Source organism: Hypanus sabinus, unplaced genomic scaffold (assembly GCF_030144855.1).
Source record: "Hypanus sabinus isolate sHypSab1 unplaced genomic scaffold, sHypSab1.hap1 scaffold_325, whole genome shotgun sequence".
In the NCBI taxonomy this organism is placed as follows: Eukaryota; Metazoa; Chordata; class Chondrichthyes; order Myliobatiformes; family Dasyatidae; genus Hypanus; species Hypanus sabinus.
Window position 1 is genome coordinate 276,276 of NW_026781232.1, and position 72,089 is coordinate 348,364.

The following is a 72,089-nucleotide window of genomic DNA, read 5'->3' on the forward strand; positions in this document are numbered from 1 at the left end:
ACCAGATTGTTTCTGAACTGTGGGGAAGGGAATAAGCTATAAGAAGAAATTTGATTGATTGATATAGGAAATAAATTGAAGGGTCCTTGTAGAAGTTTATGCAATTATGGGGAGGTGTATATTGTACAGATAGCCAACAACTTTGTCTTTTCCTACGTCGGTAGCAACTAAAACTACAGGCACGTGCATACACAGGTCTGAAGACATTCTTTTTTCCGCCCAGTGCTGCGTGACTATGTCTAGAGCAGACGTTCTGGATGCAGGTGACAATAAAATAATGGGAAAGTGTCTGCATAGCCCTTGGTTAACAAAATTAGCGAGGGATACGGGCTGTATTATGGGTCTTGCGATTGGCATAGTTCGCTATAGTCGACGTGGGTCAGAACCTATGCAATATTGATTCCCGCTGCAATCTACAAGAAGGTGGCCCTGTCACAGCGCTGACCGCAGCGAATCTCCACTGCCAGTGTAAAGGTAATTGTGATTGCTCCACCTTTAACTGAGTTACACTGCAGCTAATTGAGCCCTGAGTGTCAAAGCAGCTGTGAACCGGAACGATTGAATGAAATCAACTGAGCGATCAGATGCCTGGATTGCTGATGACGTCACGCTGTCAAGGGCGCTCCTGCACGGAAACGTAGTGAGTGTTATTTTATTCCGTCAATTTAATAGCGAGACCCATTGTACTAAAACACATAAATCCCAGATGCATATCTTGACCCAATGGCGGGTGCCGGATGCGGAGAATTAGTTGATAATGAACGTTCGACATTTAGGAACATGTGCTTTGCTTTCCCTGTGCTTTTTAACTAATATTGAAAACAAAGTCCAAGGAGATTTTAACACCCGCAGCATTTCTTCTCTAAACTTAGCCTGGGTCGCTGTATAAATGCAGGTGTTGGTGCAGGAACTCAGGTACATCAACATGTAGCCGGCTTCAGTGGCGACGTAGGCAGAGTCGGTGTAATTGCCGTCGTAATGCGCGGTTCCTGTGAGTCGGGTGGTCAGAAAACTCACAGTGACCGGCAGCCACAACAGAATGAAACTGCTGGACACACTAAAGAGTAGAATGATGGATTTCCGGCGGCTTTCCATCTCCGGATCCTTCTGTGTTTGACTGTTGTGACCGCGCAGTCCCCGACGCACTTTACTGGCTCTTAATATGCGCCTCACTGTTAGACAGTTAAACAGGGTTATCAGAACAAAAGGCATTATTGCCATTAAAATACTCTGCAGAAAGGAGAATGTGACTCCCACAGGAGACGTCTTAAACCATGAGCTCGGCTGACAGCCCCACTGATTACCGTTAACTACATACACATGTTTATACTGAAATAGATACGGGACGCTCTGTAAATGCAACAGGACCAGCGCGGTTATAATTCCGGCAACAGCTGTCCTCACTGTGCAATATTCCGCTTTAAGCTTGTGACAACAGATCGCTACAAAGCGATCGACTGTGAACAGGACAGTGTACCAGACGGAGGTTAGCAGGCTGGTTGAATTGAAGTAATGGACGACCTTACAAGCGGATGTGTAGGACAGGAAGGATGTTGGAAACTGGTACATGACGATATGATGGCAGATTACACAGAATATCATCACTAGGAGATCTGCCATTGCCATGACAACCATGTAATGGGATATACATTTGGAAAGGCCGCAATTCTCTCGGAAGAGGACCACCATTGTCAATAGGTTCGCTAGGGAAAGAGATACAAAATGTGAGTTACAAACAGGGCGAGGAGAAGTGTTTGAGAAGACCAATGTGAAAATTCTATTCCGACAGTGATCAGTAAAGTTACTGGCGAAATACGTTGCAAGCGAGAATATTTTAAAATTATTTCAAGAGACCGAAAACTTCTCATTCAGTGAACTAAAATGGTTTGCAGCCGAACTACGCATTTGCTCCTGGTTAAGTTGCTGATGACAAGCTCTCGATTTCACATTGGCGATGTAACCGAGAGGGACAGCACCTCTGCTCTTTCGCCATCACAACCCAGAAACACAGAGATCACCATCTTCCCCCATGCGTCCCTTGCGCCCTGCAACCCCTACCCGTGGGATCGTCATTTCAATGGCTCTTACCCTCAAAAACCCATTCAGGCACCAGCTGTCGGGAATGAGAGCCGGGACAGAGCTGAACACAGCAGCTGTAGGAGAGTCGGCTGATGTGAACTCGACAGATTCCACTCGACGTAACTCTCACAATTATTGAGCCAGTAGTGCCCCGGACTAAGTGGGGTCGTGCTGCTCTCGGTCGCCAGGCCCAGGGTGAAACCGATGCACTCGCTCCCTGCGTTTAATCAATGAAAGAGCACGGGGCCGGTTGAACAGAAACGGACTTCACTGACTTGTCCAGTGTCGCTTGTACACAAACTAACTGAAATTCAATAGTTTCAGACATGTCGCTCAATAAATAAGCTCCTCCTCTGGGATAGATCTGCCCTTTTGATCGCATTCGTTATCATCTTGCAGGAGCAATGGGGAGAAATTATTTCAAATCCCTAGCTGGACATACTTGTGATAGTTACATTTAATATAATTCCCAACTAGTACGCGTAAGACATATTATCAAAGGTTTGATCGAAAAGCCTGAAGTGGCGGGGCGCGGGAGAGTGGGGGGGGGGGGGGGAGAGGGAGAGAAAGAGAGAGACGAAGGTAACCAGAATTTATCCTGAAAATCCACTCTCTGTCCAACTATGATAGACTGGAAGGTGCTATGTTTAGCGGCAGTTGGTACGATCCACAATGATCCCGCAATTCGTACTCTTCTTCAAAAATAAGTTATATCACAGATTTAATTCAATCTGCAACACTGCGTGGTTGCCGATTTACAGCAGCCAGCGGGGAGGATTGATTTCTCTGAATTTCAGCAACATCGGCAGGGGTGACCTTTGGAGAGAGGAGGGGGCAGCAGTGAACGTGAGAGGATCCACCGGAGAGGATCATCTCTGCAGCAGTAGTCTGCCGTGTCTCCGCGCTGGGTTGGTTTCACCGGGACAAGTCACCCAGTGAAACGACTGTTAATCGAAGAGCGTCCCAAGCATTTCAGACAGAGAGTAATTTCAATGTGTCGTCTTACCCGGAACACCGAAGACAGTGAGAATAGGGTAAAATGCAATCCTTACATCCCGGATTGTTGGTAGAGCCATTTTTCGGATATTGTACAAAATGTACCGCACTCCTTGCAGTAAGGACCACTAGCCTGCGCTCTGAGCTTGCTGCCCTTTTATATATTAATCTACGCCTCGATAAAAATAAAACAACAGGCACAAAGGTTGCACAATGACTCAAGTTAGTTACAGTCAGTGAACAAACAAGGCGCCGTTTCTAATTCTGTGTTCTCTCGGCACCACACCGTCTAGCAAAGTAGACAATCAGTAAGTTTTTAAAGCTGTTCCAGGCGTTCTGCATTGAAAATGCCAGTCGCCTAGTTCTATTGATGCCTTGATATTCATTTTATTTAATATTAATTGTATGATATCTCGGTCCATATCTCTTAAAGCAAATGTTTGCTCAGTGCGAGCTCACGATTTATCCTGAACACAACCCCACGTTATGTGAGCATTACAGCGGGCTTGCACAGTCTGCATTAGTTGCCCAATAAATATGTGGAACATACCTATTTCATCACCTTATTCCAACTTTGCTCATTTTTCCTTTTTTTAATTTATTTTTTATTGAATTTCATCATTGAACTGACATTTCCATAAGATGTATTTCAGACATTGTACAAATATATCATATAATCACATATGTTACAAAACTCCACATAGTATTTATCTGAGGTAAACACTTATAGAAAACAGTCGAAAGAAACTAAAACAAGCAAATTGAAAAATAAAATATGCACACGTAGAGAGGGATTTTTTCTAATAACATATTCATTGATATGTGAGAATAAAATCAGGCCTGTGAGGCATTGTGTAGTTAACCCATTTTACCCAGTATGAATCAAATGATTAAAATATGCTGTTATCTTCTCCATTTTGAAAATGCCCATTGTAATTTCCATCCATGAATCTAAATGTGAGTTCTCCTGTGATAACCATTTCCTAGTAAGTGTCTTTTTAACAGCCACCAAGAGTATATTCATTAAATATTCATCAATTGTATACCATTCTTGAGGTAGATACACAAAATTTATGGTCTTACTCCCTAAGGGTATTTCACATTTAAAGATGTCTTGTAGGGCATTGTGTATCCCCCTCCAATAGTCTTTGATAACAGGACAGTCCCAAAAATATGATAATGATTTGCATTTTGATTTCTCCAGCGAACAGGGAGTTTACTGTCATAATGGGATTTCTAAGAGGGTGTAATAACATATCTTATCAAGTTATTTCCATCCGAACTGCCTCATTTTCTGTGAACTGGTACTCTTCCATTGATACCTCCATACTATTGTCTATTCTTGCTCAGATATAATTATCTCTCCTTCATTCTCCCATTCTGTTTCAATGTATGAAGCCGAACGTGTTTTAAGATTTGACAAACCATTATACATGCTTGAAATTATTCTACTGCCGTTATCTGAATTACATGCTTTTCTAAATAGCTCTATCAAGCATGTACTTGCCTGGGTACATTTTGTCGCGTCCTATTAACATATTGTCGCATATGTAAATACCGTTAAAAATCCTGTTTTTCTAATCTTGTTTATCTCAACTAATCCATTAGATTGAGGGGGAAAATGGACTAAATGTTATATGAACAAAGCCCCACTCACATGCAAGATGTTTCATGCATTCACTACTGAATTGTGGACCACTGTCTGTGAAAACTTCATCAAGGACACCATGTCTTGAAAAAAACTGATTTCATGCATGTAATTACATTTTCTCTCATCTTACATTTCTCTTTAAGCATTTCAAAACTGAAGAGTGTTCCTTCTTTCATTATGTTGCAAGGAACTGTTATTCCTTTAGCTGCCCCATCCTTAAACCTAGCACCCAGAAAAAGAAAAAGAAATCAGAGTCCATCTTGCCATATCTTCCTTAATTTGTTTTATATAAAGGCTGATAATCACATTCTCATAATTTTACCAAATCTTTTGGCACAATGATGCCCAAATATTTGAAAGATTCTGTTTGCCATGCCCGGGGTATCAACTTTCTATTTCCCTTGGTGGGCTATAGTTATATGAAATTAATTGGGTTTTATCTATGTTGATCTTGCACCCTGATATTTTACCATATTGTTCAAAGGATTGCATCAATTTAGGTAAAGGGTATGTTGGTTGCCCTAGATAGATCAAAATGTCATCAGTGTAACAAGCCAAATTATGCTCTGTACCTTTAATATTAATTCCTCTGATATCTTCATTTTGTCTGATGTATTGAGCTAATGGTTCCAGACACAGTGCGAAGAGTAGTGGTAACCATGCACAACCCTGTTTCGTGCCCCTTTCTAGAGAAAGACTATTTGATAAATATCCATTGATTTTAATCCATGCCATACAGTTATGTCTTCAGCAGGACAGTAGCATCTGGTGAGCTGTTATTTGCACGACTACTTGGGACAATCCACGACGACAAAAAAATAAATACTAAAAACAATAACGTACAAAATACAGGACTGCACTTGATCTAGCTCAAAGGTGATCAGCTGACTGCAGCTGACATTAAGGTAGAAGTGATGCAAAGTGGGCGCGATTTTAAATCAACTTCAGCAGGGAAATCATGCTACGAGAAGAATAAACACCAGAGAGACTGCAACAGATGGTTGAGATTAGGAACAATTATCTAACCCAGTATTACAATTGCAAAGCAAGTGTGCGAAGAGCTGTTCAGGCAACAAGAGTTCCCTTTTACCAAAATTGCCGTTTCGGATGTAGGTATTTTGTTTTCTCTTTGAGACTGTGTATATTGTGGGTGTTTCTGAGCTGATCTCCTGAAAGTCCTGTTGCAGCAAAGACTTTGATTCTGTTCATGGTTTCGATACATCGTGAATAGTTGGGGTGGCCAGTTACATAAAGCGGCAGACTGCATAGTGGAAGGAAAGCCATCATTTCACTACTTAGGCCAGAAGGCTTGGTGGACGAGAGGCGAATTTTTCATGGTATGTTTAAAAGAAAAGCTGTGGCAAACGCTAGATTCTGATCATTTTAATGAGGTCCTATCAAGCAAATAGGTATCCTTATGGAAGCCTGAATAGTTTATTTTACTATTCTGAAAGCGTCGTCTTTGAGACCGGCGTGATACTGGTTACAGAGAAATGGTTGTAAGATGACCGGGTTCGGTGTTCATTATTACAGCATGTTAAAGAACAAGAGGCAGCACAGATGTTCAGTGGGAAACCCGAACAATCTTCATTGTTGATAGAGACGTAGCTGTATTGCAGAATATGTGTAATTTTATAATCAGACAATGGGAATAGTAAACACAAAAGAGTCTGCAGAACCATTTGCTGGAAAAACCCAAATCGTCGGACGCGATCTATGGAGAGGAATTTCTTGACGCGAAACGTCGTATGTTTATTTCTCTGCATAGATACTGCCCTACCTCCTAATTCGTCCAGTGTCAGAAACACACTGAGTCTCAGCAATTTGCAGAACGGTAAACTTTATTTTTCGAGTCTGCAGAATCGGACCCAACCAGCTCCTGCTAGATTGAGTGCCGAATTACACTTTGCACAGTTTTTTATACCCTACATTCTTCTTTAATCTCATTACAAAATTACAAATGTGATTACCCCTTTGGCCCACTTATCAGCCTCAGCGCATTAACACCGTTATTGTTCAACCGTTAAGCATGTCTTCCCGTTACCCGTATCGCTTCTTTAATCAGCAAGCTATTGTTTCATCCTGATTTTGCAAATTGGTTTATACGTTGCCCTGCAAGTTGCTTTGCACTCTCTTTCTGTGTCAGCACATTCTAAATGGACTCCTTAAGAATCATTTCTCTCAATCCACCCTTTTTCTTTTTAGAATGTGCTATCAGTTCGGCTTTTGCCACGGGTTTACATTGGCTTCTTCCTCTAGCTCTATTTCCCTTTGTAGGAGTACCTGAACAGGATCAGCTGGGGCCCCTGGTTGCATGACTTGTCTTGCCACCCGAGCTACTAGCTCCCGCAAGCAGGGGATCAGACATGGTAGCAGAAGGAGGACCATCAATCCCCCTCCTATAACCCCTAAAGCGGTTCGCCACCAGCCTCCTTTCAACCATCCGTCCAGCCAGTCCCAATACCCCAGCGGCTTCCAGGTCTGTACCGGCACGTGGGCCAGTTTCCTTATTTTATCTGATATTTTTTGAACCACCTTTCCGTTGTCATCTATCTTTAAGCAGCAGTTGGTTAGATTAAACTTTCCACATACTCCTCCTTTTTGTTGTAGTCATAACATTTCTCGTTTACATGCGAGTGTGATACAAAGGACCCTGAAAAAACCGTCATGCCCACCCTTACCGTCGTCCTGCACTTATCACATCCCCCTTCAGCGCTTCTCAACAATAGCAGTATATACATTACAGTCCCAAAGTTCATTCTGTCCGTCTTTTGAGCTTTAGCACCATCGGGTCTTCTCCCTGGACGCAAGTCCATTCTGCACCTTCTTCGGGCTTTACGGGTCCCTTGATTCTCGCGGCGTGGGTCCACCCTTTTTCTTTTGTCCTTACTGCGGCTTCGGTGGTCAGTAGCACCTGGAATGGGACTTCCCACTGCGGCTGTAACTTCTCTGGCTTCCAAGTCTTAATCAGGACCCAGTCACCGGGCTGAGTTCGGTGGAGTGCGAAGTCCAGAGGTGGGGTTTGTGCGAGTAACCCCTTCCTGCCCAATTCTGCAAAAGAACGAGACAGTGCCTGTAAATAGTCCCTTACAAAGACATCTCCCCCTTGCAGGGAAGGATAGCCCTCCACCTTGTTCCAATATGGAAGGCCAAACAACATTTCATAAGGGGATACTCCTATATCTTTTCGAGGAGCCGTGCGGATTCTTAGTAGGGCCAGGGGTAGACACTTGGTCCAGGGTAGCTTGGTTTCCATCATTAGTTTTGTCAATTGCGTCTTCAAAGTACTGTTCATCCTCTCAACTCTTCCTGAGCTCTGAGGGTGCCAGGGGGTGTGCAGCTTCCACTGGATTCCCAAGGCGTCACAGATTAGCTGGTGTGTTTTTGAGGCAAAGTGTGTTCCCCTATCTGAATCAATAGACCCCATTATTCCATATCTTGGGACTATATTTTCTAATAGGATCCGTGCCACTGTAGGGGCGTCCGCTTTAGTGGTTGGGAATGCTTCCACCCACCGAGTGAAGTGATCCACAATTACTAACAGGTACTTCCATTTCTGAACTTGTGGTAGTTCCGTAAAGTCTATTTGGATCCGATGGGACGGTCGGTCGGCTAGTGTTTGTCCCCCCTTATGGGTGGCACGCATCATTTTCTTGTTTACCTTTTGGCAGGTGTAACAGCCCCACACCTCCTGTTGAGCTAGTGTGAATATCCCTTTACAAACATAGTCCCTTAGGATAGTGTCGCACATAGCTTGCACTCCCCAATGGCTTTGTTGGTGTAGTTGTTGCAGTATATGACGAGTTACTTCCTTATTCAGTACTTGCCGTCCGTCGGGGGTCTTCCACTCGCCTTCTGATGTTTGTCGGGCTCCCCTGTTGATTCCCCGTATAAGAACTGTGCCGGGTTACAACTATTGTTCCTTTCAAAGCTTACATCATCCCCGACCACCAGAATGGTTTCGTATTTCAGTATGCGAGAGTCCGTCAACCACCGCTGAGCTTTTTGGGCTAAGAGGGTGCTAACCGTCATTCTTCCCCCAAAGGTTAATTTCCGTGCTTCTTCTACTAGTACGGCTGCTGCCGCTACGGCTTGTATGCACGTCGGCCATCCCCGGGATACCGGGTCTAACATTTTTGATAAAAAGGCCACAGGTTGCCGCTTTCCTCCTTTTTCTTGGGTTAGTACTCCTAACGCAGTTCCTTCATTGTTTGTTGCATACAGCTGAAAGAGCTTTTCCAGTGCTGGCAGTGTTAATACCGGGGCCCGAATTAGTTGCCCTTTTATTTTCCTGAACTTCTGTTCTTCTTCGGTCCAGCTGATTATTCCCCGGTCTTCCTTTGCCAATTTGTCGTACATAAACTTCACCAGGGGGGTATAATTCTCTATCCAAATCCGGCAATAGCCCACTAAGCCCAGAAATTGTCTTATTTCCTTCTTTGTCCTGGGAAGCGGTATTTTAGTTATTCCCGCTATTCTTTCTGGGGTTATTTGGCGATGCCCTTTACTGACTCTGTGTCCGAGATATGTTATTTCCTTCTCGACAAATTGCAGTTTCTTCTTGGACACCCGCAATCCTTTTTCTCCTAGGTAATTCAGGAGTCTTGTAGTATCGTCTCGCACTACCTCCTCTGCTGGTCCCGATAGTAGTAGGTCATCGACATACTGTAATAGTTGGTTCTTTTCGGTACAATGGAATCCAGCCAATACTTGCTCCAGTACCTATTCGAATAGGTTTGGGGACTCCGTGAACCCTTGGGGCAAGACGGTCCACCGGAGTTGCTTCTTCCGCCCAGTGAAGGGATTTTCCCATTCAAATGCGAACATATCTCGGCTACCTTCCTCCAACGGGCAACTCCAAAAGGCATCTTTTAGATCTATCACACTGAACCATTCATGTTCAGGAGGTATTTTGCTCATTAATGTATAGGGGTTAGGCACTACCGGGTATCGTGTTTGGACTACCGCATTTAAGCCTCTCAGATCTTGAACCATTCGATACGTGCCGTCGGGCTTTCGGACCGGTAGGATGGGGGTATTAAAGGGTGACATACATTCTTCCAGGAGTCCATCTGATACTAATGTCTCAATTACAGGTTGTAATCCCCTCCTCCCTTCCATGGCAATGGGATATTGCCGTCTTCTCTCTTCTGCTTGTTTGTCCCACTGTGGGTCGTTTACTGGAAATTTCCGGTCCCCCGGTAACTCATTCGGCTGTTCCCTTCCCCAAATTGATATTGCAGCTTGTCGTATCATTTGCCTCTCTTGTGCAGAAAATAGCGTTCCCATAATCGCATGCATTTCTTCCCAAGTGTAAACATTAGGTCCTAAGAATTGATCCAACTGTTCTGCCAGTCCCATTGGATCTTCTAATAAAGTTTTCATATCTTTCTTAAATCCTCGTACTTCGGTACTTGTCAGAGGGACGTTTACAAATCCTGTTCCTCCCCGTTCTCCTCCCATTGGAACCTCTCGAAGGGGACACAGCTGTACCTCTTCCTTTTTTAATTCGTCTTTCTTTTTCTTATCTGCTCCTGTCACACTCCTTGTTTCGATCCTTGCTTTTGCTTTTTCCCTAACATCCCTCTCTTCCCTCTCCGGGTCTATTTCTTCTGTTTTTTCACTTTCTTCACGTCCTCCCTCTGCTCCCGCAAGGGGCGCAGAAGGCTGGACATAGGGAGGGGGTAAATGATCGAGTGGGTCCCACTTCCGCTCCCCTTTAATGCCCAATTTAAAACTCTTTGATGTTACTCCTGGCCAGGGAGCCCAACAAAAAGCATAAGCAATTTCTTCCGGTTTTACATTTGGTTTTGAATTAACGTAAATGTTTAAGGCTTGTCGTACCCAATCCTCCTCAGACCCAAGCCGCGGCCACCAGACCGCAGGTTTTTCTATCGGCTGTTTCGACCAAATTAAACAGTACTGTATCATTTTTTTCTTTTGTTTCCCTTTTAGTCTTCCACATCCCCAATTCTCAAACATTCTACCGAGGGGGCTATCAGGAGGAACCCCCGGGTATGGTCCCGGTCTTTCCGTTTCCTCTTTCTTTTTAGAGCCACCCCCTCCCATCTTATTCCGCTCTTACTTAATCAGGAGGACCCCCGGGTAGCGATCCCGGTCTTCTCCGTCTTTACTTATTCCCGCACCTTTCTACTATAATAGTAGGCCCTTACCCGGTGCGTCCTGGGGACTTCCAGTACCAGGTACTGTCCCCTTCTCCCCGTTTACCGCTCTGCGCTGTCCGGATATCACTCGCTCAAGCCGCGTTGGAGCGACGAGCAAGGAGTCAGGGACCGCCAAACTCGGCGGGGTGCACCGTCTCCGATGTCCTTCCTCGTGTCCACCGCGGCCGGAGTGTGGATCCCGGACGAGCCCCCACGTTGTCAGAAACACACTGAGTCTCAGCAATTTGCAGAACGGTAAACTTTATTTTTCGAGTCTGCAGAATCGGACCCAACCAGCTCCTGCTAGATTGAGTGCCGAATTACACTTTGCACAGTTTTTTATACCCTACATTCTTCTTTAATCTCATTACAAAATTACAAATGTGATTACCCCTTTGGCCCACTTATCAGCCTCAGCGCATTAACACCGTTATTGTTCAACCGTTAAGCATGTCTTCCCGTTACCCGTATCGCTTCTTTAATCAGCAAGCTATTGTTTCATCCTGATTTTGCAAATTGGTTTATACGTTGCCCTGCAAGTTGCTTTGCACTCTCTTTCTGTGTCAGCACATTCTAAATGGACTCCTTAAGAATCATTTCTCTCATCCAGTATTCTTATGGATTTTTCCCAGGGCTGAAAAGGCTAACATGAGAGGGCACAGGTTCAAGGTGCTGGGAAGTGGGTACAGAGGAGATATCAAGGGTAAGTTTTTTTTTACGCAGAGAGTGGTGAGAGCATGGGAAGGGCCTCTGGAGATGGTGGTGGAGGCGGATATGATAGGGTCTTTGAAGAGACACTTGGATAGGGACATGGATCTTAGATAAATAGAAGGCTGTGTGTAACCATGGATAATTTCTAAAGGAAGTAGAGGTTCGGCACAAAATTCTTTGTCTGGGATATCACAGAGTCCTGGGATACACCAGTTTTAGATTCAAGTGCAATGGACCCGGGATCAAGTAGCACATGTTTATAAGATGTTGAGCTACTATTTATTTTCTAAGCTCAGATTTTTGCTTCTGGAGTTCCTTTGTTATTGCTGGAAATGTGTTCAGTACACTGGTGCTCACACAATTCACAAGAGTAATCTCCGGAATGAGAAGGTTTATGTACGGGAAGCATCTGATGACTCTGGGCCTGAACTCTAAGGAGTTCAGAAGTATAGAGGTGGATGGGATCTTATTTAAACCCACAGAATGCTGAACAGCCTGGAGTCAGTGGACATGGGGAGGATGTTTCCATCAGCCGGAGAGTCTGTTATCTGAGAGGACAACCTCAAAATGAAGAAGTTTCCCTTTAAAACAGAGATGAGAGAAACGTCGTCAGCAAAAGCGTGTTCGGCCTGTGGAGTTTGTTTGTTGAAGCTGTCATTTGGTATAAAAATGGCAATATATTATTGATCGGTAGAGTAGGAATCATGTTTTGTTAGCCAGAACAACTATAGGATTAATTCAATACAGCACGAGGCATGGCTGAAAGCATCATTTACAATTTTAGATTCATCATTTCAAAATGGCTACAGTCTTAACCTTTGTCACAATGTAACTCAGCGTGTGCTGCTGACTTCGTTATTTCCTTTTTCAGTTACTGTTGTTGAGCCACTTCCTCCGTTTCCACGGTAACAAACCACGAGAACTGCAAGAAGTGTTGCACAATTTCATCGTTCTGTGTTCACTTCCTCTTTGTGTAGAGTCAGTAACCCCTGGAGCAACTTCAACGGAATGATAGTGGGAGGAAAGGATTCTGTAAGCATTAGCAGTGTGCAGTGAACACAGAAATATAGAAAACCTGCAAGCCCTTGGCTAACCCTGCTGTCCGAAACATGTACTTACTTCAAAAATTTCCCAGGGTTAGCCATAGTCCGCTATTTTTCTAAGATCCAAGAGCCTCTTAAAGGACCCTACTCTGTCCGCCTCCACCACCGTCGCCGGCAGCCCCTTCCACGTACACACCACTGCCTGCGTAAAAGAAAAAAAAACGTACCCCTGACATTGCCTTGGTACCTACTTCCCAGCACCTTAAAGCTGTGCCCTCTCGTGTTGCTCATTTCAGCCGTGAGAAAACGCCTCTGCCTACTCGCACGATCATTGCCTCTCATCATCTTATACACCTCTATCAGGTCATGTCTCATCCTCCATCTCTCCGAGGAGAAATGGACAAGTTCACTCAACCTATTCTCAGAAGGCTTGCTCTCCAATCCAGGCAACATTCTTATATATCCCCTCTGCCCCCTTTCTATAGTTTGCACATCGTTCGGTTAGCGAGGTGACCAGAACTGAGCACAATACTCCATGATGGGTCTTACCCGGGTCTTATATAGCTGTACCATTACCACTCAGCTCTTAAACTCAGTCCCACGGTTAATAAAGGCCAATGCACCGTAAGCCTTCCGTACCACTCAGCCAACCTACGCAGCAACTTTGAGTGGCTTATGGACTCGGACCCCAGGATCACTGTGATGCTCCACACTTTCAATAGTCTGACCATTAATACTATATTCTACCATCATATTTGACCTAGCAAAATGAACTACCTAACACTTATCTGGGCTGAACTGCATCTGCCACTTCTCAGCCCAGCTTTGCATCCTATCGATGTCCCGCTGTAACCTCTGACAGTTCCTCCACATTATCCACAATACCTCCAACCTAGGTGTCATTAGCAAATTTACTAACCTATCCCTCCGCTTCCTCATCCAGGCCATTTCTAAAAATTGCTAAGTGAAGGGGTCCCAGAACAGAAGCACTAATCGTCGACTTGTATGCGGAATACGACCCATCTGCAACCACTGTTTGCCTTCTGTGGATAAGCCAATTCTGGATACACAATGCAAGGTCTCCTTGGATCCCATGCCTCCTTACTTTCTCAATAACCCTTGCATGGGGTATCTTATCAAATGCCTTGCTAAAATCCATACACACTACATATACTGCTCTACTTTCATCAATATGTTTAGTCACATCCTTAAACACTTCAAAAGGGCTCGTAAGTCATGATCTTACTTTGACTATTCCTAATCATATTACGCTTCCACAAATGTTCATAAATCAGGATCTCGCAGGATCTTCCCCATCAATTTCCCAACCAGTGAAGTAAATATCGTTGGTGTATAATTTCCTGGGCTCTCTCAATTCACTTTCTTGAATAAGGGAACAACATCCGCGAAACTCCAATCAGTTAATATTTGTCCAGTAAAGATGAACAAAACCTGCTCTTACAGGTAATTTAAAGTAGAAACGAGAGAATTCTGGAAACTTACAGCAGATCTGCAGCATCTTGGATAGCCCCAGATCCGAAACTGTGTCTTCACCATTTCCCCTTTCACAGATGTGGCCTGATCTACTGCGTTCCCATCATTTTCCATTTTAAAATTTTACATTGAGTTTCTGCAACCCTGAGGGAAATGTCACAGCCAACTGTGCTGTGCAAGATCCCACACAGCAAGAAGATAATGATCAAATGTCCACAGTTTAGCTGCTGGAGACAAGCTGAAGTGTATCCGCATCCTCTCACAATCTACAGACCGGTGAATCATCCTGAGCAACAGCGCAGGCAGAAGACCCTTAGGTTAGGTTCCCGTCCCACCTCAGTCTGTGAATCGGAAATGGCAGGAACACAACGTCAAATAGCCGGCAACAAGTCGTCTGTGTGTGGCTGATAATCAGACATACGGGAACAGACAGAGGCCGGCAGACGTGTGGAGACCGAAGGGATCGAAGAAATGAGGATAGGACACAAACATGTGGCTGAGATTGAGGAGCTGCCGTCATCTTGTTGATGGTTTAAGGGACAGAATGGCCACCTCCTCCTGTTTCTCACTTGATGTTTCAGTGTTCCTGTCCAGTGAGGCTCCGGAGGAATGTAAATAGAAATTAGTGTTTATAAACATAGAAGTGTTTTCAATGAAACCTGCATAATTCCTGTTGGAGTGGGAATTCTGTATCGGACCGGGATGGGAATTGATCCCGTAACTCTAAGAACCGGGTGGTGGAGTGATCGGGACATGGAAGATGCAGAGGGAAAAATTGAAAATTGTAGCTGGTGTAAATACGAAATAAGGTGTAAAATGCGGCAGGTAGGTCGGGCAGCGTGTAAAACCGGTTCAGATGGGAGACCCTCCTCCCGTCACATGATCCTGTTTCTCACTCCCATTTCATACGCCAATCTGCAGCACGTGAGGGTTCCGCCGTCGAAGCTCCGTCCCCGCTCTCACAGTCCCCGGATGGGCGGTGGTTTTCTTTCCGTTCTCCGTTGAAGCGGATCATCGGCTGGGAGCCGGAGGACAGATCTCGTCTGGGGAACAATTTGATCAAGTTCTCATCGGTCAGTATTGAGGCCGGTCACTCAGGGTGAACGCGACCGACAATTTCCCATAGGTGAGTACTGAGGCCGATCCCGGTGTGGCGGGGGGGGAGGGGGGAGATTTTGGGCAGTGAGTCCCGTTAACTTCCTCGAACTGGCGGCCTCGTTCCACTTCCTGGACACAAACCGCAGGGGTCCGTCCGGGTTGTACGTCCTTCACACTGAAACGCCTGAGAGGAACCGCGCTCAGCCCCTGGTGTTCTGGTCCCAGGAGCGGGGTGAGGTGCTGATGCCGAGATTGAACCCATCCATTGAGATGTACCTGGGGAACTTTACTTCCAACAACTGGCCAGTTATCGGATCCAAACTCCAGATGGATCGAAGCCTGGGGTCGATAATTGCTTTACATATTCCCAACACACTGAAAGCGGCCATTTGTCCGGCATTGATTGTATGGAGTGTATTACACCAGGGTCAGAATGAACTGATAACCAACAAATATTTTAGCATGTTGCTGGCATTTTACAATCAGTTACCATCTGTGCATAATATAAAGTGGGGGGATAAAGCTACAGTTGCAGGAAATTTAAAGTAAGAAGACGAAAATACTGGAAAAGCCGATCGACAGCATCTTGGACAGTTGCAGTTCAGATGTTGGATCTTCCACCATTTCGGCATTCACGGATGTAACCTGATGTCCGGAGTTCCCATATTTTTCTACTTTATAATTTTATATTTTCTTCCTGCTACATTCAGCGGAGGCATGGCAGACAGCTGTGCTGGACAAGCTCCCACACAGCAATTCCATTGTGATCAAACCTGCTCAGTTTAGTTGTTGGAAACAAGCTGAAGTGTATCTGCATCTTCTCACAATCTACAGACCGGTGAACCAGCCCGAGCCCCGGCCCCGGCAAAGGGTCTTTAGGTTCCAGTTCAACATCAGTTTGTGAATCGGAAATGGCAGGAACACCACGGCAAATCGCCGGCACCAAAACGTCTTTGTATGGGTCATAATATTGGGTTAGTGACTCTGCGGGTATGGAACTGGCAGTATGGAAGCTTCAGTCCAGGTCGGCAATTCTACATCTGGATTGGAATTTCCTCAGTCTGTCGTGAAGCTGAAGCCCCGGTCGGCTGGACATTGATTGTGGGGAAATTGTCATCTGCACCACTCAGTGGGACATCATATCTGACAAGTATTCTGGAAACTTTTGAAGAGCTAACTGAAGATAGATAAAATAGAGCAGTGATGTTATGTACCTGTGGGTATCTTATAACAGTCACGTGACCATGATGTAATTGAAGCTATGCTGGAGATGAGTTAATGGTCTTGTGATGGGGGAGTGATGTAATTTTCCCCCCAGTGAGAGGTCATGTGATAGTTCCCCCCCCCCCAACCGGGTATTAAAGGAGAACCCCATCCTGTGACGTGGGCAGTTCGTGGTTGAATATGGTAGTGACTCCACGTTTCTGTGTATTCGGATGTTATGACGCAGATTCATTTAAAAGTGGAGTTTCACTTTCTGCCTTAAGTCAATGGTTATTGCCGTCAGTTTTGCCATAATACTGCCAGTCCAGTCATTGGAGAGTGAAGATTTGAAGTTCGGTAAGTTAATGATCGAGGAAAGTTGATTTCGACGGTCAAGCAGGTTCGACCTTGTTTGATTCTCATTCGGAAGGAATTTGTCAGCTATGTCCATGGTAACTCCTGTTCTGTCGGTAGAATAGAGGGTTGGGTAAAGTTTCGCCAAAGAAAGGTCAGTGTCTTTAAGCCGTTTCATTTTCTTCATTATGAATCCTTGGATCAAAACATACTTTGTCTGGGAACAGCAATAACACAACGTGAAAGAGAATTTAAATGGTTTCAAGAAGTGTCTCCTAAGCGACTGGGTAAAATTTTGGATTTTCGTATTACTACTTATGAGAACTGTTTTTGCTTTACCGTTTTAAGGACTGTTTTCGGATTCTCGCTTTAAGAACTGTTCGAGCTGCCACATCGCAGCTGACTTCCGGTTGTTAGTCGTTTGTTTACTTTTTGTTTTTTTTAGCAGTGTTTAAGAAATGTTTTATTTGTTATAAAAACCCTGTTTCAATCATATATTCATTGTTGCTGGATTGTAACATATTCATCTGACCTTTGGAAAAGTCTGTAACAAGATCCGGCATGGCAGCTCACCTGGAAGGATAGGTCACGTGGGATTCTCGGGGAGCTGGTGAGCTGGATTCACACCGGGTTCAATGACAGAAAGCAGAGGGTGATGACTGAAGATGGATTTAACGAATGGATGTCCGTGACGAGTGGGAAGTGCATGTCAGTGTCGAGGCCTCGTTAATTAGATATTCATGACATTGATTTGTATATGAATGTACATGGCATGGTTAGAAAGTTTGATACTAAATTCAGGAGTCTGCTTCATATTGCAACAGGTTACAATGACTTTTCCCAACTTGCTGTTTCGGATATATGGCGGGTCTACATTGTGCTTAACAAGGTACCATTAACCTATCTGATAATAGCCAGGTGATATGTCCAAAGAAATCTTAACCGAGTTTAGATGATAATAATGGTCTTAAAGTTCTGCCGGAGATAGCATAGTGGTTCAGAACAAGATGCCATGATGCTATGTGTGAGATTGCATTGTTCAGGATGTCAGAGTGATTCTATATAGACTCAAACCATGCATTGCCACTGGTGTCAATGCCAGGGGATGAAAAACTGAAAGGAGATGGTGAGAATCAGGTGTGACTGAGAAATCTGTATAATTCAGTGACGAGAGGAATGGATGTCCCATTAATCGGCAGAAATGTTTCAACCCACACTGCTGTAACGGCTGTCCATTACTCACCATAGCGCCACCAGTGGTAGGAGGGCCAAAGCAGTGGGCGCTGTCTGCTCAACCTGCCTTGCCATTGCATTGACACATCACTCCCGGTCGAGGACACAAGATTGGCTCCGAAAAGGGAATTGTGTGCAATATAGCACGTAGGTACCCCGGAAGTCCCGGCACGTTGTACAATAGATGGAGAGAGCGGAAATCGATGGGCTCAGCTGGATCAGGCCCTGTCAAGGCTTCAGTGGACAGGCCCAAGATGTTTGGAAGTGTTTGCCTCAGTTTAAAAACAAAACAGTGTTCTCCTGTAAACCCCAATTAATGTTTGACCCTCCTGTTATTTGTTTTGTTACAGAGAAACAAAAGCTGATCTCACCTGTCCTCACAATGGGTCAATGTGCCGGCAGGCGAGGACTTCCAGTGTCGTCAACATCGGGAAAGGACACGGGTATGTTGGCGAATTATTTTAATTTATAAATACTCTGCTGATTCTGCGGCTGTATTTAATTCAATATTGGGAATTCTTGACCAATTTGTTTCTTCAATTTTAATGTTCAAATCACTTTCCCATTTTTGTCTTGACTTATGGACTCCTTGCTTAATTACCTGTCTTTGAATCAAATTATACATGCAAGATATAAATTATTTGATATTTCCTTTTTGAATTAAAATTTCTATTTCATTAGATTTCGGCAATAACATTGTTTGACCTAATTTTTCTCTTAAATAAGCCTTTAATTGAAAGTAACAAAATAAAGTGTTGTTTGATATTTTATATTTATACTTTAATTGATCAAATGACATTAATATTGCAGTTACTTGGAAATCGGATACACATTTAAGTATAGATTCTTGGAAGAAAGAAATCTATGGTTGTATTCCATTAGAAAAAAATACTTATAATTTAAGAGATAAATATGAAACATTTTTGAAAATTTGGAGCCCTTATTTACAAAAGACAGGATTAAATATATAGATGCTCTGAAGATGAAACAATTGGTTATTAGGGGAAAGAAATAAATATACATATTAAAGTTATTACGAATTCCATGGAGCATGTGGAGATCTTCCAACAACCAGGCATTCATTCATTCTTTCTTTCTTTCTTTCTTTCTTTCTTTCTTTTTTTTCTATAGGGCAGTTAGGGGGGAGGGGTTAAGGGGAGGGGGTATGGGTTATATACATTGTTTTTTCATACTTTGTAACCATTTAAAAATGCAATAAAAAAAGTTTAAAAAAAAATAAATATTGGGAATTCACAAAGTGTTTGTGAAAACTGATCAGAGAGATAAGAGAGAGAGTTAACATTTCTGGGGGAAATACAGTCAAACGTAGAAGGTGTACAATTACCGTCTGCTGCTGCTCCTCTAACAGATCGTGATGCACATTAAAATAGCGAGTTACTCTAGATGACATGGCATTCTGCAGATGCTGAAAGTTTTGGGCAATAAAAAGACACAAAAAATATTGGCAGAACTCAGCAGGTCAGGCAGCATCCATGGAGAGTAATAAAGATTTGACATTTCGGATGAGGACCACAATGAATGGAAGGTAACGTGGCAATATCTAGAATCTCTGATCCCTCATTTCCAGTCCGATGAAGGGCCTTGGCCCGAAATGTTGATTGCTTATTCTCCTCCACAGATGCTGCCTGACATGCTGAGTACCTAAAGCATTTTATGAGATTCTCCAGAGATTTACTGAGGAAGGGATTGACCAGGCAGGCAGACAGTAACCCAGAGCAAAGCCATGGTGATGGGCAGCACCAGGGGAGTGATGACGCTGGGTTACTATATTCTTAGGAATAAGTAGAGTCCTTTCCAAACAGAGAGGGATATTCCTGGGGACACGAAAGAGCAGCCTTCAACAGATGAAACTATACCCGCTCCTACAACACCGGCGCCACCGATCCCCCGGCCAAAGCCCGTTCCACCCCACCTCTCCCCCCCCGCCCCACATCCCCATCCCCATATACATATATTTCGGACTGTGTTTGGTGATCTTTAGGTTCCAACGATAAAGTTACTGTCCAGTATGAGGTCCGTAATTTCTTTAATGCTCCTCATGTTCCTTCACAGGTCCGGGCTCAGTGATCACCGAGCTCCTGGCAAGCTGGGATGATTTCCAGCTGCTGCAGTTGACAGACTTCTACCGGGACAGGCTGGAGCAGGCGATGGAAGGACGGGTTCACGGAGTGAGCCTGGCGTTAAAGGCTGAGAAACAGTTCAGCGGAGAGGAACATCGGGTGAGTGGGAGGGAGAATGGGTTTGAATTTTCCCACATCACAGGACTGATGGCTGTTGGAACTGACTCAACGGATATGAAATTAGATAAAAGAACAACTGGGAAATAAATACTCCACATGCAATCCGGATCATGTGAATCTGAACCAGATATGGAAAGAGTTGAAAAGAACCCACGGACTGGTGGGGAGCTGCTCGATGTTCAGAGTGAGTAACAGCATTAATTGCAAATATGACAGGAAGTTTCAATCTGTGAAGAATGTACAGAGTGACGGCAGGATGTCAGTGAGAACCGGAACATCATCAGTGAATGCCACAGGAGCCTGGGTGTGTTCAGTTCTGGGTGGAGATAATTCTGTTACAATCTGTGACTCCATGCAGTGTGAATCGGGGAACATTGCCATGTTGTAACGTGTAATCACTGAGAAAACCTCTACTGGAAAAGGGAAGTGAAAGGTGTCAGATGTCACCCAGTAATCCGCTGTCATGTTGGACACTGGCGGACTGAGGAGATGAATCACATCATAAGTTCTGCAACTTCTCTGAGGCTGTTCATTCTGTTATATAAAATAAAATCATCCAGTTTTATTTCTTCCTCTGTGATCGTTATTTTATGGTGTCTGTTTTACACCGTCAAATCCAGTGAGGGATTATTTATGGAATTGGAGCCACGTCAATGAAGCGGTCACAGACCAGCCAGGATCTCATTGACTGGTGGACCAGGTTCACAGTGAATGTCCCTCCCTGTGCTCTGCACTCAGAATGTACAGTCCATGTCCAGACTGGTTCAGCACCCGTCCGGGTGACTGCTCAGTCTGATCCCGTTACACAGCACATCATTTACTTCTCATTCTCTGTGTGAATCTGTCAGTCGCCAATATGTTCACTGTTACTCTTCACAGAAAATTTCTGATCTCGCTGATAAGGGAGAGCGGGCGGACAGTTCTAAACTCCTCCTGAGCCTGGTGATGGAGAAAGGCTCCCGTGCCCAGAGGGTGATGTGGGAAACCTTTGTGAAAATGTGGAATGATGTTCCAATGTTGGACAAAATTCTGAACGAAATACAGATATATGGTGAGAAAATATCAGAGATTAATTCAAATTTGGATTGAATATAGCACACTTTAAAATTTTACACATCATTCCCTCAATGTGTTTAAATTCAAACAGGTTGTGATCACTCCCATCGATCAAACACCGCTCAAGGTTTAATCAAGGTTCTCAGTGAGCTGAAAGGTAAGTGAACGTGCATTGAACATTGAAGAGTATAACACAGGAATAGGTCATTAGTCATATAACATTGTGCCGAACCAGCTGAGAGGTAAATCTACATAGCCGAACTCTAATCTCTCCTTCCTGCACCATGTCCATACTCCTTCATCTTCCTTACATCCATGTGTATATCCAAACGTCTCTAAAAAGCTTCTAATAATTTGTGTCGATCACCTTACCAGGCAGTGCGGTCCATGCAGCCACGGCTCTCTGATGAATAAAAAAGCTCTCCCTCACATCCTGCTTCATTCTACAGTATCTCACCTTCAATACATTCCCTCTGGTAAAAGACATTTCAACCGCGACAAACTGGTGATCGCTGTCCACTCTATCTCTGCCTCTCATAATGTTCTCAACCTGTGTCAGAGCTCCCCTCGGTCTCCGACGATCCAGAGCAAACAATCTAACTTCATCCAGCCTCTCATCATAGCACATGCCCTCTGATCCAGGCAGCATCCCGGTAAACCTCTTCTGCTCCCTCTCTAAAGCCTCAACATCCCTCCGGTAGTGGGGCGGTATGCAATAGCCCAGAGCAGAGTTCATTAAGTTGAAACTTGACCTCTGTTTCCACCAACGGTTGTAATTTGCGTACGGCGGTTAGGTTGTTGAGCCACAGGGATCTGACCAGGTAAATATGGGCACTGTGACAGAGAACACAGTGAGACACATGGAAGCATGTTTCTTAGAGCAAATGTTTTCAAATGTCATTTTGAGGAAAGAGGCAGAGAGCTGGCGAGTTTGAGGAAATTGTTCACACCGCTCCAGGGCCTACAAGAGTCTACGTGGAGAAAGGGAGAGGGGGATATGGAAAATGGAATTAAAAACTTATATTTCTTCACACAAGATGCCAAAATCTTCTCTTGACAGCCACGGCCCTCTCCTGAACAGACTCTTTCTTAACCGTTTTCTAAACTTCCCCCAGCAGATTATCTTTTCTTAGAGTTCCAGTCACAGAATAGTAACAATCGCAACACTTTAATTAGAAAATCAGGTGACATCCCAACTGGTCTGTTCAACCACAGAGCAGAATGTGAACACATTGTGTTCACATCTACACCCCCTAGTGCAAACACTGCTACGGTGTTAGAGAGGGTGAGATTGGGGGACATATTCCTCAGCTCAGTCCACAGAAGCTGGAATTCCTGTCTGCTGGTGTTGTGCGCTGGACACTGTGGAAGGGTAAGAGATGGGAATTAGGACAGAGAAACCAAGGGTTATGGGATCGCAGCAAGGAAGGTGAAAATGACTGAAAATATCTCTAAATAATATTGCAATTAGTTAAACTGCGACCGTCTGGATGGAAAGCTCACTACATCTACACTACACTACTGTGAAAACGGAGCCCGGGGCAGTTCCTGGGCTCAAGACATTGTGAGGCTTCATCACTGCAGACTGAGTTAGATCACTCAACTGCACATTTAACAGAGGAGAGAGCTTAGGAAAGACAAACATCACAAAACTTATTAATATTGCATCAGCCCATGTTTTACCTGATTATTCAAAGCTCTCAACAGAAATATAAGGAACCTCGGCCAGAACCCTTGTTCTGTCTCTCTCAATTACAAGAACAAATTCCAAAGATGATAATTTAAATATGGGACCAGAGTGAGATGAATCAGGATGTTTACAAACTACTCACCTCTGTTAATGCTGTTCCAGTCCACATCATATCAATGAAACCCCTCAGTTTCTCTGCACCATGGGTTTGGTAAATCGCTACAACCTTTTCGTTTACTATTCCTCATGTTGTTTGCTGAGGGAACAAACACGACAGTGAAATTCCTACAGCCATTTCTGTACATGAAACAGAATCTCTCCATGATTATTGAAGAACACCATTTCTACCACTGTCATATTCTCTAAAGAAAATATATCTACAATTAATGTTTTCCTACGCTTCCAATTACAGCCGAACACTTTGAATGGAGACCCCACACACCCCTGACAGGGTTCAGACACACTGCGAGACGGCACACAACCTCTGACAGGGTTCTGACACAGTTTGAGACCCCACACACCCCAGAAACGGTCCTGACACACTGTGAGACCCCACACATCTCTGACATGGTCCTGACACACTGTGAGACCCCACGCACCCCAGACACGGTCATGACACACTGTGGTAAGGTCTTCTCACATTATGAGACCTCACAGTTCGCTGGCATGGTCCAGAAACTCTGTGAGACCCCATATATCGCGAGCAGGGTCCTGACACACTTTGAGACCACACTCATCGCTGGCAGGTCCTGACACACAGCCAGACACCAGACAACCCTGACAGGTTCTGGGCATACTGTGGGACCACACACACCCCTGACAGGGTCCTGACACATTGTGAATCCCCACCCACTAATGACATGGTCCTGACATACTGTGAGACCACACACCCCTGACAGGGTTCGGACACATTGTGAATCCCCACCCACTAATGACAGGGTCCTGACACACTGTGAGACCCCACAAACACCTGGCAGGGTCCTGACACACAGTGAGACCACACGGACACCCAGCAAGTTGCTGATACATAGAGAGACCCACGCACTACTGACAGGATCCTGTCACGCTGTGAGACCCCACACACCCCTGACAGGGTTCCGACACAGACACCCCACACACCCCTCGCAGATTCCTGACACACTGGGAGACCCCACACAGACCTGACAGGTTCCAGGTACACTAGGAGACCCCCACACACCTCTGAAAGCATCCTGATACACTGAATCCCCACACACACCTGACTGGTTCCTGACACACTGTCAGACAGCTCATACCCCTGACAGGGTCCGGACACACTGTGAATCCCCACCCACTAATGACAGGGTCCTGACATACTGTGGGACCCCACACACCTCAGACAGTGTCCCAACACACCATGAGACACCACTCACCACTGACAGGGTTCTGACACATTGTGAAGCCTCTAACACCCCTGACAGGGTCCAGTCACGCCTTTAGACACCACAGAACCTTGGCAAGGTCCTGATGCACTGTGAGTCTCCACACAGCTCTAACAGGTTCCCAGTACTCTGTGAGACCCTACAGATCCCTGACACACTGAGATCAGATCTTATCAGGGAGATTATTGTAATGATCCCTTATGAGGCAGCTAGGGTCTGCATAATAGAATAGGAAACGCAATATAATGTAGCAGAAGTGAGAGGAAAGCTAGTTGATTTGGAAGCTTCTAAAATCTAACAATAGGTAACAAAAAGAAGCATAAAGAAGGGATGAAGACAAAAGAAATAAGTTATAGTCTATCACACAGAAAATGATGGAGAAACTCAGCACATCTATGGAGAAAGTAGAGTAAACGTTTCGGGCTGAGAACATTCGATGGGACTGGAGATAAAACGCTGAGGAGTCGATTTGAAAGCTGGCGGGCGGGGTGGGAGGGGAGAGAGAAATGCCAGGCGATAGGTGAAATTTGGAGGAGGAGGGATGAGCAAAGAGCGAGGAAGTTGGTTAGTAAAAGAGACAGAAGGCATGGAAGAAAGGAAAATAGTGGGTGGAGAGAGCAAAAGAGGGAGGCGTAGTTGATCTCGGTATGGTCTGTTGTCTCTCGATGAAACCAGTGCCGAGCGTCTGCACTGTGTCCGCCAGAACAAGCCTGATCTCCCAGTGGCCACCCATTTTATTTCCACTTCCCATTCCCATTCCGATACGTCAGTCCATGACATCCTGCACCGTCAGGATAATGCCACACTCGGGTTGGAGGAACAACACCTTTTGAGCAGCGTCCAACCTGATGGCATGAATATCAATTTCTTAAGATTCCAGAAAGGCTTCCTCTCCCCCTTCACCGTTCCCCATGCCCTCGTACGTCTCACATGTTATCCCCTCGCCTGTCCATCGCCTCCCTCTGGTGACCCTCCCCACCTTTTCCTTGCTTCCATGGCCTCCTGTCTCTATCAAGAATCAACTTCATACACTTTGCTTCATCCCCTCCCCTCCAAGTTTCACCTGTCACCTGTCACTTCTCTCTCCCTCCGCCCCCTCCCCCCTCCACCTTCCGAATCTACTCCTCAGCTTTTTGTCTCCAGTCCTGCCGAAGGATCTCGAAAGAAAACGTCAGCTGTTCCACAGCTGCTGTCTGGCCTGCTGAGTCCCTCCAACATTTTGTGTGTGTTGCTTGGATTTCCAGCATCTGCAGATTTTCTCTTGTTTGTGGAATTACAGGCCAGTTTGCCTAACCTAAGTGATTGAAGCGTTGGAGTCTATCCTCCTCATATTTTACACCACCACCCAGCTTTGTGTCATCTGCAAATTAGCCAATGTTTCTTTTAATCCCTTCATCTAAATCAGTAATGTATTTTGTAAATAGCTGCGGTCCCAGCACCAACCCTTGTGGTACCAGACGAGTCACCGTCTGCCATTCTGAAAAGTACCCATTAATCCCTGCTCTTTGTTTCCTGACTGCCAATCAATTTTCTATCCATGTAAATACCCTACCCCCAATACCATGTGTTTTAATTTGCCCACTAATCTCCTATATGGAACCTTATCAAAGGCTTTCTATAAGTCCAGGTACACTACATCCACTGGCTCTTTCTTGTCCATTTTCATAGTTAGATCCTCAAAAAATTTCAGAAGATCAGTCAAGCATGATATCCTCTTCGTAAATACATGCTGACTCGGATCCTGTTACTGCTATCCACATGTGCCGTTATTTCATCTTTTATAATTGACTCCAGCATCTTCCCTACCACTGATGTCTGGCTAACTGGTCTATCATTCCCTGTTTTCTCTCTCCCCTCTTTGTTAAAAAGCGGGATAACTTTAGCTATCCTCCAATTCTCAGGAACCGATCCTGAATCTATAGAACATTGGAAAATAATTACCAATGCGTCCACGATTTCTAGAGCCACCTCCTTAAGTACCCTGGGATGCAGATCATAAGGCCCTGGGGATTTATCAGCCTTCAGTCCCATCAGACTACCCAACACCTTTTTCTGCATAATGTGAATTTCCTTCAGTCCCTCCATTATCCTATGTCCTCTGGCCACTATTATATTTGGGAGATTGTCTGTGTCTTCCCTAGTGAGGACAGATCCACAGTATCTGTTCAACTCGTCTGACATTTGCTCACTCTTCATAGTAAATTCACCTGTTTCTGCCTTCAAGGGCCCAACATTAGTTTTAACTAACTTTTTCCTCTTCACATACCTAAAGAAGCTTTTACTATCCTCCTTTATAGTCTCCGCATATTGCCTTTTTTAGTAATCTTTTATTGTTCTTTAAATGTTCCCAGTGCTCTGGCTTCCCGCTCATCTTTGCTATGTTATACTTCTTCTCTCTTATATTTTATACTCTCCTTGACTTCCCTTGTTAGCCACGGTGAGAATCACTGATCCTGCTGCTCCCTCTCAAATTGTAGATTAAAACTTAACATATTATTGTCACAACCTCCTAATGGCTCCTTTACCTAGAGTTCCCTTATCAAATCCGGTTCATTACACAACACTACATCCAGAATTGCCTTCTCCCTGGTAGGCTCCAGCACAAGCTGCTCTGAGAATCCATCTAGAGGCCCTCCACCAACTCCCTTTCTTGGGGTCCAGTACCAATCTGATTTTCCCAGTCTACCTGTACGTTGAAATCCCCCATTACAACTGTAGTATTACCTTTGCAACATGCTAATTTTAGATCTTTATTCAACTTGCACCCTATATCCAGGCTACTATTTGGGGGTCGGTAGATAACTCCCATTAGGGTCTTTTTGCCCTTACAATTTCTCAGTTCTACCCATACTGACTCTGCATCTCCTGATTCTATGTCACTCCTTGCAAGGGACTGTATTTCATTCCTCACCAGCAGAGCCACCCCACCCCGTCTGCCCACCTGTCTGTCCTTCCGATAGGATGTATATCCTTGAATATTCATTTCCCTGCCCTGGTCCTCTTGCAGCCATGTCTCTGTTATTCCTACAACATCATACTTACCAACTTCCAACTGAAATTCAAGCTCATCTATATATAATATTTTTAATCCATTACTCCCCTTCTTGTCACATTGGTCCTATTGCACTTGGCCATACTCTCCGATCCCCTCCTGAGCTTTCTGCCCCGTAAATTCTGATGTCTTTCTTAACTTTTCTTATTCACTCTTTCCCTTTAACTCCATCCTTATATTTCCAGTTCGTCTCCTCCCCACACTTATTAGTTTAAACACACGCGTGTTGCAGTGGCAAACCTGCCTGCCAGAATGCTGGTCCCCTGACTGCTAAGGTGCAACCTGTCCCTTTTGTACAATTCATCCTTACCCCGAAACTGATCCAAGTGGTCTAAGAATCTAAAACCCACAGCTCTGCCAGTCGTCTGTCTCTTTGGCTTTGCTTCAGTGCCAATTTTTGACTCGCAGACCCGTCCACCTCTCAGACTGGCAGTGTCTTCTGTCCCAAGCTTCCAAGAGGGTGAACATGATTTCAAGAGGCACATCCCCCGGGGTCTCCTGTACTTCAAGCTTCCATCTCTTCCTCATCGTCGCCCCCGTTCTCTCCTCTGTTATCTTCGGATGTAACGATTTCACTGTAGGTCCTGTCCAGAAAACTCACGTTTTTCCTGGATGAACCTGAGGTCATCCAGTTGCCTCTCCAGTGCCCTAACACGGTCTTTCAGGATCTGAACCTGGACACGCTTTTCACAGTTGTAGCAGCCGGAAACACCATCACTGTCCCTGACCACCCACATCAGGCAAGCATCACACTGAACCAATTTACCTGTCATCTCTTCACCACCTCTCACCCTCACCAACTGTGGCGTAGTCTCCTCCCTCAGCTTCCTCGCCAAAGACTCGCTCTTTCCTCACAAGGACCTTTCCTCAACAAGGCTGCTCCCCGAGTCAAAGCCGCAAAGCTCAACTCCTTTACTGGCCGCTCCACTTGAGCTACCCCTCTATTTATTTGTCTGAGTTTTTCAAGCTGCTTGGTCACCTGAGCTCGATTGCTCAATCAGCTGCTTTCTGCTGAGTCTGAGCTATTCAAATCTTGAATTATCTAATTAACTGCTTTCTGTTAAGATATTCAAATCGTAATTGACTTGATTGCGCAGTCAAACTGCCAAAATCTCTCAAGCCAAAAACTCGCAGTTCCCTCACAAGGCTCTACCCTCGACAAGGCCGCTCCATGAGTCAAAGCCCCAAAGCTCCAGACCTCTACTGGCAGCTTTGCACTGGCCGCTCCACTTGAGCTACCCCTCTATTTATTGGTATCAGTCTTTCAAAACCGCTTGGTTACTTGACCTTGGTTGCCCAATCAGTTGCTTCTGCTGGGCTCCTTTACTGACCGCATTTGTTGATGATACAAAAATTGGCGAAGGGGCAGATAGTGCTGAGGAAGCAATGCAATTGCAGCAAAACTTCGACGAATTGGAAGAGTGTCGCAAATGGATTACAATGTTGGGGAATGAATGGTAATGCATTTTGGAAAGAGAAACAATAGGGTGGACTATTATCTAAATGAGGAGAATGCTTAAACATCACAGTGTAATGAGACTTCATGCTGGCTGCTACCAAAATTCCTCGGTCTCTGCTCTCTTTAACTCCCGACCTGTAAACAACATGGTTTTCAAACGTGTATTTAAAGCCATAGACCAGTGGTCTCTCCCGTTTCCACAGACGTTGGCTGACCTGTACTCACATCTACATTCGCGTCCTTCGACAGCTGTGATGCAGAGGGCAGGTCAACATGCTGCATAACTGTGGCCAACTGGACAACGGGTAGTCAAAACTGTCCAAACGTATCACCGGCACCCCCATCCCACCTCTCATCAGGGACGTATATACAGAACGGCTCTGGAAAAGGGCCAGCAGCGTTAGGAAGGATCCCACCTATCCTGCCTATGGGCTGTTTGCCCCGCCCCATGAGGGAGGAAGCTACATAGCATCCACAGCAGGACCACCAGACTCAAAATCAGTTACTTTCCTCAAGCAGTAAGACAGATCAACACATCCACAACTAACAACCGCACCCCACCACCAGAACGATTGAAAAAAAAAAAATACTGAGTTTTCCATTGCATACACTATCTGAGTTTGAGCTTCATCAGAGCCAGAATAACAATTATTTCCTTCTCCTTTACACTCGTGTATATTCAATCTTGGATCTGTTGAGCATTTACAACACAGACTCTTTAAGAGACCCGGTACTGCAGATCTGCCGTCTCGAACCATTTTCTGGACGAACCCAGTGAGCTGAGCAGCATCTGTGATGATGGAAGTGGGGGGGTGGGTGGATTGTCTGTGGTTTGTGCCAAAATGCTGACTGTCTCAATCTCCTGAACAAGACATTGACATTTTCTCCCCCAGCCACCCAGCCACAGAGCAGAAACTGATCAGCGAATATACTTCTTTGCATTTTGAATCAGTGATGTTGAGAGGGGAGGGGGGAGCTGTGATTCCCCGACCTGTTCCTTTGACAGAATGCCAACGTCCTTTTTCTCTATCTCCACACACACCTCATCAACAATGGGGATTAAAAGTTTCTTCCACAAGAACAGTGATATCTGTGGCTGTAGTGAGAGGGTGTCCAGTACGGGACAGTCGGGGGTCAGTAAACTACCAGGGAAATTCTCATCTTCACAGCACAGTTAATATGGAAATATGATGACCATGTGTTTATCCAGACCAGGCCTCTCTGTTCAGTCAGGGGACTGTTATGCAAATTTACTTTACTGTACGGACATTCATTGATTAATTCAACTAATGCAATAGCTTTGGGCTCACTCTTGTGTGCTTAAATAATGAGTTCTGAGTTGAGACATCTAACAGTTTGAACACTGTCTGTTCCCATTGAAGATGTTCAACAGAAACAGATGGAGACTCTGCGGGCACAAACTGAAACACTGAGAGTGAACACGATCCTGGTGAGGGAGAAGGTGAAGGTTTTCCACCTGGTTGATCGATACGCTGAGCTCATCGTCATTTCTGCTGTTCGAGATCGGAGACTGGTTGAACATGAGCTGCTGGCAAGACGCAGAGACCACGAGCGTTGGAGAGAGAAACATCTCCACGGAGAGATGGAAAAAACCCAGACTGATCAGTTATTCCAGAGCAGCTTTTCCCGAAGTAAATCCAAATCTGGGAGATCAGCAGCAGTGGCCGGAGTCGCGGGGATTGGGAAAACAACAATGGTACAAAAGATTGTTTATGACTGGGCCACGGGGAAAATATTCCAACAATTCCAGTTTGTCTTTAGTTTCAAATTCCGGGAGTTAAACTCCATTAACTGCAGAACAAACCTGAGGGAACTGATTCTGGATCAGTATCCTTACTTTGGGAATTTCCTGAGAGATGTCTGGAAGAACCCACAGGGATTGTTGTTCATATTCGATGGTTTGGATGAATTCAAACACAGAATCTATTTTGCAGACAAATGGAGAGATACAGAACCTAAGCACCAGTGTCCAGATCCCGAGTACTGGTGTGAAGTGTCTGACATTGTGTACAGTTTAATCCAGGGCAAGCTGCTCCCAGGGTGTTCGGTGCTGGTGACCACCCGTCCCACTGCGTTACAGTTATTGGAAAAGGCAGATATCAGGGTCTGGGCAGAAATCCTGGGATTTGCTGGTGAGCAATGGAAGGAATATTTCATGAAGCATTTTGATGATCAGATGGTGGCGGCAGCTCTTTTCAAACACGTGAAGGAGAACGAGATCCTGTATACCATGAGCTACAACCCCTCCTACTGCTGGATCCTCGCACTTGCACTCGGCCCTTTCTTCACACAAAGAGACAGGGACCCACAGCAAATTCCCAAGACCATCACCCAACTGTATTCCTACTGTATTTACAGCATCCTGAAAAACCACAGCCGTGAGATTGAGAACCCCCGTGATGTGTTACTCAGGGTTGGTCAGATGGCCTTCAGAGGAGTGTCCGATAAGAGAACTGTGTTTACAGATGGAGATTTGAACAACTACAATCTGCAGCCTTCCCAGATCCTGTCTGGGTTCCTGATGGAGCTTTTGGGGAGAGAGGATTCTGCCCAGTGTGTGGTGTACACATTCCCACACCTCACCATCCAAGAGTTTGCAGCTGCAGTCGCACAATTCCTGACTATACATCCCGAGGATATCCTGAAATTCCTCACTGAAGTCCACAACACGACAGATGGGCGATTCGAGGTATTTCTCCGTTTTGTTGCTGGTCTCTCCTCCCCAATGACAGCTCGGGGTCTGGAGGAGTTTCTGGGTCCATTTCCTCATGAAACAACCTGCCGGGTGATGGACTGGGTGAAGGAGGAGGTTAAACGCCAGAGTGGGAACACATCGAGTGAAGCTGGTAAAAGGAGGCTCCTGAACACATTTCACTACCTGTTTGAGTCTCAGAATCGTGAACTGGCTCAGACCGCACTGGGATCTGTGGAAGAACTTTCATTCAGTGGATTGACACTGATCCCAGTTGACTGCGCGGTCCTGTCTCATGTTGTCAAACTCTGTGATACAATAAAACGTCTCGACCTGTCGTACTGCCACATTTTGTGTGAAGGAATCCAGCAGCTGGGACCCTGGCTGCACAAGTTCCAGGTATTGAGGTAACTTAATTTTTCTCTCACTCTGAACTGTGAAATTGTTCCATTGTGTTGTTTCAATGTAAAGGGATTTGGGTAAAACTATAGTGAATATGATTGTGAAGAATTGTGACAAATGCGATCCCCCTTCCTCCTGTGAGATGTCTCTTCCCCAACTCCGTTCCTGCTGTGGAATCTCTCTTCTCCATCCCGCTTCGTCCTGTGGGATCTCTCTTTCACATCCCCCTTCCTCCTTCATGTCCCGTCTTTCCATCCTTTTCCTCAGATGGTGTCATTTCCCACCGACATTTCTCTATTCACAAATCTTCCTCACTGTGGGACTTTCTCCCCTTCAACCCTGTCCCTTCCGATCCACTCACAGGTCAGGAACACTTTCCTAACCATTGCGCAATGAGACAGAATATGAGGAGTTTACAGGGTCACACCGACAGACTAAATTACTGACATCAGTGAATCCCCTGTAACTGGTCAGTGAGGGACATTGACAGTGATGGGAACACTGATCAGTGATTTACTGAAAGGTTCAATGTTTCCTGAAATAACCGAGTGAGAGAAATTCCTTCAGACCCATTCATTAATTTGCCTGTTTCTGTTTAGTCTTGGGCGGAATGACCTGGGAGATTCAGGAGTGAAACTGGTGTCTGCGGCTCTTGGGAACCCGGAGTGTAAAATACAGACACTGAAGTGAGTACCAGACTGTGGGAGATTGTGTTTACAGACACTGGGTGTCTGACACTGAACATTAATGTGATCAGTAATTGTGTTACTGATAAATTCTGGAAATTTGTACAGCCCCTGTCTCTCTGTGTCCTTCACCCTCACTCTATCTCTCATTTCCAGTCTGAACCATGTCGAACTTACAGATTCTGGTGCTGAGGATCTCGCCTCCGCTCTCAGTACAAACCGATCACTGATAGAGCTGGACCTGGGATGGAACCCGCTCACAGACCAGTCTGTCCCCGCTCTCCGCCGGCTCATACTGACCCACCCGAGTCTGGAGCAGATCATGTGAGTGTCTGTGTTAATGTTCAATGTGATAAAATTTCAGCAGATCCGCGGGTTTTCTGGTGATGTTTGCCTGTGATTATTGTTGAAACATTAACCCCAGTACCCTGTTACTGACAGGGTTATATAATCTGTTTTTTTTTTCATCTTTATTTTTCCATCCGTTTCAGGCTGGCAGTGAATAATTTCAGTGGGACTGGGGAGAATGAACTGGAGTCTCTACAGGAGTCTAGACCCGGACTGAGAGTGTACCTGTAAACGTCTGAATGTGTGAATATACCCGTCCACAAGATGGAGACAATTTGGCCGATACCCCCCCCCCCCTTAACTCCCGCCCTTATCTTTCCGCACTCCAGAAGCAATTCGCAAGGGTTCAGAAATGACCCTGGATCTGCAGTGATCTGGGACACGGCCCTGAAGTGTGATTTGATAATCATCAGTTCCGTGATGCAGAGTGACAGTGAGAAACGGGACTGATTATTCAAACTGCCCCTGGTTGTCGCCGGTCAGCTAATTGTGTGTGACTGTGAGTGAGTCGGGAGCAACTCATTTATTCCCGAACGTCAGCAGCTCACAAATCGTTTAATTTACATTTGTCGATGAAATCAATAAACCACTGTAACATCCTGTCTTCGTTTCGGACGAGTTTGATTTGAGGTTTCTGCTGTCCCCCTCACCCTGGGTGCCCAGGATCTCATCTCCACCCAGCCCCCTTGCTGGGAAACTCAACCCCTCCTTACACTCCACAAAGAAAGGGAGGGGGGACAGAGAGAGAGCTGGCCTTATTTGGCGGTCCTGCATTTCTTTCTACCATGACACTGCGAGGGGAATGCTAACTACACGGATACCTTAAGGACAAAGCAGGAGTTGAAAACGTCGGTATACGGAGCAGATTCTGTACATGGGAGAATATATTCTGTTAAATTATGCCAGCATTTCCCAGAGACAAACGTGTTGGTGGTTGCGCTCATAACTCACAGAACAGCGAGTGGCAGCCTGAACAGCCAATTGTATTCCTACAGCTAATTGAACTCCACAATATTTCAAAATCTAACTGTTCCTCAGGTGGATTCAACAGCGGCTTTGTCCGTCACTATGGTTTAAAAGTCCACAGCACGGGCAGGAAATTCTATTCATATACATTTGAAGAAATGTAATAGGGGCATTTATATATATATACACACACACACACACACACACACACACACACACACACACACACACACACACACACACCACAAGATGTGGGAAGATGGTTTAAGAGATGGAGGGAACCGTGCACAGCTCTGAGCTTCATGTTATTGGAAATAAACATTATAGTGGGAAGCTGATTAAAATGAGGTAAACACTGATGTGGTCCAGGGCTGATGAAGAACTACACAGCTTGTCGGTACAGCGAGTACATTTCATATCTGGTGGCACATAGTGGGACGTGTTGGGGTGGTTTTGGTGTCTGACCGACCAAAGTGGATCTGCTGAATATATATTAAAAAATCAATGACGTTAATTGAAAGTCTGCAGAAGGAAACTGGGAAGGTTCTCATGTGTCCCTGGATCACGTCCACACTGAGGGGAAACCGGTTCTACTTGCAGAGGAAACAGCAGGCGTGATTGTGAAAAGTGCCGAAAATGCTGGAAACATCGATTCCGGAATGCTTGTGGGAAGAGAGCCACAGTGAAAGTTTCAGGTTGGAAAATGGGAACAGTCGTGACCATTGACAATACAACTGTGGAAAAGTTGTAAACAGAGCCGCTGACTGCTCACTTACTGGTCTCGTTGCACATTTTGGTAAAATTACGCAGAAGGATCTAAGTGAGCTAATGCCAATAGTATTAATGTGTTTGTGTTACATGCCGACAGCTTTTGGACCCGAGACACCGGTGATGTAATTTGTTGGTTCAATAGCAGAATCAAAGGTGGGACTCCGTTACTGCAGATTGATCCCCTGTATAAATCATAGTTTGTTGCTGTATTCAGCCCAGAGTGTCTTGCCGAGCTGTGGAATTCAGGACAATAGCGTTCACTGCGTCACTCAAGTGGGATATACAGTAATGTGGCGGATAGAAGACATTTACTACCCTGTTATTTCAGCCGTTGGAATTCCCGGTAAGTCGCTATCACATCTGCAAACAGCAGAAACTGAGAGTTAATTCTGATATTCGGAAGTGTTTCTCTAGCTACGTGCTTCCACAGTTACCTGCCGTGTCCCCGTATTTCTGCCGTGGGCGGAACGCGCTGACAATATTACTCCCATTGCTTTGGAAGCGGGTCTAATGGAGCCGAGATGCTGCCTTTGACTGAATTCCTCTCTCCTGATTGGATATCATGGAATAATTGTGAATCGAAATGTCTGCACAGGAGGACACGGGCTATACTACATCTGTGAGAACCAGCCGTCCTTCTTTTACGTCCGTATAAATCGTCTGTGAATTGCGCGGCTTGGTTATGGAGCAGAGAGAATAGCTCATTTATTTCCGAAATGTGAGTAGAGGGAACTGCAGGTGTGGATTTAATTTCATTCCTGTGCTGTTCAGAGCCAGTGATGCTGTATTGAATGTCCATCCTTTACTGCACCCGAGGAAGAATTTAAGCAGCTCTCCTCTCGTCGGCTTACGAATTCATTTTGATTTAACACTATTACAAAATTCGCGCAAGTTCTCTTCCACGCCGATAATACATGGCTTCTTATGTACTGGGGATTCTACGCTGTGAGCCAGAAAAAAAACCCCACAAAATCTAATCTAATTCTATCACACGGCTGCTCCGTTACCCTGACTAGTCAGTAATTTCTCTGTTTCTTTTCTTCTATTTTGCAGTTAACCAGTTGGCGATTGCTATCTTCTCCCGAGGTAAGCGCGGTCTCTCCAAATGTCTCAGACGGAACCTGCTGGGAATGGCAGCGGCCGATCTCCTGGTCGTTATCTCTGACCCTCTGCTGAAGTGGAAGGTTATGAAATACTTCTGGTCTTCCTTCCTCCATCGAACTCCCGTTTACAAGTTCGTCCCTTGCTTCCTTTGAGCAAGCACCTGAATCTCTGTCTGGCTGACAGTCGCCTTCACCAATGACAGTGTTGTGGTCATTTGTTGTGAAAAGTTGAAAAGAAAATATTGCATCGAATGAACGGTTGTTATAGTCATAGGCACTGTGAGTGTTCTGGGCTGTTTAGAATTAATCCCTTTCTACTTTACATTAGATCCGTTGGTGCTAGTTAACGGAGTTTCCTATGGCTGTTTGACCAGTGCGAGATTCGTGGGTCGCCCTCGTGGGTCGCACTCAGATGATTCACCGTATTTTCATTCCTTGTCTCCCGTTTATTCTGATTTTATTGTTCAATGCTCTGACAGTTAGACGGATTTTTTCCGCCAATAAAATCCGGATGGTGCTCCCCGGCAGCGACGGAAAAGATGACAAGGACCCGGAAATGGAGAACCGAATGAAATCCGTCGTTTTACTATTCAGTATAACCGGTAGTTTTATATTTCTGTGGTTAACACTGGTGGTTTTTTGATATCTACGTACTGATTGCAAATATCCCTCGTTACAGGGACGCGGATCCGACTTATATCGCAGTATCCACGGCGACGATGCTGCAGATCCTCAGCTCCTGCACCAACACATGTATTTACTCAGAGCAATTTCAGAGAGGAGCTGCAGAACGCGGTGAAACACCCACTGAAACTGTTAACCAAATTCCTTAAATCGTAGATCGGCTTGCTGATTTCTGCAGGTGTTGTGTCAAACACCATGTTTCCTTCATAATTTATCCACTTGCCGATACGGTATGCAGAACCACGGGTAACAACTGAGCGCTCGGAAATACGCGTGCATTTTGTGATGATATATTTCACTCGCTGCTTACCCAGTACAGGTGAAATGTGTCGTTCATCGAACGTGTAATATGTAATGGTCACCTCAGCAGTAATTCACCCCGATGAAGGGTCTATAGTCGGGTCACGCCGGTTTTATTGTAATAACGTCCATTACATCTGACAGCGATTTAATCCGGGTTGGTCCAGTTAGGAAAAATCCTCTCCATTTCTACATTCTCTCCATTGTTTCTGATTCATTCTTTTTAGTGATGCTCACGGTGTTTTACTCTCAATATCTTTCACGTTGTCCTCGTTTACTCCTTCCCCCACGTCCAGTTCTCATCAAAATTTAATCTCATTGCAGACTAGTGAGTTTCATCGTGAGGGAAGATGATCGGGCTGAAACAGAGCGTGTATATTTTTCTTTTTTTTTACTCTATCTCCATCTCCGACCTGCTCCCTCGTTGTCCCTGCATATCTCCCACGCCTTTATCTCTGTTCATGTCCCAAGGCCTCGTGACAATCTGTTTCTTTCCTTCACCATCTATACTCTGTTTCTCTCTGACCACACGTCCGGTTCCCTACAGAAAAAAATCTCATTCGGGAATATATATTTCTATTGATGATAAGTGCACGCTGAAATTTAATAAACTTCCAGAGCAACTGCAAAAAGTTATTTGTTTTGTTTCTCTCCCGAACGAACTGAGTTCTATCTGGAAGTTTTGCCGATGTTTGAAAAATAAAAGAATGATACTGGAAATCCGAATTAAAATTGCTTTTAATGATGTTGCACTACTTTCTGACGGAACATTACTCACACTGTTGCATTTCCAGTTCCGTCTCACTGCTGTCTGTCCTGCAACCGATTAGCGGTACACAACACTGGTGATTCTCCTCGCCCGGGGCTGACAGAAGTAAGAGTTGACACGACCGATATCTTTTCGAACGCACAATAGATTTATGCACCTCGCGCCAGTTACTACTAACTCGACGCTTTGTTATAAATAATGTTTCTAGTGAAACTTAAGGATTATACTTAAGGTGCAATGTAAATACATCAGATGTTTGCATGTCAGGATAAGCTGTCGTTGGTTAACATCTTACTCCAGGTGTATTTTCAATTCCGTGTATGGCAGCGCAGAGTTGCTCAGTAAGTCTATTCCATCATACTTCAGGGAAACGGGAAATAACGTCAGTTATGTTGTCTCCTGTTGTTTGACTGCACCTGGATCCCTCTCCAAAATCAATATGCTGACAGACTAGCCCACAACGGCAGCCGAGCTTGTCCCTTTAACCACGTGCCCATGGTAGCGTTACATCCATTATTATCGTTTTCACCTCTATTCCTCTGCAAAATTGAACCGCGCTTTGTCCTGCAGGCGAAGTGGGTTCCACGGACGGCATTTCAGAACATCCGGACATTTCCAGTCAAGGGCTTACAAATTTCAACAATTTGTCCAATAGCCCGAACTTCACACGGGGTCTATAGCCCAATTACCGTGGTGATGCCAATATATATATATATTTGGATATGATGCAACAGAATCGACTTCTGAATTCGCTACTCTTTATTTCTCCCCGTTTCCTGTTCGAATACGCAAATTAAAGTCATGTACCGTTTTGAGACCCCTCGATGTTTCGGAATCGACCCTAGAAATGGCCTCATCTTTCCTTCGATAGTTATTTGACTTGCCATTTGTCACCCTCCTGCCCCTCTGCTTCGTTTGCCTGAGCGTTATCAGGCGGGTTTGGGATGTTTGATTTTGTTGTATGGCTTCTGCTAACATTAAAACTTTGTCCAGACCTGATTCGGGCCTGAGCTCAGGCTGTCTAGGTGAGGATATAGACATTGAGACGCATCCCCTTTCTTTTTTTTGGACATCGTTTGGTCAGTCAGTCTATTTTTGTTGTTGTTGTTGTTCTGGAGGTTGATATCACTTATACCTCCAGAATTTATTGAACTCAAGTCAAGTTTACTCTCGTTTAACTACACACATGCTCACCGACAAACGAGACAACGATTCGTCGACCCAGAGTGTAGGGTACAGCAGCACACGCAACAGACAAACACTTATGAAAGCAAGAACATCCTCTGGTGAACTACGCACAAACAAACAAAGTGCATAAATCAAAACACATTACTGCATTATAAAATCATAATCCTACGTAGGATCTCCGTCTCCACTACCAGTTTCTTGTTTAAACTATTTGACTTTCTTTAACTAAAAAGACTCCAATAGGACCACCGTCCTTGTGTCCAACCACACAAACCACTAGTAAAACGAATCACATATCTAGTGCAGCATATCCACTTTTCAACCAGACCCTATCAGGAGGGAGATTAGCGGCACCAATGGAACTTCCAGGGATTTTGTTACTCGATCAACTTTCGGGTTCTTCCTTCTCGTTTTCTTCTCTACCTTCACAGCGAAGACTCTCCCCGCATTCCTGATCAACGTCACTGTTGCTACTTCCCATCCTTCTTCAATCTACTGACCTGGTTCTGCAAAGGAAAGACAGTCAGTCGCAAGCAGAAGCACGAACGAAATTTCGTTCTGTTCACTTCTTGCAGTCTGATTTCTATCTATTGGTTTTGCTTACTTATCGGATAACATCTTGGGTGCGACTAGGATCCTTATTTCACACAATACTTCACGCAATACTGCTGTCTCTCCTACTTGGTTCCGCCGATCCCATCCTTGCTGCCTGGTGATGGGCCAGGTTCTGTAGGCACAAAACGGAACACCCAACGGGTGGCGAACTCGAATGTGCCTCTGAGACATAGTTACTCCATCGTTTCAATCCCGTTTTGTCGGGATCCTGCTGGAGTACAGCAATTTGGCAGAGATATCTCAAAGTGAATTCCGGTACCAGACTTTAATTGGCGAATCTTTTATATCATGCAGTGTGGAACTCTGTACAAGTAAAAGGCTTGCCTTTAGATCCATTAGCAGGGAAGCGTGCGAAACCGTAGAACAGTAGAATTATGTCATAATGTTGTTTTCTTGATTTGTGGGTCATCCGTTTATACCCATCTGACTTGTGCAGCCGGGTTATCGTTCCAAGGAGTATTGGTGAGAAGACGCTATTCTCAAGTGGAAAACGCAGAGGTCTGCAATTTCACAAAACTGAAGCAACATACAGCACTGGAAACATTATATTCGAAAATGTCCACAAGGAGGGAGGTTGGAGATTAGAGAGAGACAGGGAGGTGGCGAAGCAGGTTATGAGGGAGGGAGAACGCCGATGCTGTTTGGCAGGAGTCGGGTCAGGGGAAGGAGTCACCGAGGCAGGTTGGATGATTCGGCAGCACTTTCCAATGGTGCCACTGCAGTCCCAGAATGCTGTGCGTGACAGAAAGCCCTCCGGACCCTCACGGTACATTTTTCACGGTTTTGACTCACTCTTCCCTACACACCCTCATCCAAGATTTACCACGTCCGCGCAGTCTTTCTGTCCCACGTCTCTCTGCCCAGGTCCGGTCTCTTTCCCTACCCCATCCGTCTCGGTCTCCCCCAGCTTCCGATCTTTTCAGTCATTCGAAATCTCTCTCATCACCCTGCCTCTATCTCTATACTGTCCCTCTCCTGCCATTATTATCCACTGTCCCTCCAGTCAATCTCTCTCCACATTGCTCTCTTGTACCTCACTCCATGGTTCTTTCTATCTCCATTCTTTCTAACCCCAAATCTCCCTCTCCCCACACTCGCTTTCTACCGTTTACCTTCTCTCCGTCTCCCTCTTCCCCTCTATCACTCTCTCTACCTATCTCTATCTCTCTCTTCCCCTTTCATCTTTCACCCCAATCTCGCCTTCCCACACATTCTTTCCTCTACCCCAGTCACGCTCAGGTTCTATATCTGTAATTAACTTAGATCACGTTTTAGACATTTGTTGTCACTTTGACATTTTTCGGTTTATCATGTTAAGAATAAAATCCAAATTAAATCTACTGTGATACAAAGCTGCACAACAAAACGAAAACATTCAAGGAGGCGAATACTTTTCATGGGCACTGCATGGGTATTTGAAAGAAAGGTTTAATTCTTAAAATTATTTATTCGTTGACACAGTGGCGGATAAAAAGAGATGTGGATCTGGTTAGGTACGTTGCTGCTGCGAACCAGAAATGGATTCGTTCTGGATTGGAAAGCTCTGGAGCGAGCCTGGGCTCAGCTCTTTGGAGGATGAGCGGTGAGTTGATCGACTTATGCGCGATCGTAAGAGGCATAGACAGACTCAACCGCCTGTGTCTTTTTCCCAGTATGGAAATGACAAAAAGGAATGGGAAAATACGGCGGAGGTTGGTTATAGGTTTTCTATACAAGGAAAAGGAGGTGCAAAGAAAGCGCTGCCAAACATCATGATAGAGGCTGATATATTGTGGCGATAAAACAGACATTGGCACATACAGGCTCTCAGTTTGATACATAATTTCCGTACTTCTGCTTTTCACAGTGAACGCGCTGACGATTGTCATACTATCACGGGGAAAGTGCGGACTCTCTAAAACAGTCACCCGCTATCTGCTGGCCATGTCAGCGGCTGACCTAGCGGTCGTTTTCTTGGAGGTTATATTGATGAAAATTCCGAAGGCATTTCCGGATGACTCCCCGTTCCTGTTTTACGTCCGCGTGTGTAGAACCCACGTCTTCTTAATGCAGGCCGCCACAGATTGTTCTGTTTGGTTCACCGTCGCCTTCACCTTTGATCGATTTGTGGCCATTTGCTTCCAGGATCTACTCGCTAAGTATTGTACCGGGAGAACGGCGGATGTGATTCTGACCTTTGCGCCTTCACTGAGTTGCTTAAAGTTCTTCATGGTCCAATATATATATGTATATCTTCCCTTTAACATGCCTTTGCATGCAGAGTTAAGAATTACTTATGTCTCTATTTTGGACATGAATATGTGTCCTTCGTTCTGTCTTTTCAACTGTGACCCCATTCCTTGTTGTTGTCCTGCTCAATGCTTTCACCATCACGAACCATTTAGTGGTCAGCAGAGCCCACGGCAGACTCCGGGCTCCAAGTAGAAGTCAAAATTACAGCGACCCCGAAAACCTCAGAAAATCCTTGGTTTTACTGCTGGGCGTCTCGGCAGATTTCATCCTGTATGGGAATGGTAAGGGGTGATGGCTGTCTGGAACAGGATGGTTCCTGCAGTGGACGTCCCACGTTGTTTGCATATACCTTCATTTTTCAATGAACTGTGCTGCATGCTGCAACATCTGAGCTCCTCACCTCGTCAGTCAGACTGAGCTCAGTGAACAGCTGAAGGAGATGCTACATTCTCTATACTTTGAAAAGGATTCGACACTGATGGTCTATGAAACCAGCGTCCTTCACTTCTGTTTTCAGGAAGGCAGTCGAAATGTTGCCCATTGATCATCGGTGTTGCTCGAAGTTCGCCCTGGATGGACGGACACAACTGTAGTTACAACCCTTCATGTCCCTCACCCTTCCCTGAGGATCCTGACCAACCTCATCCATTGCCTCTCCAGCTTTGTTCAGTTCGTTAAGGAGGTTTAAACACTCGGTAACCTCTCGGATACATCACATAGAGTAGACTACAACCACAGACATAATCCCAAATGTTAGCCCCAGAAACGTACGAGGATTGCGCCAGACAGCAAAGCAAGTATGGAAGACACTGAATAACAAACAATGCTGCTGTTCAAACACATTGAAAGTTTCAATGTTATAACGCACCACAACCTAATAAACATACTAATAACATACAACCTGTCAATGGGATAGTCACAAATCGGAGCCATGAAACTGACAAATAAATTTGTTGACTGAAAAATCTACTCATGTATCATCAGGCTAATGACCATGTGAAAAATCACGTCGTGAGAGCAGTGACAGCTGGATGTTTCTGAGAGTAACTCGCTCCACCTGCTTGTAGCTGAAAGGATGGAAAATTCCTGGCCGTCAAAGCACCTTATCTGAGTACAGGTTTTCAGAGTCATTAATAACCTGAACATTATGGGTCACACTGTTTTTAACTCAACTTCATTATTGAAAGGCAGTGAGGCATCAATGGCTCAAAAACATGGAAATAACACTTTTGACTCGCACTCACAATAAAAGTACTAAAAGCGACACAAACCAACTGCCAGAGGAACTCCACAGGTCGGGCGGCATCCATGGAAGTGAATAAACAGCCAAAATGCTGGGCTGAGACCTTTCTCCAGGACCGGAAACGAAGTGGTGAGACGCCAGAACAAAAAGGTAACGGAGGAGGAGAAGGGAAGCTGGACGGTGATAGGTCAAGCCTGGTGGACGGGGAAACTAAAGGGATGGAGAGGAAGGAACCTGACTGGACTGGCGAATGGACCGTAGGAGAAAGGGAAGCTGGAGAGAACCGATGCGGAAGTGATAGGCAGGTGAGAAGAGGTAAAAGGCCAGATTGAGGAACAGAATAAAAAGGGGAAGGGTGATCATTCTTTCCACGGGAAGGAGAATCGATATTCATGCCATCAGGATTGAGGCTACCCAGACAACATAGACTGGAAGTCGTTGCTGCTCCATCCTAGGGATTGTCTCATCGTGGAAGAAGAGAAAGCTGCGGAACAGGAATAGGCATCGGAATCGGAGGTTTTGCCTGGGGTAAGGTCTGTTTTTGGTCGCTGGAGCTGAGCTGCTCGACGAAAAGGTCCCCGATGAATGATGGGTCTCGCCAATGTAGAGAAGGCTGCCTCGGGAACACTGGACACACAGACTACCCCAGTGGATTCGTAGGTAGATTGTTGCCTCACCTGGAAGGGCTGTTTGGAGACAAAGACTGGTGCTGATGTAGGACGTGGATGGGCAGGTGTAGCACTGTGGCCTCTTGCTGGGATAAGCGCCGGGAGGGAGATGAATAGTGAGGTTCGGAATGAAAACGGTATAATGGAGGAAGTGATCCCTGTGGGAAGTGGAGAGCGGTTGTGTGGCTGTGATGGGGAGAGAAAGATAAATTTGTTTCTGCAATCTCTTTGGAAATGGCTGAATTTACAAACTATGATTTTTGGGTGCGGAACGTCATGGCGTGGTAGATAAGAGCAACTCCATCACTGTTAAGGTGGTGGAAGACCTGGTGAGCGCGTACAGGATGATCCCACTTTTACAGCGATGCTACCAACAAAGATATCACTACCTCCCAACTCATTTTGCCGCTTCCCGCAGGGATCACTCCCTCCATAATCTCGCTCAGCCCTCCACCCCTAACACCCTCACGGCGCTTATCCCTGCAAGCCCCCAAAGTGCTACACCCACACATTCATCTCCTCTCCAACCATCGCGTTCCCTCCAGGTAAGCAACATTTCACCTGTGGATCTGCTGTGGTCATCTGTTGTGTCTGGTGCCCTTGGTGCGGCCTTCTCTACATTGGTGAGACCAGTGATAAACTGAACCTCATTTCCTCGAGCACCATCGCGGCAGCGTGAAAAGCGGTGCTTCCCAGCGTCCCAACATTTTAATTCTGATTCCCATTTCGGATCCGACATTTTCAGTCTATTGCTTCCTCTTGTGCCGTGCTGAGGCTTGCCTCAAGACGGGGCAGCGACAACATATTTTCCGTCTAGGTAGTCTGCAACCTGGTGTTATGAATGCCGATCAAAAAATATCCCTCCCTCTCCCATCTTCTTCTGTTCACCTCTCTGGGTTCATGCCTATTTTCAGCTGCCTATCACTTCATAACTGCTTCTGTTTTTCCTGTACTCCACTGTCCACTCTTATCAGATTCCTTCCGCTCCAGCCCTTCACCTTTCACCTGGTTTCCTCTATCACCTTTCCCCTCCTCACGCCATCTTATTCTGGCATCTCCCCCCTTACTCTCCAGACCTGAAAAAGGTCTCAGCCGGATACGTCAACCGTTTATCAATTTCCATAAAAGCTGCCCGCCCTGCTGACGTCCTCCAGCGTGTCTCTCTCGCTCTCCCCCCCCCCCACACACACACACATTTGGCTTCCAGCATCTGCTGAACTAGTTATGTTTAAAATATATATTTGTAAATTTGATATGGATGGAGACGCACGAATGAATGAATCATTCAGAAATAATTCACACCTTTTATGTTTTCAGTGATTCCGTTGTCGGAGATCATGTGAAAGGAAGCAAATCAACTCTAATCAGAATTTCTAATTCACCCCAAAAATAAACACAAACAAGTATTACGTCTGATTTTCTGCTCCTAATAGGGGTGGATTTTATACGAACGAGAAACACACTGGAATAACACATCACTTCACAATGGTGGTGCACCTCAAAATAACACAGAAACTGTCACTCTTTACCAATTCAGACCATTTCAGCTTCAGGAATGTTAATAAAATATCAATAAATGTATAGAAAGTTATAATCACTGTCTCAAAGAGCAGGAGCATCAGATCCGAATGCAAACAAATGGAGACAAGTTCAAAGGCCTACAGCACCACAGGCCGATAAAATGTCTGTGATTATAAAACATTTTAGTCGGGCTCTGACCAGGACAGTAATAAAACCTCACCGAACCGGAAACAAAAATGTGTTATGTTGAATTGCCAACACATTTGAATCTTTCTCATTCATTCCCTGGCTGAGAAATTGGATCAGATTCCCAATCTGGTTCTCTGATTCAGATTCCCAAACTGGTGTATGGTTCTCTTCCCCCCACTATCGAGAGTAGTTCTGCACTCCTTGAGGATGGCCCATTTAGAAAGCAAATCATTTCTGGGGTGATACTTGGAATACGAGGGAGTGTTTTCCACAATTAGAAATTGCAGCCAATTTTCCAGCTGGAGTGTAGGGAAATATTTTGCAATAATAACAGTGTATGATGAGCAAATGAGCATGAGTTTCGCATGTAGAGGTTATCATTCGAGGGAAAAAATAATGCTAACTCTCTCCACTTCTGATCTCTCTGTGAGGATTGGAATGTCTTTCTTCGTCTTACCCTTCCTCAAGTTCACAATCAGCTCTTGCGTCTTACTGATGTTGAGTGCTAGGTTTTGACTGTGACACCACTCCACTAGTTGGCATATCTCACTCCTGTACGCCCTCGCATCACCACCTGAGATTCTAACAACAATGGTTGTATCGTCAGAAAATTTGTAGATGTTGTTTGAGCTATGCCTAGCCACACAGTCATGTGCATATGGAGAATAGTGCAGTGGGCGAAACGCACACCCCTGAGTAGTGCCAGTGTTGATCGTCAGCGAGGAGATATTCTCACCAATCCACAGATTATGGTCTTCCAGTTAGGAAGAGGGCACAGCATCAGGATAAGGGGAAGTCCATTCAAAACAGTGATGCAGAGAAATTTCTTTAGCCAGAGGGTGGTAAATCGGTGGAATTTGTTGCCTCATGTAGCTGCAGAAACAACGTTATTGGTTATATTTAAGGCAGAGATTGTTAGATCCTTGACTTGACATGGCATCAATGATTACGGGGAGATGGCTGGGAACTGGGGTTGAGGAGAAGACAAAAAAAGATCAGCCATAATTGAAATGGCCGAGCAGACTCGATCAGACAGAGGACCTAATTCTGCTGTTATTCTTTTGGTTATTATGATATTAGATGTAATTATGATATGAAGTACAGAGCAGCAAACTTAAATGAGAGGCCATCTCAGAAAAATGAATTATCACTCTGAGGAAAAACGTTAACCAGTGTAATCAGTATGTCCCTCATGGAAGCCATCCCTGTGATCTGAGCAGACAAGGTGTTGACAAAGAAACATCGAGTGCCCGACTCAGAGTTAGAGACCACTACCCAGAATCCGAAGGAATTACAGGAAAAACTGGTTGTCATAAAAAAAATCAACAATACATAAAATACAAACAGGGTAGTAAGTGCAGAAAATGCCAAGAGAAACCAGACACAATCCAAGACATTCCAGGATCCTGCAGCAGTTTAACTCAATCTTAGCAAATAACATTCAACAAAATCTTGCTTTAAGAGTCTCCATCACTTCATAAAGACACCATAAATTCAAGCCTGATCCAGTTTTAGAGTCAAAATTTTACAAATTATACGATAATCAAAACATTATTTCAGATAGGACAATCCATAATAACCACCTGGCTAATATATTACAGGATAAACAAGCAGGAACAGATCCTTCAATCAATAAAACCATTCCCAACATTCACGTTCCTGAACCAGTGGAGCACCTCACCACAGGCATTGCTTGTGTCATCAGTCAGACAAACAAAAGGTTTTCTCTGTCAGTCAGCTTCCAAATGTTTCCACTCTGTTGCAGCCATGTCCCACTGCTGATTCCCTTCTCATCATATGTTCTTACCCCAAACATTGTCCAGAGCCCCAAACTCTGCACTGTGCAGACCTGCCTCTGGTTTCTAACTCTGCTACATTGCACATCCAACTGATGGTTTCCCATTCTGCTTTCAGTATTTAGAGGACAGTGGTGTTTTATAACAACCTTTTAGAAGCAGGGAAAATGACCCATAATGTGGAAATGAGCTGTGCATAAGGAGATTAACTACCAATGTCATTCTCCATCAGCCCAGAGATTTGAAGGGTGAAGAACATCCCAGACAGAACTGCAGTCAGCTCGACTTCTTCAGTCTGTAGGAAATTCAAGGGAAACCTCTTCACCCACAGAGTGGTGACAGTTTGGAACCCGTCACCATGGAGAGATCGAGAGGGGAACAGGGGAGGATTCAAAAGGACCGTCATGGAACTGAATCATTGGCAGGATCAACTGGCCTTAGTTAACTCTCTACCGTACATTAGGTATGTTATAAATTCACTAAGTACCGATGACGAAGTTCAAAATAGAACTGATTTATTTGTCTCAGATCCAGAATATTAAACTCCAGTCCCATTAAAGGTGAATATGCATCAGAAAAAAACTCCTCCCAGTCACCCAGTGACCAGGGTGCAGAACTGGGTGTGGTGAGCATCAGCAATAATTGCAGAGTTCAGCACTGACAGTCACTATCAAAATTGTATTCAGCAACGGTGATGGACAAATATCCAGCATGCAGCTTATTGAAAGTTTCTCCTAGTGTGAACCCGGTAGTGTGTCACAAGGTTAGATAACTGAGTGAAACCCTTCCCACATTTACTACAGGTGAACGGCCTCTCCCCAGTGTGAACTCTCTGGTGACTCTGTAGGTGGGATGATTGAGTGAATCTCTTCCCACAGTCTGAGCAGGTGAACGGCCTCTCCCCAGTGTGAACTGATTGGTGTCTCCGTAGGTCAGATAATAAAGTGAAACCTTTCCCACAGACTGGGCAAGTGATCGGCTTCTCCCCAGTGTGAACTCGTTTGTGACTTTGTAGGTCGGTTGACTGACTGAATGTCTTCCCACAGACTGAGCAGGTGAAGGTCCTCTCCCCAGTGTGAACTGATTGGTGTCTCCGTAGGTCAGATAATAAAGTGAAACCTTTCCCACAGACTGGGCAAGTGATCGGCTTCTCCCCAGTGTGAAATCGCTGGTGTCTATCAAGGTCAGATGATCCATGGAATCCCTTCCCACAGTCAGAACAGGTGAATGGTTTCTCCCCCGTATGAACTCGGTGATGTACCTGGAAATCCAATGACTGAGTAAATTTCTTCCCACAGTCTGAGCAGGTGAACGGTCTCTCCCCTGTGTGAACTCGCAGGTGTACCAATAGTCCAGATGACTGAGTGAATCCCTTCCCACAGTCTGAGCAGGTGAATGGCCTCTCTCCAGTGTGAACTCGCTGATGTATCTTCAGTTTAGATGAGAAAGTGAATCCCTTCCCACAGTCTGAGCAAGTGAACGGCCGCTCCCCGGTGTGAACTCGCTGGTGAGCCATTAGGTCAGATGACCGAGAGAATCCTTCCCCACAAATTCAGCAGAAGACCAGCCTCTGCCCAGTGTGAACTGACTGGTGTGTCCACAAGTGGAAAGACCAACTGAATCTCTTCTCACACACAGAACAGGTGAATGGCCTTTTCCAGTGTGAACTTACTGATGTACCTTCAGTTGAAATGACCAACTGAATCCATTTCCACTGTCTGAGCAGGAGAACGTCCTCTCCCCTTTTTTAAATTGGCATGCATGCCAGTCGGTCAGATGACAGAGTGAATCCCTGCCCATAATCTGAGCAGCAAGGCTGGTTGAATGAATCCCTTGCTCCACTTCTTAAATATCTGGACAGAGACAGCAAAACTGGTGTGCTGTGTTTGAGATTCCTGTAGACAAATTCCTTCAAATTTCTAACCTGTAATAAGATTTACAAAAACCATCAATGGATGAAAGACAACATTACATATGAGATCACTTCAGTAGCTCACATGTGATCTGTTACAGTGAGTTTCAACCGAAGTTGGAGAGAGAAATCATCTTCTGACTGGACACAGTGCTGGTATCTGGAATTACCATCAAATTCCCTGATGCTCTTCCTGTCTCTAAGAATGGGGCATTTCAGCCATCTCTAATCTGTGACCTGGCTCAGTTGACTCTCTCCACTGGTATTATTCCCTGTTCCCACTGAGCTGCATGGGGGCCTGGTCCCACAGTAACTGAAACACTCACACAAATAGCCTTGTTAACGTGCAGCTGGGATTTTCTTTTATGTACTGTTAATTTAAAGTGCCACAGTTTTAACACCATGTAAATATCACCTACTCAGATATATGGTTGGGCTGCACATCTGTTAAAAGGAATTTGAGTGAATGTTATTATTATTTAAGGTTCTTGTCATAGACAGGGAAAAGTACAACACAGAAGCAGGCCCTTTGGCCCATCTAGTTTGTGTTGAACTATTTAAACTGTCTACTTCCGTACACCTACCATCCAGGTACCTACACAAACCTCTTAGATGTTGAAACTAAGCTCGCATGCACCTGTTGGGCTGTCTGTTCATTCCTCACCTGAATGATAGTCTGCATGAAGAAGTTTCCCCTCATGTCCCCCTTAATGTTTCACCTTTCACCCTTAACCCATGGCCTCTGGTTTTAGTCCCACCCCATCACAGTGGAAAAAGCCAGCTTGAATTTACCCTGTCTTTAACCCTCATAATTGTGGTATACCTCCATCAAATTTCCCCTTAATCTTCTACATTCCAAGGAATAAAGTACTGACCTGATCAATCTCCCGTTACAACCCAAGTCCTCCAGACCTGGCAGCATCCTTGTGAATTTTCTCTGAACTCTTTCAACTTCTTTTACATCTTTCCTCTAGGTTGGTGACCAAAACCGCACACAATACTCCAAATTAGGCCTCACCAATGTCTTGTACAAAGTCAACATGAGATCCACCTGCTGTACTCAGTACGTCGGTTTATGAAGGCCAATGTGAAGAAATCTTTCATTCCGTCCCTATCGAACTGTGGCACCACTTTCAGTGAATTACGGACTTGTATTCCCAGCTTCCTTTCTTCTACAACACTCCTCAGTGCCCGACCAGTCACTGTGTAAGACCCACCCTGGTAGGTCCTACCAAAGTGAAACACCTCACACTTGTCTGCATTAAATTCCATTTTCCATTTCTCAAACCATCTTTCCAGCTGGTCCAGTTTGCACTGCAAGCCATGATAGTCTTCCTCACAGTCCGCTGAATCCCCAGTCTTGGTTTCAACCACAAATTTGCTGATCCAGTTAAACACACTTTCATCCAGATTACTGATACAGATGACAAACAACAACAGATCCATCGCTGATCCCTGTGGCAACCACTAGTCACAGGCTTCCAGTCAGACAGGCAACCATCTGCTACCACACTCTGGCTTCTCCCAAAGACAGTGTCTCATCCAATTTACTATCTCATCTTGAATGCTGAGTGACTGAACCTTCTTGACCAACCTCCCATATGAGACATTGTTAAGTGCCTTGCTAAAGTCCATGTAGACAACATCCAGTGCCTTGTCTTCATCTACTTTCCTGATAACTTCCTCAAGAAACTCTATTATTGGTTAGACATGACCTACCATGCACAAAGACATGCTCCCTATCCTTCATCAGTCCACATCTATCCAAATACTTATATATCTGGTTCCTGCACATATGTTCCAATAACTTTCCCCCTACTGATGTCAAGCTCACCAGCATACAATTTCCTAGTTTATTTTCAGAGCCTTTCTTGAACAGTGGTACAATATTGGCTGTCCTCCAATTTTCCAGTGCCTCACCGGTTACTAAGGACAATTTCAATATCTGTGCTTGGGCCCCAAAAATTTCTGCACTTGTCTTCCGCAGGGTCCCAGGGAACAACTTGTCAGGCCCTGGGGATTTATCCATGGTAATTTGCCTTCCGACGGCAAACACCTCCACCTCTGTAATCTGTACAGGGTCCATGAAGTTGATGTTGATTTGCCTCACTTCTACAGACTCTGTGTCCATCCCCTGAGTAAATACAAATGCAGAAAAAATCTTCCCCATCTACTTTGTCTCCTCATATGGATTACCATTCTGATCCTGCAGAGGATTAATTTTTTTTTTCCTTGCAATCTTTTTGCTCTTAACATATCTGCAGAATCCCTGAGGATTCTCCTTCACCTTGTCTGCTGGGGCAACCCTTGTCTTCTTTTATTTCTTTCATAAGTGTTCACTTGAATTTCCTGTACTTCATACGTATCCCATTTGTTCCTATCTGCCTGTACCTGGTATGCACCTCCTTTTTATTGATCTCGGAGATGAAAGCCAAAGGGGTGACAGATCTGCGAGGGGCATGGGGGGGGGTAAACTAAAATTGCAGGGGGAATAACAGAACAGATATTGGAGGGGTTTTGGAGACAGATGTTGTTCTGTCCTCAGACAAGGTCAGGAATGAACAACGTTGAGCATGGTGCAGTGCATGCTGAGCCCTGTATATTGCAATACAAGGAGCAGCGTAGGAAAGGCTGATGTGTTCAGGACATGGATCAACACCTGGAATAACAACACTAGGATCTTGCAACTGTGGACTGGGACAGGCTGCTTTATGGCAAAGGTTTGCTTGGTCAGTGGGAGGCCTTCAAAGTGAAATTTTGAAAGTACAAAGTGGGTATGTGCTTCTCAGAATAAAAGGTAAAGATAGAAATTGTAGGGAACCTTGGATTTCAAGAGATATGGAGACCCTGGTGAAGCACAAAATGGAGTTGCATAACAGGGATAGGCAGGCAGGCAGGTCTAATGGAGTATAAAAAACTCAAGAGGACAATAAATCAGGATGGCTAAAAAACAGCATGAGGTTGTTGTTGCAGAAAAGATGAAGGGTAATCCTCAGGGATTCCACAGATAGATTAAGAGCAAAAGGATTGTAAGGCACAAAGTTGGTCCTCTGAAAGACCGGAATGCAATCCATGTGTGGAACCAAAGCAGATGGGGGAGATGTTAAATATTTTTTCATCTCTATTTGCTCAGGAGATGGACAAAGGGTCTAAGGGAGTGTGAAAAAGCAACATTAAAATGGTGGACCCTGTACCAAGAAGAAAAGTTATTTTGCTGTTCAACATACAGCATAGGTATCTACAGCATGTTCCAGGCCATTCGGCCAACAATGTTGTGCCGACCATGTAACGTACTCTGCAAACTGCGTAGAATTTCCCTAGTGCATAGCCCTCTATTTCTCTGAGCTCCACGTTCCTAACTAAGAGGCTGTTAAAAAACCGTATTTTATCCGCCTTTACCACTGCTGCTAGCAGGGCCTTCCATGCATGCACCACTCTTGGTGTGAAAAACTTACCCCTGATATCCCCTCGGTACCCATTTCCAAGCACCTTAAAACTATGCCCCCTTGTGTTAGTTATTTTGACCCTGGGAAAGAAACCTCTGGCTATCCACACAATCAATGCCCCTCATCATTTTATCCACCTAAAAAAAGGCTCTAAACATAAACAAGGAAATTATACTTTGCTTTGAGGATTTGTTAGAAGTATAGAAGTTAGTTAGTTTTTTTTTACACAGAGAGTGGTGAGTGTGTGGAATTGTCTGCCAGTGCCGGTGGTGGAGGCGGAAATGAAAGGGTCATTAAGTGAGTCCTGGATGGATACATGGAGCTTAGAAAATTAGAGGGCTATGGGTAAGCCTAGGTAATTCTAAGGTAAGGATATGTTTGGCACAGCTTTGTGGGCCAAAAGGCATGTATCGCGCTGGAGGTTTTCTACGTTTCAGTGTAGACAAAATATAAGGGTATAGAACAGGTAAATTCAAGCAGGCTTTTCAAATGATGTTAAGTGTGACAACAACCAGAGGTTATGGGTAAGTGGGGAGGTGAAAATTTATGGGGAGCATGTGGAAAATCTCTTCAATGAATTGGACATGAGAGTGCAGAGTAAAATGCCAGCACAAGTGGTGCACACCAGCTCGGAATCACCATTTCAAAGAAGTTTGGATGGCAGCCTAGATGGCAGGGTTGGAGGGCGATGGTCCCAGTGCAGGTAGATGCATTAGACAGCTTGAATGTATTTTCAGCATTGACTAGATGGGCAAATAGTCTGTTTCCATACTGAACTTCAACATGTTTCTATGACAGAGATGCTGGCCGAACTTGTTTGGAAGGGAAAAGGTAGGAGTGACAATGGAGCAGCAATGGCTGGAGTTTCTGGGAGCAATTCGGGAGCTGAGTGATCGATACATCCCAAAGAAGTGGAAGCATTGGAAAGGCAGGAGGACGCAACCAAAGCTGAAGTGAGCCAAAGCCAACATAAAAGCCAAAGAGAGGGCAAACAAAAGAGCAAAAAAATTTGGGAAGCTTTGAGAAACCAACAGAAGACAGAAAAACAAGTCAGATGAGTTGAGGACATAGAATGATGATTAATGAGTCAGTCATTAAAGAGTCTTGGCAGCACCCAACAGTCTGAGGCATTTAGAGGAACAAAGTATCTGGGGCTTCAATATCTCTTGAGAACGAAGGTTCACTGCACCAGTTACCTTTCACCTTTTATTTTGACAGACACATACAAACTCTACACCCTCAAAATTTCACTTCTGAATGCTCCCACTTATCAAGTACTCCTTTGCCAGAAAACAGCCTGTCCCAAACCACACTTGTCAGATCCTTTCTGATACCTTCAAAATTGACCTTTCTGCAAATGAGAATCTCAACCCGTGATCCAGAACTCTCTTTTTCCTTATTTACTTTCAATTTCATGGCATTATGATCTCTAATTGCTGTCACCAGCCATGGATCATTTCCTAACAGCTTATTGCACACTTATACGTCAGGAATTCTAGGTAGTGATTAAGGCCACATTTGACAAACTCTACCCCATCTATTCCTTTTACAGCATGGGAGTCCCAGTCAATATATGGAAAGTTAAAATCACTTACTAAATCAACCTTTGTTTCTTGGCATGGTCTGGGACCTCTCTACAAATTTGTTCCTCCAAATCGCTCAGACTGTTGGGTGCAACCAAGTCCCAATAATGGCTAGAATATCATAAATCCCTGTCTTCAGCTCATCTGGAATCTGGACAGAAGGAATGGAGACAGGCTAACCCCTATTGATATCAATGGATCTGGGGTTGAGAGGGTGAACAACTTTCAGTTCCATGGCACAAACGTCACCAAGGATCTCACATGGTCTGCATATACTGGCTGTGTTGTGAAAAAAGCACAGTGCCTCTTTCACCTCTGAAGGTGAAGAAGTTTGGGATGGGGACCCAAATCCTAAGGACTTTCTAAAGGAACACAATTCAGAGCATCCTGACTGGCTGCATCACTGCCTGGTATGAGAAATGTACTTCCCTTAATTGCAAGAACCTTTTACTGGTGAAGAGAAGAATTAATGAAATTAAATACCAGCAAATTCTGGAAGCAAACATCATACTGTCCGTAAAAAAGCCGAAGATGAAAAGAGGATGGCTTTTACAAAAAGATAATGATCCTAAACATAACTCAAAATCCACAATGAACTACCTCAAGAGGTGCAAGCAAAAGGTTTTGCCATGGTTTTCACATTCCCCTGACCTAAACATCATCGAGAATCTGAGGATAGACCTCAAAAGATCAGTGCATGCAAGACAGCTCAAGAATCCACAGAACTAGAATCCTTTTGTAAAGGAAGAATGGGCGAAAATCCCTCAAACAAGAATTGAAAGACTGTTAGCTGGCTACAAAAAGCATTTAGAAGCGGTGACACTTGCCAAAGGGGGTGTTACTAAATACTGACCATGCAGGGTGCCCAAACCTTTGCTTTGGGCCCTTTGCCTTTTTTGTTATTTTGAAACTGTAAAAGAAGGAAATGAAAAAGCTTTCTTGCTTAAAATATTAAAGAAATGTGTCACCATTTTTGGAAATCAGTTCAAATTTTACTCGTTTAACTACTCACAGTAACAGAAATTTTGACCAGGGGTGCCCAAACTTTTGCATGCCAGTGTAATTGAGCAGGCCACTTTTGAAGCGGCCGTCTCCGCCCAGAAGGCTGAGCTGTTCCTACAACTCATAATACCACGATGACTGTTGTGAAAATATTGCTAAATAACTCCACACTATGGACTTCCAGAAGTGATAAGCTAGGACAATGGGCCAAAATAAATGAGGAAATCTGTAAAGAACTTGCTATAAAACAGCAGTTCCACTGCACCCATCATCTGAACGCAGCGGCATAGTGGAACGAGCCAATGGTACTTTGAAAGGTAAGTTGGCAAAACCTACACAAGAAACTGGATTGAACTGATTGAAGGTTTTACCCTTAGTCCTATTCCATATGAGAATCACGCCATCAAGTAAGACAGGGCTATCACCGGCAGAAATCATCTACAGGAAGCCCATGAGAACCCCATGGGGACCCCGACCTTGTCTGCCGCTCCTCCCTGAGAGCTTACCTGCAACATTGGATATGCATACCTTGGGGGAGGAGATGGGAAAATATTTATGCAAAGTAACTAACACTGTCCAAAGCTTGCATTCACAGGTACGACAGGCCTATCGAGACGACGAAACCCCAACTAAAGGTGACTTCTCCACCATCCAGCCTAGAGATTTTGTTCTGCTCAAGAACTGGGATGATAAGAAGTTGGGACCGAGGTGGAGAGGACTGTACCAAGTGCTACTGACAACACCTCCTGCAGTGATGGTGGAAAGGCAGCTCCGGTGGATACATCGAACGGACTGTAAACACGTTACTGGCGGAACTGATAAGACTGAATGATGTACTGGTTAATGCTGATTTTAATGACCCTAAGGGAACCTGCCCCTGTCTTGGGAGGCCCGCAGTTTAACAGTTTCCTGTCCCTCTACCACACCTACGCTAAGCACGTAGAGCGGGGAGCATGTTGGGTATGTGATGAAATTCCCCAACAGGGTCAGACTATGATCCCCATGTCAGTGGTGCCCTGAATACTAGCGAAGTAAATTCAGATCTGGTGTTTTCTGATAGCCGTAATGGTAGCATTGTCAATGGCACCATATCCAGGTCTGGAAGTTGAGACTGGGGATGGTGTTGCTTTGAGGGTTGGAGTCGTAGATCTCCTCCACAAGACCCCTCCAAGCTATGGCCGGGGATAAGAGTTACATCTCCAGCAGTGGCTAGTACTACTTGTTGGTGTAACTAGAACGAGAGTGCACCCCATCAAGTGGGAAGTAGTAACTGTACCAAGAGTCAAGCTTATGATACCCCTGGACCACTAAATGGAGCTTATTGGGTTTGTGGAAATAGGGCCTACCCCTGGATGCTGGGAGAAAGAACAGGGCAGCGGCATGGAACCACACCCTACCAGACAGGTTCTCGAAGGGGGACGAGAGTTGGAGTGGTTGTTGCTACTTGGCCGACTTTGTGCCACACTTGAGGATCCTGGCTCAGCCTCAGGATCACCCCCATTGGAATAGGCAATGAAGGGTTGCCTGATAAATTTGGTGGAATGCTTTGAGAAATAATAAGCAGGGTGGCCAAAGGAGAATTGGTAGATATTGTGTACGTGGATTTTCAGACCTTTGACAAAGTGCCACATGAGGCTTCTTAACGAGCTCTGAGCCTGGTTGGGCGGCGATGAGGAAGGAGCTGATCTCGGGTTTGTGTAAATCGAAGGGCGGTTGCAGTGGGAAAGGGCCTGGACCGAGCCAGGCGGCTGCACCGTCTGGGCCGGGAATGTAGGATCAGTTCGTTGTGGTTCCCCAAGTTGTGAGAGTGGATGTTGGTGACGCGGATCTGTCTACATGGATGGGTGTGGGGTAAATGGTGGGAATGTTGTGGGGCTACTGACGGGGTGAGGGAGGTTGGGGACGTGGGTTATCGGACACAGTGTGACCCGGGAGGATGCGTTCTAGGGCAGATTTAGTTGTAAGCAAGGACGGATCTGGTCCATTGCATCAGACAACTTTCAGGAAACAACAAATCTCTCTTTATATTAATCACTGTCTAATTTTGCTGCTACCATTGTGTTTGTCACAGAGCCCAGAGTCTGGAAACAGCTCGATGGTAGGAAGCAGATGGTGATGATGGGAGCAAACACAAGGAAATCTGCAGTTGCTGGAAATTCAAACAACACACACAATATGCTGGTGGAACACAGCAGGCCAGGCAGCATCTATAAGGGGAAGCACTGTCGACGTTTTGGGCCGAGACCCTTCGTCAGGACTAACTGAAAGGAAAGATACTAAGAGATTTGAAAGTAGTAGGGAGAATGCGAAATGATAGGAGTAGACCAGAGGGGGTGGGATAAAGCTAAGAGCTGGAAACATTATTGGCGAAAGTGATACAGAGCTGGAGAAGGGAGAGGATAATGGGACGGGAGGCCGAGGGAGAAAGAAAGGGGGAGGGGGGAAGCACCAGTGGTCGACAGTGTTTCTCCTTATAGATGCTGTCTGGCCTGCTGTGCTGTGTTCCACCAGCATTTTGTGTGTGTTGGTGATGATGGGAGGCTGTTTATTGGAGTCAAGGCCCGTGCCTCCTGGAGCTCCCCAGGGTGACACCCATTGCTACTTGTCATCTATGTCAATAATCTGGTTGAGAATGTACAGGGTATGGGCAGTGAGTCTGCAGCAGGTAATTGCAAACAATTACCTCCTTTTGCAGGATAGTAAATATAAACACCCCTCTTTCCCTCCCCACACTCAGAACTGACCAAAAGCTACTTCAGAAGATACAAGTTCTTCAAATGAGCAAACACTGAGGGAATGTGAGTGACTTAAAAGAGCTCGGACACTGACAGTACATTATTGCAACTGGGTCTGAGAGACTTAACTGATACATTCATTCTCACCTCAACTATTCCCTACTTTATTTTGTACAGATACCATAAATTCCAGTGTATAAGCCGAGAATTAGGCCCCAAATTTTGGTCCTAAAATTAGGAGGTCGGCTGTTACAGAGGGTGCCAACTTTGGAAAAACGAATACAGGGAAGACAGGTCGGATTTATTGGTTGTTTTTGAATCAAATTCATTCCACTCTCAATGCATGAATTCTTTGGTTTGTTTAAAATCACATCTAGTGGCTGGCGCACGGAGATCAAACCACTGGGGATGACTGCAATCTCTGTGTTTTCAGCTTTCAGTGCTGCTTTTGTCTCACCTGACAAGTGCGCTTTGAACACGTCCCAGACAAGTAGCGACTTTTCCTTCCCAAAACCTTCCGAATGTCAACGCCACACCTCTTTAACCCACTTAGTCCATCCAGCAGCGATTTTGAACGTAAACAACAACACCTCGCAGGAATTTTCTGAGTAATCTTTGTTTTTTGTCTCAAGATCGAGTCTATTCATAAATCGGGTGCACCAAATTCGCGTAGCTTTGAAATTTTCACTGACCTCATGGTGTTTTTCGTCCCATTGAACTCGTATCATTTCTCTGGTAACAATGTATCCGGATGATCGCTGGTGATTCACCCACTCTAAGACATTTTCTTCCAGTTCTGGCCACTGGCGTGTTTTCCCGTGGTTTGCACATTTCATCTTTGGCATTTCCCTCAGCGTGTCCTCTGCCTTTCTCCACTCTCTCACTCTCTCTCGTTTACACTAAACTTCTTAGCAGCTGCAGAATTATTTGTTCCTTTGGCAAAATCAACAACCTTCAGCTTGAAGCCAGCACCATATCGCACTCGTTTTAATCTTTTGTACATGGCGGTCGCAAACTCAATACTGAATACATGTACTGATCCCGCCACCCCGTGTTATGTTTTAACGAGATTACGATCGGTGCAAAATGGTTTTGTGGGGGTAATATTTCAGAGGCTTCTTCACCATTGGTGACCTAATCCAAAAGTTTCCTCCCTGATTTATTTATTAAGAATTTGCTGATAACGCTCTTCACTGTGTAAGCCTGTTTTCTTAGCAGGTACCGGTTCACAAAAATTTCAGGTTCCGGATCCTGCAAAGCTGAGTACAGGCATTGTTTCTGGTTAAATCAAAAACCTTTATAAAAGGGGACAGCTTATACAAAGGTAACATGAAAAAGTCCCTTTTTTAACCTTGAAAATGGGGGTCGGCTTATACTCCGGAATATACGGCATGTGACGTCTAAAGGACCAGTGTTTGAGTAAATGAGACTCACCAGACTTGTTCCCGACTGAATCAATGGAAACCCTGAGTCAAAAGGGTTTCTCTCTAGTCGGTGCTCTCAGTCCTCGTGCTGGTTCGCTTGCTGCTGCTCCCTCATCTTCATTCGTGGTTTGCTTCCAGTTGTGGGTATTTCTTCCAATAAATCTCTCACCGCAGGTCTAACTTTAACACGAACGATAATGAAGCATGTTAACAATACAAATGAGAACAAAATATTTCTGCTTGCTGAAATCTAAACATTGAAGACAAATATAACGGTCTCAGTGAACAAATCTGTAATTGTCCCTGATACGTCACCGAACCTGATATGGGATAGGAAGGAGTCATTGTTCAGTCATGGTAAGATATGAGATGTCGGGACAGAATTAGATGAATCGATCTATCGAGTCTGCTCCACCACTCAACCATGGCGGAGATTTATTCCAACACCATATTCCTGCCTTCCTTCTGTAACCCTGAACCTACTTAGCAATCATCAATATATTAATCTCTGTCATAAATATACCCAAATAGCAGCCTCAACCAACCTCTATGACAACAAATTCCACAGATCAGTCATCTTTTGGCTGAAATTGTTTTTCTCATCACAGTTTTGAAGGGAAGTATCTTTATTCTGAGCCTGTGCTGTCAGATCACAGACTCTCTGTCTAATGGAAACATCCTTTCCATGTCCACTGTATCCAGGCTTTCCAGCATTCGGTAGGTTTACTTAACCACACATCCCTCCGCAACTCCCACCGTCCCTCTGAACTCCATTGAGCACAGGTCCAGAACCATCAAATGCTCCTCATACATAAAGCCCATCATCCCTGAGATTATTCACGTGTACCTTGTTAGCAACAACTGCACTGAACACAATCCCAATCATAACAGACAATCAGGAGATTTAAACCATTCCAGAGTGAAAGCAATAAAAAGAAACTGGATTCACCAAAATCCCTCAAAGGTAAGGAACTGCTGTGGGGATAGCAACAAATTTAAAGATTCAGGTTCACAATCATTTGTCAGAATGGATTCAAAATTTATCATTTTTGTGCAGATCTCCAGTAACCTGAGTGTCTGTTTGATTTCCACTGTCTGACAGACAGGTGACAGCAAGGAGGAATTTGCAAACACAGTTCAAACACTGAACCCCCCCCCCCCCAGATCTATTTCCACTTGTTCAAACACAGAACAGCCCATTTACTCACAGCCTGTCCTTGTGAGGGATGGAATACAAACTCATTTTCTCCTCAGATTAGCTGCATTGCGTCCAAAGAAACTCCAGAAAAAAAAACACTAGATCCCAGACCAGAAACACTCGCTCAACACCTCATAAACCGGGGCAGCTTGATCCCCGGGTCCAGTTTACTTGGATCTAAACAGGGGTGCAGTGCAACTCCGGACCTCACCGGAGCAACACACCAGCACATCTGTAAAAAACACTAGATCCCAGACCAGAAACACTCGCTCAACACCTCATAAACCGGGCAGCTTGATCCCCGGGTCCATTTTACTTGGATCTAAACAGGGGTGCAGAGCACCTCCGGACCTCACCGGAGCACCACTCCAGCACCTCTGTAAAAAACACTAGATCCCAGACCAGAAATACTCGCTCAACAGCTCATAAACCGGGGCAGCTTGATCCCCGGGTCCATTTTACTTGGATCTAAACAGGGGTGCAGAGCACCTCCGGAGCTCACCGGAGCGCCACTCCAGCACCTCTGTAAAAAACACTAGATCCCAGACCAGAAATACTCGCTCAACACCTCATAAACCCGGGCAGCTTGATCCCCGGGGCCATGTTCCTTGGATCTAAACAGGGGTGCAGAGCACCTCCGGACCTCACCGGAGCACCACTCCAGCACCTCTGTAAAAAACACTAGATCCCAGACCAGAAATACTCGCTCAACACCTCATAAACCCGGGCAGCTTGATCCCCGGGGCCATGTTACTTGGATCGAAACAGGGGTGCAGTGCTGCCGGAGCTCACCGGAGCACCACTCCAGCACCTCTGTAAAAAAAAGTCAAATTAAACAAGCGGGGAATTTAACAGCGGCCGCATATTAAATAGAGGGCATTTTACAGAAGTGGGGGTTGGGGACAGGGGTTGGTGGATGGGGGGGTGGGGAGTGCCACTAATAACATTAAGATAAGATGTTCGATAGTTTTTGGTGAAATCCTGGAGCCGTGACTGTGGTGGTCCGTGGATTACTCGCTAATACAAAAGTAATTTTTTCTCACTTATAACCCTATGGCTTCTAAGCAAACGACTTTACTCCACTTGCTTGGTAATTATATTTTATGATTATTAGTGAATGCAACTGTGCAATACTTTGTCATATTATTAAATTAAGTGTTATTTGTTTTATTGTACCAGTTATATACTGAAATGCAGTGATTGGCTATAATCTTGTTAATGTCTTAACTATCACCGTATTTCTGTGGAGCTCTGGAATTCATATATATTTCTTTGTTTAGAGTTTGATATTATAAAAAGCCCAATTTGTGTACGTGCTCATCACATGAATGGTGCAAGGAAGTTACCCAGTACATGAAAGGAGCAGGTACACAAATTAGGTGTGACATACAAGGGGTGATTGATAAATTCGTGGCCCAGGCGGAAGGTCGATTTCAGAAAAACTAGCAATTTTCCATTATCTGAAACAGAAATACAACAAAAGTTACTGACTTCAAACTTTCTGTATAATCACTCAAAGAGTTAAACTGCAAGTGCATGTACCATGAGCTGTATAACTTTAGCCGTTCTAACAGAGGCCACAAACTAATCAATCACCGCTGGTACAGCTAAAAGATTGGCATTGCACCCCTGCTGCAGCCGTCCGGCAGAGCTCGGGTCCGGCCCTTTCCCAAAGCAAGTGGCCCCCAATGTACAGAAATCCGCCGAGGTCAGACCCCATTCACCCCCGCTCTAGTCGGAGAACTCCCAACAGCCGGAGTCGGCACTGCGCATGCGTTTAACGAGAGGTTTTCCGCAGCACCACCGGTGGCCGGAGGTCTACATATCGTCGCCAGTGGCCGGAGGTCCCTACAGCGCCTCCTGTGATCGGAGGCGGGAGGGACAACGGAGAGGCCAAGTCTGCAGATAATACACACAAAATGCTGGTGGGACACAGCAGGCCAGACAGCATCTATATGGAGAAGCACGGTCGACATTTCGGGCCGGGACCCTCCCTCTGGACTGAGAGTGGACGGGAAATGGTCAGAGAAAAGAGGTGAGGGTTGGGGATGGGGCATGAGCTGGGGAGTGAGAGGTGGATCCAGGTGAGGGGGGAGGTGGGAAGGTGGAAACAGTGACAGGGGGGGAGGTGAGTGTTTGGTGTAACACGGGGCTGCAGAAGATGGTAATTAATTCCACAGAGGATTAACAAAGAGGTTAGAGCGTATTTGTTATAGAGAGTGCAATGAAGATTCACCAGACTGATCCCTGGAGTGGTGGGTCATCATATGGAGAAAGACTAAATGTGATAATCCTTTCACTTAGAGAATCCAGAACTGAGGTGAACACTTTGAAATGCACAACATCATAACCAGTTGAACCAGGGATCCCAGTCATTGAAAAAGGGGATGGACTGTCCCAGACTGAGCGGAGGGGGAATGTCTCCACTTTGAGGGTGGTAAATGTCTGTAAATTCCCACCACAGAGGGCGGTGAAGACTCAGTGATCGTCCTCACATAAAACAGAGTCCGGCAGATGTGTGGGGATCGAAGGGATCGAGGAAATGAGGATCGGGCAGAAACATGTATCTGAGATGGCAGAGCAGCCGCCATCTTGTTGATGATTAGAGGGGCTGAATGGCCTCCTCCTGCTGTTTCTCACTTGATGTCTCAGTGTTCCTGTCCAGTGAGGCTGGAGAAATGTGAATAGACTGATTTAAATGAAACCTGCGCACTTCCTGTTTGGGTCTGATTTGTGTGTTGTACCGTGATGTCAATCGAGCCCATGACTTCGTGACCATAGCGGTGGAGGGAATGGGATGTTTCTGATGTAAATATTAAATAATGTGGGAAATGCGGCGGATGGGGCGGGCAGTATGTGAGGGTGAGGAGCGGAGACACTGGTTCAGGTGGGACACCCTCCACCCGTCACCTGATCCCGTTTCCTGTTCACGTTTCTCTGCAGATCTGCAGCATCAGCGGGTCACTGCTCTACATGTACGTGTAGCTTCATCTTTCACCCATTCAGCCAAGGCAGTGAGATCCGGATCTGTCGCTTCCTCTCGTTGTGGGTGGACAATGTTCTCTTCCTGCAATACGTTCAGCATGTTTCATCCCACTGTTTCACCTGCTGAAGTGCAGCCGATGTTTCTGGATATGTGACCCATTTATGTGAGAATTTCGCCTTTTGATTTATCTGAGCTTCTCATAAATGTGTACAGTTCAGCTAAGCTTCACTGCAGAATTTACAAAGCAACAACCCAGTCAGTCAAATAGTTCTACACAATTAAAAGTTTATTACATTCTTTGTACTACATATATAATTTATCTATTTAATATGAATCAGGTTCTACTGCTGCCGCAGAGGCAACAAATTTCATGACATATGCCGGTGCTATTAAACCTGATTCTGATATTGATATGGGAGACCCTCCACCCGTCACGATCCCAGTTACCGCAGATCGTAATGCGAGGTTGAAGCCTTTTTTATTTATTTGCATTCCTCAGAAAAGGCAACTGTTAAGTTTCCTTCTGTGGTTCCAAAGCAGAAGCTCACTCTGTCTAATGTTTCCACACAATTATGGGGATATTGTTTATTATCATCACGTACTGAGCTACAGTGAAAATCTTGCCTGACGTACCATCCACACAGATCAATACATTATGACAGGACATTGAGTTGATATACGACAAGACAATAACCGTAACAAAGCATTATGGCTGCAGAGAAAGTGCAGTGCAGATAGACATATGGTGCAGTGTCACGTCGAGTCCATTTTATCATTCATTTGGCTTATAGCCACAGACAGGAAGCCGACCTTGAGCCTGGTGTTACGCACTTTAAGGCTTTTGTATAGCTTCCTTGAAGGGAGAGCAGGTTTGCAGCAAGAATGTCCAGGTTGTGAGGAACTTTGAGTTCATATCCTGCTTTTCTGAGGTAGGGGGAGTGTAGGAAGAGTCAATGGAGGGGAGGCTTGTTTCTCTGATGTTCTCGGCTCTCCAAAGTTCTCTACAGTTCCTTGCAGTAAAGGGCAGAGCAGTAGCCATACCAAGGCGTGAAGTGTCGACAAGAAGCTCAGAGACCACAGCCTGCCTTGTGCAGCTGGATCCTGGTCTTCCTGTCAGATCGCCGGCAGGTGCTAAGAGTGGCCTCCCTCACTTCTGTCTCTCTGACCCTCAGCACACATACCCCATAGGGTTGTCTCCCTGGCCCCCTTCTTTACTCTCTGTGCACCCACGACTAGTGTCGCCACTCACAGCTCCAATCTGCAAATTAAACTTGTTGACGACACTACATTGATTGGCCTAATCTCAAATAATAATTTTCAATCAATCTCCTGACAAGACTTGGTCCAAACAAACTTGCCACCCTTCTTCAGGAGATCAGTCAGCGGAAGAGCGATACCAGCAAAGTTCTTACGGAACTTACAATAATATCCAACCATTCCCAGAAACCTTCCAAGAGCCTTGTTACCAGTTGGAATAGAAACTTCAGAAAATTGCCTGGACTTTTGCCTGAACAGGAACCAATTTGCTTTGACCTACAACATTGCCAAGATAGGTCACAATGGCATAGCCATATTCACTCTTAGGTGAGTTAACTGTAAGGTTGGCCTGGGAAAGCCTGTCAAACAGCTTTTCTACTGCAGAGATACGGTCATTCCAAGTGTCTCTCCCTGTGACAACGTCATTAGTACAAGTATCTGTGTGTTCCAACCCTCGAATTACAGAATCAATCATTCTCTGGAATGTTCCTAGAGCATTTTTCATTCCAAACGGCAAAACATTGTATTCGTACAACCCAGAACGTGTCACAAACACGGAAATTTCTCTACCTCTGTCGGTCAATGGAACACACCGATACCCTTTCAACAGATCAATCTTTGTAAGAAATTTAGCCTTTCCAGCCTTATCAATGTAATCATCCAACCTAGGGATAGGATATGCATCTGTTTTTGTTACTGTATTTACCTTTCCATAATCAGTGCAAAATCTAGCAGTGTTATGCATATATAGGTGTAAAGATATATTTCACAAACTTAGCTGGTAAATGATGCAGTCTTACGCTGGTGTGGTAAGGATATTCAGTTCACGGGATTGAAGTGAGTGAGAGATTTTGCATCCAAACAGGTGTTGTCGACCCTCTTCCAATGTCCTCCAAATCTTCCAAGTTAGCCAAACATGACCAACTTAAGAGCACCGTCTTCAAGTAACAATCTACCAACCCAGGCAAGGGTTTCTAGCAGATTTCACAGGGTTGCTTCTTACATGCACTAATAGTCACAGACTGATTCCTCCTAACTTATCCTCAACCCCACCCCACCCCCCCGTGGGCATTTAAAACATCAGTGACAACTCTTCCCACTAGCCGTTGTGTGTCTGCGTGTCCTATGAAACAAACAGCAACACTCCTTTAAATACCATTGTGCTGAACACCAGCTGTCCATCATGCAGGCCCTCCGCTCTATCTGTCTCTGTAACAAGCTGCTTGTTCTCGTCTCTCTCTCTCTCTTTTACAGACATGGTTCTTAGAGGCACAGTCCATAATCACAGGCCTAATAATACCATTGTTCAGCATATATTCAATTTCTTGCTCAGCCAATTTACACTTTTCTACCTTTGTGCAATATGGGTGTTGTTTAATCAGTTTGGCTGGACCGAAATCTACGTCGTGTACTGCGACCGTGGTTTGCTTGGGAACATTGGGAAATAAACCTTTAAACTTCAGAATTAATTTCTTCAGCTGTTGTTGTTGTTTTGGCTGCAGATGAGCCAACTTGTTATCAATGCTTTCTTGAACAACCGAGTTCATTAGCCTAACTGGGACCACGTTTGGCGTGTGAAATGTCTCAGATGGGTCAATTGTTTCATTGTCAGGGTTGCCAGATTCATATGTTTTGATAACAACACCCACAGATGGTGTCTGCTTGTCAAAATAAGTCTGTATCATATTTATGTGTACCACCTGTGTTGGTTTGCATCGGTCGGGTGTCTCAATAACATAATTCACGTCATTAACTTGAGAGACTATTTCATACGGTCCATTGAGTTTCGCCTTAAGTGGATTCATCCACGTTGGAAATAAAGCAAGCACCTTACCCCCCCCCCCCACCTGGTATTTTCTTTCACAAGCCTGTTTATGAAACCAAAACTTCATTTTGCTTTGAGAAATCTATACGTTTTGTCTTGCTAGGCTACAGGACTGGTGTAGTTTGTTTTTGAACTTCAAAACATAGTCTAACAAATTAACATGTACATCCCATCAATCCACTGTTCCTTTAACAAGGTCAAAGGTCCCTCACTCTCTGACCAAGTACAAGTTCAAATGGACTAAAGCCCATTAATTCCTGTACTGACTCTCTCACTGTGAACAAAAGCAATTATATTCCTTCATCTCATTATTTTCCATTTTCAACAAAGTATGTACTATTCATTGTTTTGAGGGTGGAATGAAATCTATCTAAAGCCCATTGTGATTCCGGATGGTACACAGATGATGTAATCCCTTTAGCTCCCAGTTCATAAACCACCTGCTGGAATAAACCAGATGTAAAATTACTTAAAATTACTTAAAATTGCTTTAGGCAAACCAAACAGAGTAAAAAAAAAACTTGGCAAGAGCCTTCGTCACAGTTTGAGCTTTAATATTCCTGAGAGGTAGTGCCTCTGGGAATCTGGATGAGGTACTCATAATAGTGAGCAAATACTGATGGCCAGCTTTAGTCTTTGGCAATGGGCCAACACAATCCACTATAACTGGAAAAGGGTTCACCGAATGCAGGTATAGGCTGGAGTGGGGCCATTGGTGTGACCTGATTAGGCTTATCCACAACTTGACAAGTATGATAGGTTCTGCAAAAGGTCATAACATCTTTCCTCAAATTAGGCCGTAAAATTCCTTCATAATCCTGTTTACAGTTTTATTCACTCCAAAATGGCCACCTAAGGGCATACTGTGGGCCAAAGTTAACATTTTTATCCTATGGACTTTAGGAACTACAACTTGGTGAACAATTGCCCATTCCTCACTCACAGGTATAGCAGGTGGCACCACTTCCTGATTAACAGTCCATCCTTGAGATAATACCCTACTTGCATTTTCTTATTATCATCATCTGAGAGAGCGGTTTCTTTTAAAACTTCAATCTCAGGGTCTCGGTTCTGTTCTGCTATAAACTCCTTTCTAGACAGGGATAAGTCTTTCTCATCAGACTTACTACCTGAATCCTGTTGAAACACTGAAGGCAGAAAAGTCCGACAGGTCAGCATTACCTGAATCCCGATTTTGGCTATCATGGGTATCAGAATCATGCTGCACAGAACCGTCTGCGTCGGCAGACTTTTTAGCCATACTTGGGAGTTACTACACAGGAAGAATAAATGTTAAAATCCATCTGTCGGTCATCAGTGGTTGGCTTAGTTGTCAACTGCACTGCAGGAACAACTTTATCATCTGCCAGGTCATTCCCTAACAGCAAAGTAACATCTTCCACCGGTAAACTGGAGTATAATCCAATCTTAACAAGTCTGGAAACCAACCGTGACTGTAAAGTTACCTTGTGCAATGGCACAGAAGCCCCAATGCCTTTAATAAAATGCTGCTCCCAATGCCTTTAATACGATTTACCTCACCAGTGTTAGTCTCATCACCAAACGTTAGAACACTGTCTAATGTAAGTGACTGAGAAGCCCCAGTATCTCAAAGAATTTTCACTGGTACAGGGGTTGACCGTTCCTTTACTTCAGATACAAACCCATCTGACATAAAATGATCGAATCCGTTCTTAACTCGGTCAGACCTCTCAGTTCTTAACTGACCTTCAACAGAATGTTCAGAAGCCTGTCGGTTTATAGGTGCTTCAACATTTGGGACTGCCTCCTTTTTTCTTTTTCTTATTCAGGATAGAACAGTTAGCCATCATATGAGCAGCTTCTTACAATAGCAACAAGTAAGACCAGAATATTTCTCCTTCAGCTGCTTCCCTTCATCCTTACTCGTGTCACTAGTCCCAGCTTTAATTTCTGGTTTACCCTGGTGATCCCTGCTACTCTTTTGGAAACTCTTATTCTGGGTAAATTTAACATTATAAGTTAAAACAAACTCATCTGCTAATCTAGCAGACTCCTGCAATGTAGCAGCATCCTTTTCATCTACATATGTCTTTATGTCATCAGGGACACACCTTTTGAATTCTTCAATTACAACCAACTCTTTCAAGCGGTTAAAATCATCATTTATATTTTTATATGTGCACCAGCCAAAACACAAACTTCTCACAAGAAAATTCCATATAAGTCTGGTTCACAGATTTCCTTGAATTTCTAAATTTTTGCCTGTATGATTCTGGGGCCAACTCATAAGCTTTGAGCACAGCCTGTTTCACTAGGTCATAATCAGCTGCTTCATCAACTGTCAAGGCAGAATATGCTTGCTGAGCCTTCCCCTTAATTACACATTGTAAGAGAATAGGCCAAACCTTTTCTGGCCACTTTAAACTATGAGCAACTTTCTCAAAATGCTGAAAGTATTTATCAACCTCTGCCTCGTCAATTGGAGGTACCAATTTAACTTCCCGACTGTGCTCAAACTTATCACCAGAGTCTAACACCAGACCCCTTTGCTGTAATCTGTCTATCTTCTCCAGCCGAACACCCTCTGTCTTTATGCTTCCTCCCTGTTTTTCTGCCTCTCTAGCCTCAAACTGCCTCTGCCTTTCCGCAGCCTCCATCTTTAACTTTTCTAAGTTGTATTGGAGCTCAAGTTCACTCGGTTTACTTTCAGGAAACACCTCCAACTCCTCCACTTTAAACACACCTCAGATACATAATGTTCAGCTATAATCCTCTGCATCTGTGCCTTTCTCATTGTCAATTTCACCTTAGCAAGTTTAAACCTTTTCACAATACACAACAACACGATCCTTCTGGTGTCCTCTAATGCCTCAGAAGTTGGTGCTTCCAGACATTTATCAACATCCATTGCTGCTGTTTTTGCACGCACAAATAAATCAAAAGGGATTTCCCCAATGAAATCAATAATTAATTAATCAACACGCCCTCAAATTTGTTCATATCCCAGATGCAGGCCCCAATTTTGTTATGAACAAAAATTTAGAATCTAAAGCTTTAGAAATGAACCAGCAGCAATACACTACTCCTGGAGTCTAGTTTTGATGTTAAAACCACTATCTTTATTAGTATGTACTTATAATAAAGTAATTTAAGCAAGATAAACAAAAGTTAACATTGTTATGTGTATATATGTGTGTAAATTGTTACGTACCCCGTAACAGGGTCACTTACCAGCAAAGATAGAGGTCCGTTGAAGTCTGATGGTACCATTTTTAACAGTATTTATTGATAAAAATACAGAAAAATAATATCAATGCAAACATACAGATAATATACGTCATCAATACTAAATCTAAAAGCGCGGGTATAATAATAATCAATAAGAAATAACTCTATTGTTGTGTAGGGGATAATGTATTGTCCGATACAAATGTAAAACTTATTCAAATTCATGCAGGCTGCAGCCTTTTGTTGGAGTCAGGAGAGAGAGAGAGATGTTTTAAACTTGCCGGCTTTCCTTTTTATGATGTCGATCCTTCGAGAGTTCCGTTTTTGAAGTCGGTCCTTTAGCTAAGCCGTTCCGTGGAAAACTCGTCATCCGGGCAAGGATGGACACACACACACACACACACACGAGTCACCACCGGCTGTCACTATTAAACGCTGTCACGGGATTTCTATCGTTTCTCCTGGTGCGTCTAAAGGGGTTGTTCCCCAGACCCTCTTTTATCCTTACTCACGGGGTCTCAGATGTCAATCAGGTTGGGATGATGCAATCCCTCAGCCAGCCCCCTCGGCTCATTCCCTGAGGGCTTCAAATAAATAGTACGGTACTGAATACACAGTTAGGTCTCCAAGAGACAATGGCCGTTTCCCGGGGCCAGGACATTCCAAACCCCATGTGGATTCTGCGTGTCTTTCTCTCATATCCTGGGTCTCCTGACATGAATTAATAGCGATCCTGCGATTCTCAAAAAGGAGGGGGCTACTTTGTACACTTCTGCTGCTCAGAGTTGGGGCACAGGCGTAACACCCTCTTGTTTCAAACCGTTTTAGTAATACAGAGTCTTACAGGATTTTAGAATCTAACAAAGCTTTTTTTTGCATTACAGAGTAATAAGGTTATACATTCAATTCGGCATCTAAACTGTTAACGATTACATTTTCACTTCCTTTAATAACTCAAAGTCTTATAACTTACTAAAGTCTTGTAGCATCAGACTTCAATTTAATAACCACCTGTGCTGTCTATATTTAGTTTATAGTATTTTCGCTAGTAATTCATTCGATAGTATTTTCTAGTTAGAATTAGAAGTGTTTAATATATATTCATAGCATGTAAAATATATCGGCATGCGATGACGTCACATCCGGTTTCGCCGCGACTTGTGGGAGAGTACCGGTTTGAAATTAACGCGAGGGTGGGTGCTCACCACAAGGCACACCTGAGCAGAAGTTGTTTTGCAGGCATTAGAAATCACAGTGAGAGCAACGCCTTTTCACCATATGTTAATGTGAAGAGTGAACAGTAAATGGTTAATCTTACTTCAAACTGGTTTCATTGACTGTGGTTTATCTCGACGTTGAATTCGGCGTTCCGTTACACCCGAAGGAGAACGTTACAGTGAAAAAGCGGCATTATCAGGTGTTTCAAGTGCTGCAATGTCAGCTCGATCCAGCATCAAGTCGATGGCGCCCAGCGACAAGGACAGTAGAGCGGCATCAAGTAAGTCCACCCAGGCAAGAGCCAAGGCAGAAGCCACCAGGATGCGACTGCGTTACGCCAGACAAGAAGCAGTTTTGAAAATGGAACAGGCCACAAGAGAAGCCGAAATCCAGAAGTAAAAGGCTGCCAGAGAAGCCAAAATCCAGAAGGAAAGGGCCGCCAGACAAAGTGAAGCGGCCGCCAGAGAAGCCGAAATCCGGAAGGAAAAGGCTGCCGGAGAAGCCGAAATCCGGAAGGAAAAGGCTGCCGGAGAAGCCGAAATCCAGAAGGAAAGGGCCGCCAGAGAAGCCGAAATCCAGAAGGAAAGGGCCGCCAGAGAAGCCGAAATCCGGAAGGAAAAGGCTGCCGGAGAAGCCGAAATCCAGAAGGAAAGGGCCGCCAGAGAAGCCGAAACCCAGTTGGAAATGGCAAAAATATCGATAGAGTTGCAAGTGCTGCAGCTAGAAAGAGAAGAAGAAGCTGCCAAGGCGGAAGCAGAGTACATAGAAGAAGCTGAAGGGACGCATGATCTGACCGAAGTAAGATCTACTTTAGAAAGGACCAGATTGGAACGCACAAGCGACTACGTACAATATCAAACAGACTGGCAGGCTCGTCTCCCCTCTCCATACGTATTCGATAACTTCCCCAGCTACGAGGAACCTCAGAGAGTCACGATTGCATCACATCCATACGAGGAAGACAATTTACCCTCGCGACTCCGTGATGAAGTCAAGAATGAAAGAGCTGACAACCAATACTTCTCGACACCAAACTTACAAGGTTTGATGCGAAGAGATGCAGAGGTCGAATCCAGGACGGCAAATTCCATAAGAAACGTACGCTCTCAGTCATATAGGCACAACGTACTTCTCCAGCCCGCATGCCGCTTACAG

The 72,089-nt window shown here is 44.8% G+C and overlaps 1 protein-coding gene across 2 annotated transcripts; it reads left to right on the top strand.

Annotated features, from left to right (window-relative positions):
- Nucleotides 1-10,929: 10,929 nt before the first annotated feature.
- Nucleotides 10,930-33,951, top strand: LOC132388446 (NACHT, LRR and PYD domains-containing protein 12-like). 2 transcript variants are annotated; one of them, XM_059960796.1, is made up of 9 exons: nucleotides 11,521-11,593; nucleotides 18,377-18,469; nucleotides 20,100-20,266; nucleotides 21,167-21,338; nucleotides 21,435-21,500; nucleotides 30,327-32,064; nucleotides 32,659-32,745; nucleotides 32,902-33,069; nucleotides 33,237-33,951. In XM_059960796.1, exons 1-9 carry the CDS (start codon nucleotides 11,539-11,541, stop codon nucleotides 33,322-33,324), a joined length of 2,634 nt encoding a protein of 877 aa, XP_059816779.1. In that variant the 5' UTR covers nucleotides 11,521-11,538; the 3' UTR covers nucleotides 33,325-33,951. The 2 variants fall into 2 exon arrangements, 1 of the variants encoding a protein (XP_059816779.1); XR_009510235.1 differs by lacking the exon at nucleotides 33,237-33,951 and having other exon boundaries at nucleotides 10,930-11,593; nucleotides 30,327-32,056; nucleotides 32,902-33,041.
- Nucleotides 33,952-72,089: the final 38,138 nt, after the last annotated feature.

Excerpts from the sequence above, each read along its gene's own strand:
- LOC132388446 (XM_059960796.1), top strand. The coding sequence starts at position 11,539 with ATGAGAGGGCACAGGTTCAAGGTGCTGGGAAGTGGGTACAGAGGAGAT. Across the intron at positions 32,746-32,901 it reads TGTAAAATACAGACACTGAA|TCTGAACCATGTCGAACTTA; the intron begins GTGAGTACCAGA and ends TCTCATTTCCAG. Across the intron at positions 33,070-33,236 it reads CCGAGTCTGGAGCAGATCAT|GCTGGCAGTGAATAATTTCA; the intron begins GTGAGTGTCTGT and ends CATCCGTTTCAG.